The 52,445-nt window shown below is 36.8% G+C and overlaps 2 protein-coding genes across 3 annotated transcripts; both read right to left on the reverse strand.

The window, feature by feature from the left end:
- Window positions 1–7,202: 7,202 nt before the first annotated feature.
- On the reverse strand, window positions 7,203–10,480 carry LOC143889680 (uncharacterized). Its single transcript, XM_077393974.1, has 3 exons — window positions 9,456–10,480; window positions 7,739–7,967; window positions 7,203–7,638 (listed from the first exon to the last, which is right to left on the reverse strand). The coding sequence occupies exons 1-3, from the start codon at window positions 10,235–10,237 to the stop codon at window positions 7,474–7,476; spliced, it is 1,176 nt and encodes a 391-aa protein (XP_077250089.1). The 5' UTR covers window positions 10,238–10,480; the 3' UTR covers window positions 7,203–7,473.
- Window positions 10,481–13,931: 3,451 nt separating this feature from the next.
- RAE1 (Transducin/WD40 repeat-like superfamily protein) lies at window positions 13,932–51,844 on the reverse strand. 2 transcript variants are annotated; one of them, XM_077393976.1, is made up of 12 exons: window positions 51,700–51,844; window positions 51,315–51,383; window positions 47,732–47,818; window positions 47,555–47,623; window positions 47,234–47,427; window positions 43,518–43,659; window positions 42,134–42,214; window positions 30,902–31,030; window positions 25,782–25,859; window positions 21,704–21,775; window positions 15,255–15,335; window positions 13,932–14,335 (listed from the first exon to the last, which is right to left on the reverse strand). In XM_077393976.1, exons 2-12 carry the CDS (start codon window positions 51,372–51,374, stop codon window positions 14,285–14,287), a joined length of 1,044 nt encoding a protein of 347 aa, XP_077250091.1. In that variant the 5' UTR covers window positions 51,375–51,383; window positions 51,700–51,844; the 3' UTR covers window positions 13,932–14,284. The 2 variants fall into 2 exon arrangements, with proteins under 2 accessions (XP_077250091.1, XP_077250090.1); XM_077393975.1 differs by lacking the exon at window positions 51,700–51,844 and adding an exon at window positions 51,551–51,644.
- Between the last annotated feature and the right edge of the window lie 601 nt (window positions 51,845–52,445).

Genomic DNA, 52,445 nt, shown 5'->3' on the forward strand with positions numbered 1-52,445 from the left:
AAATGAAATTTCTAGTACAAAGTAATTGTAACCTAGAGAAGATTGGCTTCTGCTCTCTAAGAAATTCAAACAACAGAAAAGGTGGTAGAAGCTTACTGAGATCAGTCTTCACTTGATTGTTAAGTTGAAAAAAACAAGATCCAAACGAAATAGCAGATTAATCTGAACATTCACTTCTTCAAATCCCTTCCAATACTGTAAGAATTGGGAAAACTTGCAAGCATGCTCTGATACCACTTGATACAAGTGCGTAGGTAGAAGTAGATTTCAAATTCTAGAATTTCGGGCTAGTTTTATCAAGTCTAATTCTGTAGCTGAGATTCATATTAGATCTCTAATTTCCATATCAGATCTACTTGATTTTTCAATAAAACTGATATGATTGTAGAGTGGCGGAACTAGAATAATTGAATCTTGTGTCAATTCGAGAATTCAAGGGAGGTGACACATGAATTCTTAAATCATTCATTGACTAAGAACTAAAATAGATCAACTCCTGTATCCTGGATTCAGCAAGATAGAAGATAAGAAGAATCCTGTAAATACAGCTATTTATTGTCTTGATATCCATTTCATCTTCAAAAGAGAAACAAAGAAGAAGAGCTTCTAGCTCTCTCTCCCTAAATTCTACACAAAACTCAAGTCTCTAATCTCACAATCTAAATGTCTAAATGAAAATTAGCTATGAAGGGCTTTGTATAGACAACCCTTACAACTAATATAACAAGTAAAATAGTACAGTCAATGACTAATCTGATGCGCATGGGGATGCACTGCATCACCTGGGTAACAGTCTTTCTCAGTCCCCACACACGGCCACGGGATCGGGCCCAAGATCTGTGTGATGGGTCTCCACGATGAACACCATTATAGACTCTAATTCAGATGATGACTGGTTGTGTTGGACCTACCTTACCTCCTATAGATTAAGGAATAAGTTATGCACATGTGTTAAAATTGTAACAATTACACATTATTTTCCTGCACTGCACATCACCTTTCTTACAGTAGAGTGTCATGCACAGTTCAGTTTTATCGGACAATTTAATCTTCTCGCTTCCGTGTTTATATTAGCAACTATTGAATTAACATATCAATATTAATTTTTATGGTAGGGATAACATTCATCCTACCAATGAGCGCACAACACATGGCTTCGAGTTGACCTTGAAGGACCGAACTTGCCAACTATGAAATAAGGTCAAAGAGATCTTTTCACACCTATCCGAATGGTAGCTCTGAGCAAATAGGAAAGTGCCCAATAAGGACATCCGAACCTCGCGCGGCAACCTTCCTAAAAGCTTGACCTTACAAATAGAAACCGACTCCTTAGGGAGGTCGACCATGAGTAAAGTCTCTAAGAAAGTCAAGTATTCTAAACTGCCTAGGGCTCCGACTCTTTAAAAGAACACCCATGTTCAAGGAAAGTACACACGATCTCTGGCATACCGTTACTCTGCTCCTTTGCCATTTAGATTCCCTGTTTGTGCTGATTTCTGACTTGAGCGGAGGGTCTTCCCAGAGTCCAAACTCTGGGACCTCTAGCTTATGTTCTCTGAGCGCAGGACATGCACGGATCGAAGTAATGTTCTAGCTCATTCGACCGGAGCGGATTTTGGCACCAACGGTCCCCCTTTCGATTACTTGAACATGTGATGTGGTGACTACTCCGATACTTCGTAAGGGATTTAGATGATTTCACTAATATCAGCTAATTACATTAGTCATAACGAGTACTTATATAAAACACTTAAAGATAACAAAAATCATAGGGAGATACAAAGATAAGATGAAGAGAAGGGATTTGCTAGCGTCCATCGCAGAAGACATTTTGCGGAGCATCTGTTGCATGAAAGACCAGCCACGTCAGATGAATTAAATGAATAAGACAAAATCTAAGCCTATGTGGCTGCTCCCTCATGCAATAGACTATCTGCAAAATGCCTTCTGCAATGGACGCTAGCAAATCCCTCAAGAGAATCCTAATCCGAAATAGTTGACTATTCTAAGTACCTTTTATCTAACTCTCATCTAATACCTAAATGATCCAACTGTCAGATGTCATCAGATCTTATCGACTCTAACACTATTAACTTCACATCTGAAATGGAAATGAAAGTATCATATTCATAGACATCCAATTGATACTATATTATGGAAATATATTTGGAAAACAACGTCCTACTGCAGTCCATGAGTATCGTTTGCCAATACTGTACTACCTTTAGCCTTTGATATCACTTTCATGGGATGATTTTAGGCCTTTGATAGAACAAGTTATAAAAGACATCTTGGAGGTATCTTTAAGCTGTTTTTCTTTTTCCTTTTCTTTTTTGGGCATGCCTCAATTTTGAGGATGAGATCTGATGGGAACCAAAATAAACACCCAATCACACCGTGCCATGTGGCAAAGGGATAATCATGTAATTATGCTCTAAAAGTAAGCTTCCAGGCTACTCCCCCACCTAGTCACAGACCGACACCGGTCTAAGGGTACTTGGGTAATCTCATGCTTAACAGTCAGCTATAAATAGCCTTCTAAGGCTCAAAGGTCGTCTGACCCCAAAATTTACTATTCATAGCTTTACTTTCCTTATATGTTACACGGACTTGAGCATCGGAGGGCCTCCCTGAAGCGTCGACTCCAAGTAGGTAGTCTGACCGTCTGTTACCTTGCGCAAGCCTACATTAGCTCTTCCGTAGTCATATCAGCAGATCTCCAATTTTTTGCCGCAACAAGATCGATATCAAACACGGACCCACTTGCTCCCCCTGAGATCAGGTGAACAATCTCAATCAGTCATTATAGTCCATCAAAACGAGATCGATTTGGTAGTCCGTCTCATACTATATATAGTAGGAAAACTTGGCCAGGTATTTAAAACCATACAAATGTAAAGTTTTCTTAGCAATAAAGTACCTTATAAATGTAAATTTCTTTATAGCTATTAATGTCTTATGCATAGTATTTCTCTATATGGAGTAAATATTTTGGCCCTATTTGGATTGCAAGAATTATTTTGAAAGAACTGACTGGAACCACCGTAGTTCTACTTTTAATCTATTGAACTAGTGGTCAACTAAAAGTCTAGCATAATTGCACTTGGCCCCTCCATAAGAGGATGATCCTAGATCCTCAGGCCGTGTTCGTTTTAGACTGTGACAATCGATTGTTGGACTCAAAATTAAGGGCGATGATATTTTCACTCTGCAGTACGGAATCACCCCCCTTTTAACGTAATTTGACATCAAAAAGCGTTAAAGAATCCCACTGTTCACGGTATAAAGGGGCGAATGCGTACGGCAGAGGGGGTGAAAATAGCATCTTCCAAAATTTAGTTTTGGAAGGCCCTGTTAGTTTTGGATTGTGAACCGATTGTGGGCCCCAACCGATTATTGGACTCAAATTTACATTTAATTTTGAGTCTAGGCCATTGTTCCTGATCCCACCATAAGTGGATGATCCTAAAACCTTTATCAATTGGGCATCCCATAAAAAAAAGATAACCGTTGTTTCTTTCTGATCATCGATCTTACAGATGAGGAGTTCATGTAGCAAATTAAGGACCAAGATCATGTAGGTTCACTTGGAGATCCACCCAGCCAATGGTCTCGATCATCTGTGTACTATGTCAGCCCCAAGGTTGATCATTAAGATCATAAAATATACTGTAGAGATGAGTGGGGATCAACCTTCATCTTCATGCCATTCTGTAATTTAACAAAGAAAGAGATGAGTGGATCTTGTTAATAATAGTCTAATCCTACCTGTTTTATAACTTTCAAGTTTTGAATAAGGTGTCCAATTTTCAAACCTGCCCACCTAAAAAAAAACCCACTTTTTTTTAAATACCTAGAGGTTTTGAATGAGGTTGAAATTTCAAACCTAGCTAATCCACCTAAAGAAAACAAACACAAAAGGCACATCTTTGATGAGCTTTTTGACAATTTTTTATCACATGAAGGTGACATCTTTGATGTGCAATTGACAATATATATATATATATATATATATTCGTCCCCCTTTTCTTCCCTGGGCCAGCCCCCATCTAGTATATTTATGAGTTATGACCGAGGCTTAAAATTTCGGTTTCGGTAACCGTTTCGGACCCACCAAAAATCGAAATTTGGTAATTTGGTTCCAAATTCAGGACCGAAATTTCTGTAACACTTTTTTTTTTAATAAATAATGTCATTAAACTGAAATTTCGGTCCAAAATTTGGTAAAGGGCGAAAAATGGAATTTCGGAAAATTCCGGTTTCGGTCCCCACCGGTAACCGAAATTTCGGATTTCGGTCCTGAATTTACACTACAATCAGGTGGCCAAGTAATAAAAAAAAAAGGGTCGAATATATCATTTCCCTTTATTAAGTTCAATCGATGGTCCCAGCAATTGACAGATTGATGTGAAGTTCGAAGGAAAAAATTCATTACAGAGATGACTTTTTCTAAGAAGGCTTCTATTTCAAGCAAACTCAATGAAAGCATTCATCTGTCTATTATTTTATTTGTCTAACGAGTTTACTATCATTTATGACCATGTTTGAAAGACTCAACCGAGTCATGTTGAAGAATGGTTGAAGGGAACCTTGTCGGCTTGGTATAAGTGGACATGGATGAACGACGTTATATTTCTTTTATCGTGGTCTTGCTTCTAAATAAATCTACTTAGATTGGCATAACCGAATTGACTCAGTTTAATAGGTAACTGATTCATTAATAAATTCAGGGAAGATGAAAGCTCCAAGAGGAAGAGAGCAAAATCAATAGTTAGTAACAGATGGAGTATGATAAAAGTATTATGCAAGGTGTCTTGACCTTTTTGAATAAAATTGAACTTAGTACATTTTAAACGATGTATCTTAAGGACCTGATTAGAGTTTCATTTCATTGATTCCTTCTGGAGTTTCTCAAGTGTCCGATTGGAGGCATGGTTTTAAATTTCGGTTTCGGTGTGCTTTTCGGCCCTCACCGAAATCGAAATTTCGGCCGAAATTTTCGACTGAAATTTTGGTAATTTAGGCAGAAATTTCTGGGAAATATTAATTAGTTTAAAAAATCAAGATTTTTAGGCTGAATTTTCCTAAAATTTAGGACGAAATTTTGGGAAAATAAAATTTTGAAATTTCGGCTGGAAAAATATAACATTTCGGGTATTAGCAATTTCGGTTTCAGGGCTGACCGAAATCTTAAATTAGTTAAATGCTTGTCTTGGATATTTTAATTGGCTTCTAAGATCTCTTTTTGGGAACTGTAATAAACTTTGACAGCTGTTTAAGTAATAAAAGGCAAGATGATTCAGTGCAATCATCATAACATGGTACTGCTAACAAACTTATCTTGTCTTCTGCACTACCATGTCTTGATAATTGCACTAACTCATCTTTTTATTATTATTTAAACAATTATTAGAGGTAACATTCATTCACCAAGACCCAAGTAAGCTTAAAAAATTAGTTATCCAATCTATGTAAGCATACAAAATATGCCACTATATTTTTTTCTTATAGGCACATTATGGGGAACAACAGTATAATTTTTAATTGAAAATTTGAGTAGGACCTAAGAGGGGACCTAACAAATGGTTTCACGCCATAACATCACTAGTGACGTGAGCAATCCCTTAAGTTTAAGGAAATCATCTAAATGTAAATTTTTCTTTAACACATGGCATATTCTCATTGCAGGTCCCGTTTTAGGTCATAGTCTATGTCTCCATATCATTTTCCAATATTTTATCTCCATATAAAAAACTTACATTTGTATGGATAAAACTCAAAACATACTATAATTGTAAAGTTGTGATAGTATTATTAAAAAAACAAAGAGATTTAGAAGTGTTGCTAAGATTCTTGAATAACAGTTGCATTTGATTGAGATTTGCATTTCATGGTTTCTCCTTTTAGGCTTCAAGCCCATGTTATGTTGGAATCTTCCTTTCTCCTCTCATGTAGAATCTTCTCTAGTACTTGTTTGTTTTCATCCATTTGTTTCTAGGTCACTGTAAAGTTTGTAACCTATCTGCTTACTATTTTCTCTAATTCTTTCCACCCCTACAACCACTCCCCCACATGCCATCCTTTTGACCCAAGTGGGGTGTTTTGGTTATGGTGAACATGGGCTGAAACCCCAATGTTGAGGACTCAATTCAATAAAGTCCAAAGAGGTTTTAAAAAGTTACAGAGAAGAAATATTATAGGTCTTGTTTTGTATTCTATAATTTAACATGTCCTGTCAACCTCCTCTGTTTTTTTTTAATGTAGCTACTCTACTAAATAATAGAGTCCTCCCTTTCTGCCTATGTAAAAACAAGAGTCTGAAACTGAATGTCTTGGTCTCAGGGATTTGCAAATCCCTTTTCAATATATTACTTATTTAAATTTTAACATGTTAGTTGTTTCAACCATGGTTTTAAATTTCGACTGAAATCCAAAATTTCGGACCGGGTTTCGGTCCACCCTGAAACCGAAATTGGGGATACCGGAAGCTTTACCTTATTTCAACTAAAATTTTGAAATTTCACTTTTTCCGAAGTTTTAGAAAATTCACTAGAAATCTTAATTTTTACCCGAAATTTCGGCCAAATGGGATAAAATTTTAATTTTAATGGTTTCGTCGGATTTCGGCCAAAATATCAACTGAAATTACCGAAATTTTGGCCGAATGGAATAAAATATTAATTTTAATGGTTTCGTTGGATTTCGGCCGAAATTTCAGTTTCGGTGAGGACGGAAATGCATTCCGAAACCAAATTTTGAAACCATGGTTTCAACTACATAATTACTTAAAAAAAATTAAAAATTCATAATGGATTAAAATATTTTGGCAAGTCCACGAATCTTTCTTTTTCTTTTCGAGCTTTGTCGAATCTGGAACTCAATTTCCGCTCGTACCCATACTGATTCTACAATCTGAGAAACTTGACAATCTGAGAAACCATGCATAATAAAAGTTGAATTTCATGTGCTGACAGAATCAACACAATTTTTCGAATGATAACAGTATTTTTAGGGCCCTATTTTTATTGCAAACATCAAATTTTCAATAAGGAAAACACCCGTGGGATAAGGCATCCATGATTCCAAATGATCCTGCAGTCAGAATTAATACAATTTAAGCGAATCAGCTCCTACATTATTTCATACTGATAAAAAGAGAACAAGGATAAGACCCCTCCAGTTGAACAGAACACAAAAAAAAGTTGAACAGAACAAGGATAAGACCCCTTCAATTAATATACATATATGGATACATATATGGGGTTTATTTACATGTTAAAGTAGTCATTAGAACTTCTATCTAGCAAGTGACTAGATTTCATACATAAGTGTGGTACTAATCAGCTTCTTTGGTTGTCAGCTTCTTTCTCTTTCTCACACAGACACCATGGAAGCTTTTTGCTTACCTGGTCTGCTAATAACTCTTCAATATACTTGTAATTTAGAAATTTACAGTGTAACAGAATCTTGTTCTCACACATTTGTGTCGCAAAATTTCCCATCCATCCTGTTTTGAACAGCTTTAATAGCCGCAACTCTGGCAGCGGTGGCAGCTCGATTTGCAGCTATAACTGCTCTGTTTACTTGTTCATCAACCCGTGGAATGTTAATAGAATTCTCGGCCGCCTTTCTAGCAGACTGGTATAAATCGAATGATTTAGATTTAGTTTTATGATTTAAGGACTAGATAATATAACTTTGAAAGGATAATAGGAAATGAGTTAGGGCATAAATGTACCTGAACAGCACGCACGACTGCATCAGTTAATGGCGGTTGTGGGTTTTTTAAGACTCCGCAATCCCATTCACCGCATCTAGTATCACCATTTCGGAAAGTGTACATTCCAAAACCTTGCTTCCGACCTTCGTGCCATGACCCTTCGTAAAAGTGGCCATGGGCAAAGTGATACACTCCGAAACCATGGATCTTGTCTCCAAAATACTCTCCTGAGTACCTATCACCATTCCTAAAAAAAACCCATTGTTATCATCAATAATTAGTACGAGAATAAAACAGCTTTAAATAAATAAAATGCAAGGCAGGAATTTAGATCTAATTCTTTACAGTAAATGCCTGAAAGCTAAAAGTACCAAAAGCCAAAATGCTTGAATATTCAACAAAAGGATCCCAGTCACTTCTCTTGCCATGCAATTCTATGAAACAGAATTCTACAACAGTTTCTCCAATATCATCACGCTCAACAGATTTCCAATTTGAGATTAGGCTCTACCGATATTTTCCGATGATTCAGAAGTCTGGTTGCTTTGGAAGAGTGTTAAAAAAACTAAAAACTCTAAATATAACAAGCAGGAGAAAAAGGATTGGCAAAGTTACAGCAGAAAGATAGGATTCAGTAGTTGACCTTCAGAGAAGGGAGTCGAGGCGAGAGTGATAAGAGTTAGATTTTAATCAGTTAAGTGTTCGGAGAAGGAGATGGAGCAACTGTATGTGGGTGAAACTAGCTTCTAAGCGGTTGACAAAATCACAAAGGGACTAAAGGACACATAAGAACAACACGCAAGAATTTTCAAAAGCATGTAAACATCCACTTAGAAGAACCAAAATCATTTCCAACAACAAAATTGATGGAATATGTCTGTTATCTCCATCTGCGTCTCCGATATAACAAAAATAAATCATCCAAACCTGTATGTTCCATCTCTTGGGGTCTCTCAAATAAAATTAAGTAGGTACCATTACAAATTACGAATTAAAACATTCTATTTTTCTGTAGATTTCGCCTAAGAGATAACAATCAGGTATCAATACCAAATGCATATTTACAAAATACCAAAAATTACAGTGTATGAGAAAACTATCAGAAATCAATACCAAACATAAAATTTTACTGTTCCATTGATTTCTAGTATTCCAAAAAACAATCCAAAATCAAGAACCCATCTGGGTTTTCAAGAGGAAAAGGAAAGAAAAACTGGGTCATCAAGAGGAATAGAAAAGAAAAACTTATAAAAATATAAACCCAAACACTTCTCATCCATCTGGGTGTCTTAAGAAACCATAGAAAACCAATCAATCCCAAACATGAAAAATTGCATCCCTCAGGGGGATTAGTCTCAATGAAAACGATAAACAATAAAACACTAGTCGGAAATTGCTACATTTAGGAGCCATCTAGATACATGGACTTTATAATCCAGGATTCTACAAACTAAAACCTGGATTTTAAATGTGTAAATAAGGTGTGTAATCACTCAGTCTTGTAAAATTAAGCATTTCACAATCATGGATTATAAAATCCAGGTATCCAAATGGCCCCTTAATCCTTCAAGATCAAAGAAAAAACAATAAAAAAACCCATCCCAAAAAAAAATTTCCCACAAACAAGATTCAATACTCTTGAACCCAACAAAACTCTCATATCCAAGTAATATTTCACCCTTTGACCCAGCCCAAAACATGATAATTTAGAAGCAAAGAAACAAAGAGATCTCACCTGAAATGGTAACAACCAAGACCATGCTTAACACCAAACTTGAATTCACCCACATAACAACTCCCATCCGAACAAGTCTGATTTCCAACCCCATGGCTCTGCCCATTAAACCACTCTCCACTATAACTATCCCCAGTATAAAACCTATAAGCCCCAAAACCATGCCTCATTCCTTGCCTATATGACCCTCTATAACGACTCCCCCTTGCCCAACTCTCAACCCCATACCCATCATATTTCCCATCAATCCAATCCCCTTCATATCTCCCATTCACAAAATAAGTATAAGCCCCACTCCCATTACAAACCCCTTTGTGAAATTCACCTTCATAAAAATCCCCGTTACTATAAAATTCAACCCCTTCTCTTATAATCTTTTTTGGGTTCTTTCCCTCTCTCTTTGAATCCTCTCCACCAATAAACCATTGCACAGAATCTCCCTTTTGAAACCCTAATTTCTTCTTTCTCAACAAAGATGTGACAAAACCCTTCTTTACCATGAAGGCGAGAAAGATTGGAGCTAATAAAAAGAAACCCAAATCTTCTCTGAGGTAGTAGAAGAAGAAGAAGGAACAGAGAAAAGAAATTATAGCCAAAATTGGAAAGAAACGTTTCGAAACGGTGTTTCTTGAGATGGGTTTGTGGGGTTTTTTCTTCTCATTAGAATAGCGTGATTCTTCATCAACGGCTGAGATGCTTTGGATGGATGATCGGATGGTGGGAGAGCGGAGAAGGGATGATGGGGTTCTTGTTAGCTTTGATTGGCTCTTTTGTACTTCCATGGCGTTTTTTTTCTCACTCTCTTTCTAATGGGTTTTTTTCTGATTCTCTGTATCGTGAAATTCGTATCAGTAGAAACATATCAGGGGTTGTGAATATCAATCAGATAGTGAAAACGTGAAAGAATATTGCAGAACGAAGAAGAAGAAGAAGAAGAAGACGAAGAAGAAAAAACGTTATGTGGAAAAACGTTATGAGGCAACACGGGTTTTATCGTCTTTGGAAGAGAAGCGAGATTCCCAACGGACCGTATTTTTTCAATTGTATCCGTTCATATTGTATCTAACGGTCGTGATTGGTCTGAATATATATTTTAAGTAGAACGAGTCAAGAGGCTTTGGACGGCTGGATTTAGAGGGAGGCTACTAGTCGTCCGATCTAGCTTTCTTGTCTCGCACTTGTAAGAGCAAGTAACTTGGCTTCAAGGAAAAGGCAAGAACATGGCAACACATATCACTTTGGCCAAACTAGGAAGTCTCATAGTTTTTAATAAAACTTCTAACATTTTGAATATTGAGGGCAAAGGGCTAGAATATTCTTAAGGGGATGTTTGGAAGCTGGGGCAATTTTTTTTCATTTATTTTTCCATAAAATTAGATATTTTTCACTATTTCATAAAGCAATTGTCCATGGATTTTTTTTTTTAATATTGAATATTTTTGTGCTTTTTAAGGAAATTGAAAACCTTCTAATGCTGGATTGTGTGACCATCAACCAACTATTGGAATCATGTGACAAACCCTAGACACGTATTTCACAGAGCCACATGCATTGTTTTCTAAAATTATATTTATAATTGTTGTTGGATATAAAAATTAATTTTCCAAGTCATGTGGATTGGAGATTTCGGGAGAGGATGAGTTTGCCACATAAGTTGGTGAGTAAGCTTGATGTAAGTGACTGATCAAATAATTAATAAATATCCTACCTAAGGCTATGGTTGTTTGCATGGGGTGGCTCAGAGAGTAGTGGTATAAGAAGTCAAAAGAGATGAGACAAGCATAGAAGATGTCTAGAATTACCACTCCGAGAATAGTAGAATAGTGGAGTAGCGTTTAGTTGAGCGACAGTTCTCTTGGAGAGTAGTGGAAAAAGTAAGGATATCATTACCAATATAGAGAGAGGGAGCATTTTCCACTTTTCTTCTGCCAAAATTTTATCATTTTAGTAAATTTGGTTGGAAGATGAGTAAGGGGGATATCAGTGCCACGTGGGCACCACATAGGAAAAAAAAAAACCAATAGTGATGTCTGAAACTGGGGACTCGAGTGGAATTTCATTGCAATTTTACCAAGCAAATAAGGAATTGATATTCGTGGGCATTTAAAATTTCAATGACTACCGAGCGTTTGTGCAACCAAACATTTAGAGAAGTTATCTCGGGTGGGTGGGTGTGATTGGTAGATATAAGCATGGTTTTAAATTTCGACTGTTCGGATTTCGGTGGAGGCCGACACCGAAATGCATCAAAACCGAAACGGTCATTTATTTCGGCCGAAATTTCGGAATTTCGATCGAAATTTCGGTTTTTCCAAAATTTGACCCAGAAAATATGTTTTTTTAATATTAATTTAATATTTCACCGAAATTTTAAACCTTGGATATAAGGAGCCTTGATCATATCCCTTAATCTGAGAAATAAAGAATCTAAAATATGGGTCATGGTGGATATGAAAAATATCTCTCCACAAGTGTTGGTCTATAAGCTAAGCAACATGCCACGAATGGGACTTTATATCACGAATAGGGAAATATCATCTCAGTGATAAGAATTGAAAATCCAACCCCCCCCCCCACACACACACAAAGAGAACATCGAGCTTAATTGCAATACTTACACCCTAACTCTGTCCCGATCTCTCTTGCACGCATCGATTTTTCGATATCCAATTATCTTCACTGGCATCAAAGCCGGAATATCTACATTTTTTCAAGAAAAATCAATCAAATTAGATAGGAAATCATTTTTCTATTTGTTGGTGAGTCGAATCACTAGTCAACTCTGTCTTCTTCAACCTTTAGCCATGAGGAGTTTAGTTTTCTAATGCAGATGCATCTAAGGTGCATCTATGCAGTTTGAAGGCTGAGAATTACAAAGCAATGATTGGACAATTTTAGACCGTCGGATCAAGCAATTGATGATATATATCGACGATCCAGATCGATATTATGCCAGTTCATTTTCTTTTAAGTCTAATCAATATATGATCATTCAGATAAACAATTGTGATTTAACCGGTCCATAGATTAAGGCCAGATAAAAAAAAAATTATTGAAAGGACCATGCAGATTTACCCACGAAATGCATTCTTCGATGGTCTTTAGCAAATCCTGATTTTGAATATGCAATGTTAGTATAGCTTATGGTGCAGTTGAACAAGGGTGTATGCACCATTATGGATTTACTTTCTCTTTGATACTCTCATCTTATGCAGATGTATTTGCTCTTCTTTTATCTCAATTTCCTTATTGTTGTGTGTACAGAGGGCAATTTCTCTCTCTCTCTCTCTCTCTCTCTCTCTCTCTCTCTCTCTCTCTCTCTCTCTCTCTCTCTCTCTCTCTCTCTCTCTCTCCACAACACCCTGTTGAGCTGAACCCTCAAAAGCAGAATAGTAATGGTGCAGTTTTAACGGATTTCCTTATCAACTATTATTCTTTCAATCGATTGAAAGGGAATTTGAGGATTTATCCTTGAAAGTTGCACCTTTCACAAAAAACAATAGTTTATTTCCTTCCATACAAGATTAGGTACAATGTAGTCTTACAACACATTAAACCTATCCTTTTGAGGTTGAACCACTCCATAATCTCCATTGCTAGATAGGTTTTCCAATAATAGCCACGACTTTAATCTCATGTTTTGTCTATCCATGAAAAGAAAATAATTACAGAATATCAAATTAAATTTTAGATTTTCAGAACCGATTGAGTCCAAATTTATTGTACTAAAATTTAGGTTTAAATTTCAGCTCAATAATCAGTTTTGAACTCATAATCAGTTCTTTTTCTCCCGAACAAATAGTCGAACAGAAACACTTGTTCGCGAATCTTTCAAGTTTAAAAACAGCTACTGGAGATAAACTTAGATCCATGAACAAATGTTTCATGTTTAGAACAGCTACTCAAGATAACGTAATTCATCTGGAGTTTTAGTCATAAAAGCAATAAAATGGGGGGCATACCAGATAAATAAAGGGGGCAAATTTATCATTTTCCTTCGTATAACCTCAAAAGGACAAGAAACAACATGGGCGATAGAATGCTAGAGAAAGGGATCACTTCCCCTAGGGCAGGTTCAGGTTGAGCCCGGCGTGTTCATCCGGGAAAAAAACTCAGGTTGGGTTGAGTTCAACCCGAAATTTTTAATAATTTTTTTAGGTTTTAAGCTTAAAATCTCGGGTTGGGTCGGGTTCGGGTTGGCAAAAAGGGCTGCTCGGGTCAGGTCGGGTTCGGGTTGGCCTCAACCCGAACCCGACCCGCCCGAGTTGCACCCCTAGAAGTGATTAAGATGCCTTGAGCCATTGATTCTTTGCATGCCTCAATCTAACAAATGGAGACTCTGGTTAGCATTGGTACATATACTCGCTGATCAGAGGTCACAACGACCAAAAATGTGACACTTGTACGGTGGGAGAGGCGAGATGGCATTGAAAGTCAATCTCGGCCGTCAATGCCACTACATCGATTCATGCAAAAGGAGCAAAAATAACCGATGAATTTCAGCATTCACTTGAGTGGCCAATTCTCACCTAAAACTACCAATCATAGAGACTTTCACAACCCATCACCATCACAATAACCATGATTTCGCCCGTAAAAACAAAGCCTTCCATCTCTCTAAAGACTACAAAACTACTGCTGCTTCAGAAACAATTACAAAAGAAAAACACACATGACACAAATGAAAAATAAACAGCCATGTACAGCTGAAAACATGAAACTTCTGATCCTTCATCTTCTCCATCAAATTCCCTTTCTTCTCATCTTTCACTTACTGCATCAAATTCCCTTTCTTCTCATCTTTAACTTACTGCATCAAGTCATCAACTTCACTTTCTACCACCGGTTCCAATTCGCGGCTTCCCTTTGACCTCTGATTCCTACTCATTAAACAAAGACTCATTAACTCAGCAACCTTAAAACACTTACATGAACAAATGCTTCTACAAATAATTTCAGATAGATTAGAAAAATAAATTGAGATGCAAAAGCTGTTAGCAAGGTCACATGTATTAAAATATATGAGAAGACTGAAATTATGGTTGAGCAAAGGTATTTAATGTTCAGAATATTTAATCCTTGGGCCATGCTGAAAAATCACTCGTCGGAATTTCCTAACCCTCTGGTTGGTGGATAATTTCCCGGTAAATGTTGACTGTTGCCTCTAATTTTATAAAGATCCATTTAAAGGGCACAACATAGGAGGGTTTGGATAGTTTGGCACACAGGATTTTGTGGTCGTGGCCAAAATCCAAATCAGGGATGGATATGTTAATGGTTTGGATCATCAAACAAGTGAAGCCCACTTGTAGTTTTGTCTGTTAATGGGTGTCACCTAGGGTCTGTTTGGATGCATGTTAAGCAGAAGTAGAAGCAATGTAAAATGACATCATTTTCCAAGTCAAAACAAAGAAGTAAAAATCATGTTTACTTTCCATTTTCATCTTGAATAGGGAGGAAACTCAAATGGCATGGCAGATAAGGAAAGTAGAATGAAGAGTGCATGGCAAACAAGCATCCCTGGGAAAGGGAAAATGATGTCATTTTAATATCTTCTCTTAGGAAAACACTGTTCTGGTGGCAACCAAAGGTAAACCCTAAGGAATTACCAACACATTTACAACTTCGCGGCCCGAAATATAATGCAGTTTCCATTCATGTCGAAATTCCGTCAGACCCAATCACTATTTCTGTTTTTTGTATAGTTTATGGGCAGTTGTAACAATTCCAGATTATTTCTTAGCAAAAAGAAACTTGTTAAATCCACAGAGACACATGGCACAACAAACATGAACAGACCTGCGGCGTGTGGAGGTAAATGCTTGTCTTTGCGGCAGCTGGATTCTGATTTTCAGCACCCTTGCTCCAATCATAACACACCTGTATAATTTCATGGAAACAAATCCCATAAGCCAACTTAATGATGACACACATCCTCACTAGAAAACTACCAATAATCAGTTTTACATTCTCCAGTTTTTAATAATGTTATACGAGTGACGAACAGATGAGAACTGACATGTTTGCGGTTTTTTTTTTTTTTCGAATGATAGAGACACGTTTGTGGTTACTAAATGTCAGAACATATTTTCATCTGGCTTGTGACATTCGTGTAATTCTTTCCAACAACATACCTGTTAAGTAAGTCTAATATTATAGTATACAAGTTTTTACTAAAACCTGTTAAGTCTAACATTATATTATACAAGGTTTTACTGGGCTAATATTATAGTATACAAGTTTTTACTATAACCTGTTAAGTCTAATATTATATTATACAAGTTTTTACAGGGCTATGATAAATTCGCACCCCCCACCCCCCCCCCCCCCACCCCCACCCCTGCAGGATAATTCGCACCCCTTTAAAGGAGGGTATATGGCAGACTTTTAACGCTTTTTGACGTGAATTCACATTCAAGGGGTGTGAATTATCCTATAGGGGGGTGCGAATTTATCATCGCCCTTTTACTCGATCATATGAGGTAGACCACACTACTCCCATGCAGAGATATAATAGGAAGTATCCCATAAATGACCCTGCCATTGACAGAGAAATGCGCTTTTAGGTGAGCAAAATGGCCACTTCAAACAAAACTTACTACACAGAACCACATGCAAAAAAAAAAAAAAAACTACCTGCCACTTCTCCAATACATGAGCATGTACGAATGAAAAGAATACAAAGCAAACTGTATAGCATAGTGAAATATAATCAGATAAGAGTATTGATTGGAATGAATACTCAACTCAACTAAGCCTTAGTCCCAAACTAGTTGGGGTCGGCTAATGAATCCTTTCGAAAATGATTTTATTCCAATAACTCCAAGAGTACAAACAAGGGGACAAGCTGTCCCCAAAAGAGAAATATTCTAGGGAAAACAAACAGACGACAAACAGCCCACTTTGAGCGATACAACTACATAAAAGAAAAAACTCCAAATCACGCTATGAAGAGATCCAAACACCAAGTCTTCGAAAGCACCCAGGAGGCCGATTATCCAACACCGACTTGAGGTATGATTTGGAGCTCCTCAACAGTCAACCTCACGACACCATCATTTGCTTAAGCGTCCGCCTTCTCATTTGCAGATCTTCTAGCATGCTGAATATGGGGGCGGAGAAGCCGCACTAGATCCCTAATTTCAGCAATAACACAGTCATGTTTCCAAGGACCCCTACTCTTATTTGATGCCCAAGCCAGAGCATTCAACGAATCTCCTTCAATGATTGATATAAGTAATGCTAGATGGGACCTCTGGTCCCCAATGTATCTTTCACAGTATCAATGAAAATTTCTACCAACTTTCCAAAAAAAAAAAAGAGGACTTAGGTTGTGCTTCTCGTACCATCTTAGGCCACACAGCAAAGCTCTGGCTCTCGTACCATCTTTAAGAGGTTTTCACATACGCGTAATTCAATTTCTAATCTATTTGTGAATCTCTATAATGAGGGAGGAAAAAGCTGAATTTTTCATGCAAGGAATGAGCCTTCAATTAAGCTAACTGGGCCCAATTACTTTCTAATTCTATAGGCCCAAGTTGTGAAGGTAACCCTTGGTGCAAAGGGAAAATGAAGATTTTTACGGAAGTTGGGTCTGGTGAATGAATCTGATAATAAGTACACAGTTAGCTCAGAGAGATATCAGATTATGACTTGTTGCTTTGATACAATATGGAAGCACAAATTAGTGCAGATGTTTCCTGGACATAACGGCCAAGGATGCATTCCTTGGATAAAAATAAATCACATGTGCTATGTGACGAGAGTTGAATATGTATCAACCTCTCACCATCTGACATAGAGCTATTGAAGAAGGTTGCTAAGTTGCTCTCAAGACTTGGTCCAGAGAGTCATTCAAATCGTGAGGATATCTAGATAGCAAAGAGCTACACTCTTGGAATATTCCTTAACTCACGATAACAGAGCATTTGAATGTCCAAATCCTCTTCCCATCCCAGTATTGGGGAGTCTTCCTTGACATCCCCGGAAGGAAGAGATGATGGTGGTAGAGGACGGCGTGGTTATGGCGGACGCCGTTGTCACGATATAGGGAGAGGCGGTAACGGAGGTAGAGGATGTGGTACCAGAAAAGGCACACATTGTGGGAGGTCAAATCTCAGATCTAACAAGTGCTTGAAAATTTTGGAAAACTTATGATTTGGCCGACACTTCGAATTTATTGCTGACACATGTGTCATGTCGTCGTGTCCGACACGACACCCGTGTCCACACTCCTTTAGACACTTTTAAGTGTACTGCTAGAAGTGTCAGTAACTTATGAGTATGTACGTGTATGATTGTGCCACTATTTCCAGATATTTAGGGGTTTCCATGTCAAATACCTCATATCTGTGTCGAAACTCAGAACACGAATCCGTCCACAAATCATGCCGAAATGTACTTTCTATTTTAGCCGTGTCCCTGTTTCTAAATTTTGGGAGTTTGCCGTGTCCGACACTCCGTGTCCGTGTCCACAAATCATAGTGGAAAACCAGTATAAGCCAATCAGCTTCCCTATAGGGATAAAGATGATGGTGCTTCTCAATACACTGAAAATCAGCAGCATGTTACTCTAGTTGGTGATTCAATTTATGATCTCCTGTCGGGAGTACAAAAAGTTTGTTAAGAGTACTCGACAATTAGCAAATTGTCCTTCCTCATCAATGGCTACACTAGCACATTCAGATAATATTTCTCTTCATATTCTAGTTAGCCTTCCACATTAGTCTTTGAGCCAGGAGCCTCGAGATAGGTGAGCTGTCAATTTTCTCAATATTATTTCAAATTCATTTGTTACTCTAGCCAATGGTTCATTAGCCACTGTGCCTTGTCAAGCAACAATGTGTCCAACTCCAAACCCATAGTCAGAAAATCATATAATGAAACGGGTTTCAAACACCTACAACTTAAGAGTACCAAAAAACATAGAAAAAAAAACAAGAACGACAAAAAATTGAGAATAAAAAAAGAAGGGTATAAAACGGCATCGTATCAATATCACGTTTACAAAAAAATGCAAATATCTCAAAAAAAACTATCAGTAAGTATCACCAAGTTCAAAAAAATCTAAAATAATAACCCATGATTCACTCATTCCTCATTATATTTGACAAACCCAAAATACTAATAATACATTCAAATGAGGTGGTCCATTTCGTTTTTTCCATATGATGGTGCCAGGACCAAAGGATAGAGAGATTGGGAGGGAAGAACTATCGAAGACACCAAGAAGGAGAGGGAGGCAAGTAGAAAGATAACAAGAAGGAAAAAAGATTTCTCACAGCCATGCTTTAGAAGCAAAGAAAGAGAGGCTATTAAAATTGAACTCGGCAAAAGTGGAAGCAAGAAAAATGAAAACTATTAAAGAGTTGAAAACTGAAGGATCAAAATTGGCATAAAGTTACATTTACAAAAAAAGAAATTAGCATCAAGTGGAAGCAAGAAAAGAGTGAAAATGATTAAGTAGTTGAAAGTTGAAGGAAGCTTTTTTCAAGCCATTTTGAAAATAACAATAAAATGGAGTTTTCATAAAGACCCTCTATTACCTTTCAAAAAAAATTCTTTCAAAAAATAATGATGACCCTCAATTAAGTAGCGTTTTTTAAGTTTTTTCTGAATAAAACGGGGTCTTAGTATTTTTGCAAAGCAATACTGTTTAAGACTTGAGATCACAATAAAAAAACGCGAAGTATGCTAATTATGGTCTCCAACTAAGTCTTCTGTTTATCTTTTTTGCTTGTTTTAAAGTTTCCCTTTGATCTATTATATGTGAGCAAACAAAACAAGTAAATTCAGTGTTCAATGACCTTTTCCCCTTCTTGTGTGCTTCAGGATCTAATGACAAAAAAGGTTGTTGGGTGGCATGTTTGAGTCTACTGCAGCCTACCATCTGGATCTTAGTTTGGCGAGTGTTGCTGTTAATTCCGTTGTCTCCCTGAGCTTTGGCATCATCAACTCATTGATGATCCAAGCAGATACAAATGACTTGTTGGGAAGCTTGTCGATTTGATTATCACTCATCCTGACGTTGCTTTTGTAGTTAGTGTGGTAATACATTCCATTCACTCAAACAGAGCTCCCCATTGGCATGCAATTAGGCGCGTCCTAAAGTACCTAAAAGATGCTCCAGGCAAACGGACTACTTTTAGGCCCAACAATCACATAAATATTGAGTGTTTTTTTATGTTAATTGGGACGGATGTCCCTCTGATAGAAGGTCTGGAATTGGATATAGCACCTTCATTGGAGGAAACTTGATAACTTGGAAACATAAAGAGCATAGCTCTGATTTCTGGACATGGACACGAGTGTCGCGTGCCGACACGGACACGGAGTGTCGGGCACAACAAACTCCCAAAATTTTGAAACGGGGAAACGGATAAATTAGAAGGTACATATAATCATGATTTGTGGGCACAGATTTGTGTGTTGAGTTTCGACACGGATACGAGTATCTGATGTTGAAAGCCCTAAAAATCAAGAAATAGTCGCACACTAATACACGTACATACATATAAAGTACACGTACATACATATAAAGTTACCAACACTTTTAGCAATAAATTTAAAAGTGTCTAAAGGAGTGCCGACACGTGCGAACACAGGTGTCGTGTCAGATACGACACGACACATGTGTCAACAATAAATTCAAAGTGTCGGCTAAATCATAGGAGCAGAGTGTGGTTGCGAGTGTAGTTGTTAAAACAAGTGTAAAGCATGATTAAGGGCAAAAGCCTAGAGCCCCAGAATACTTGTGAGTTCATGTGGTTGAAAATTCTTATATCAGAGATTGATTTTTAAGGTTAAGGAACCGATGAAGATTTATTGAGATAACCAGGCGGCATCACATAGCGAGCAATTTAATATTTCATGAAAGGACTAACATATCGAAGTTGATTGACATTTATTCGAGGAAAAAACTCAAGTAAACAGATTACTACTGTGTATGAGGTTAAAAGATCGACTAGCGGGCAAATTTAGAAAGGATATTAGTTGAAGTCAATTTAGTTATATTTATTCTTTTGCATGGATATTTGGACTCCATCTGGAGGAGTGTTGAGGGCAGAATGTATTTTTCATGATTTATTTTATGTTTTAGTGATCAGTTTTATGGATTATGATATGGGTTATGATAAGGCCTACCATAATTAATGTTATTATTATAACTTTTTTTGTTTTTCAGCCCATTTATATAGGTAAAGCTATGGATTTTGCGAAGCTAGTCTTGTAAACCTATGATCACTGTTCTCCCTTCATCTTTCTTTCCCTTCTTTCTTTCTCCTCTCTTGTCTACTTTAATTCTCATGACTTAGTATCCTCCTCCAAGTTATTCCTTTTAGATTAGCATGACCACAGCAGAAATACGGATGGCATCAACATGATGTCACGTTGATGATGTGAGGAACTGCCTTTGCTTTATCTACACCCAAAATCAGGGAAAACTTTAATTTCTATATATGGGGAAATTCATCGGTTTTTATTTGATTTTAGGACTAGAGTCTAGATTTGAGTTTATTTCTAGTAGGGTTATCTATATAAAGTTTCCTTCAAGTTTTAGGAGTAAGAATCCAAGTTTAATTTGGGCACAAGTTGCCTTGGATTAGAAGTTTAGTCTGAGTAAGAATTGGAGTCTAAAAGTAGGTCGAGTCTTGTTCGAGAGGAGTTCATCTAAACATGTGTTGCATGGATGAATTACAAGGGTTACCATTAAGAAAAAATTTAATTCTCTGCATGGATCTAGTTTTTTATTTATTTTTCATTTTTCTTTTCTCCCTACACGAACAGTATCAAGAGTTGTGCTAGTGGATTCCTCAAACTTTCAAAGAGATTTTCGACTGGAAATATTTCTTTTGTTTTTTTTTTGGCCTACATCAATAACTCAGAATAAGAAATAGAGACCATACCCATCTCTACACCAAAAACAAAATCAAATGACAAAGGTCCAAGCTACATAAACAAGGATATTACAGAAAATAAGAACCATTCACCAAACGAGTGCCATCAAAGGTGTGACTGTAATAAAACCATTTTTCATGGAAAGGTGTGACTGCAATATAACCATTTTTCATGGAAAGTAGCAGAACAGTAGTGAGTAATAAATCCCAGATAGAGTATAATGAAAAATATAGAAGATATTTAGTATGAAAGTATATAAATCGCAAACATCTATAAACTGATAAGATACACATAAATGTTCCTCTCATATTCAAAGCACATAACTACGCTATTAGAGTTACCGATAAACATACCGCATATGCAAATATGGAACCATCATTATTAAAGGTGCTGCAAGGGATAGGTTGGTTGCATCGAGCCATGGCCTGTAAAGTAAAACAAGTTGTAAAAACCAAATCAATAATTTACCTCAAAAGCATCTGAAAAACATGGATCATTGCATTCCATGAGATAGAGAGATAAAAGCCTCAAGAGCATTAGCTTCCGTCAAAGAACATCAATACAAAAAATTCCAAAAGTATTTCATTTATCATTAATACTGCATAACATTTGCAAAAAAAAAACGAAATAAGTTATTCAACACCAATCTAAGAAAATTAAACAAGGGCTATAAATTGATTACATGAAAGGCATAACAACCCTATTAGAGAATTATTTTCCACTCAAGAAACAATGGGAAAGTCAAATGTGATGATAGTAGGAGAGAGAGAGGTGATTCATGACCAACAAGGAAGAAAACTAGAGATTGTAGCTCTAATACCAAACTTACGAAGGATTGATCTAGGGAAGGGAATGACTTGGAGGGTTGGAGAAGATATGAATGAAATCCTACGGGTGACTAGATGGGATCGAATACAGGGATTTCAAGAATACAGTTTTGGAAATTTTCGTATTTAGAAAAATTATACAATTTTTAAAACAAGTCCAACAGATCGGCAAAGATCCAACTGTTGGATCTCTTCAAAATGATCCTTTATTGAAAGAAAAGATGAAATTTTGGAATCAGTCCGATCATGGAAGGGTCCAATTGGGATCATGTTAAGTTATATAGGTTTTGATTAAACATAAGAACTAATGCAACTGTAGATCCAAATCCGGCCATGGGATCGGATTGAGGTTTTATTAGAAGATGTTGACAACAGGTCCCTAGATAACCCAAAAGTTAGATCTGGTTCCATCTTTTAGATCGAGAAGTATGAGGTTCCAACAGGACTGGCTGACCCAGGAAATCAGTCTCTGCTAATGCACAGTTTGTTCCTACTTCTGGTTCATTTTGCTACTTAAAACGGAGAAGGAAACTCAGTACCAAATGCCAGGCAATCCTTGGTAGAGCTTATTCATGATTTCGTACGAACCTAGTTAACGAACAAATTGGTGGTCTTTCCGGAAATGTGAAACAAAAGTTTTTCCCTCGCATCTCTGCCGCTTATAATTTTTCAAGGACGGGGTGGGTTTCCATGAGAATCTTTGAGACCAAGTTGGCAGGGCTTCGCTAGTGGAAGAACCGGGTCGTAAAAGCAAAGCGAACTCTATAAATGAAAATTGGAAGAGAATTTAAAAGAAACAATAATAGAACTTGAGATGAACAAATAGAAGATGGGAATCCAAAATGATAACATACGAGAAAAAGATAGGTCGCAAGCTTGGAGTCATAGTTTCAAATTTCGGCAGAAACATTTTGCTTTGCCATAGACATTTCGATTTCGGCTGCTACCGAAACGAAATTCACGTGTATTCAGAAAAATACTAGATTTCACCAGAAATTTCAAGATTTCGTTAATGTTTCAGTCGAAATATGCTAAACATTCAACTTTTCAGATAAAAAAAGTAATGTTTATGTCGATATTTCTACAAAAACCCTAAGTAAAAACAACTCCACTTGCAGGAAAGAGAAGAATAATGAGATTCCTTTAAGATATTTCCGGAAAAAAAAAAAACCGACAAAAAACGGTAGTGAAGAATCTTACGCGGATTTCGGCCATGATTTCGTACCAAAATGTTTCTATGATTTTACAATATTTTGGCCGAAATTTCATACTAATACCGAAATTGTATTGGTTGGAGTTACTCAAACAAAAACCCAATGCCTCACACCGAGGGGAGGAAGATCACCCCAAGATTTATGGATATCACATCCATGATTGCAAACACGCAAGCGCAAATTTCTTTATTCAATTCATCATAACATGCAAGAAAAGGAGTCAAATGCTTTACATATATAGAAACTTAGACTAAGAACAGGTTGGAATCTTATTCACCTAACACATGGACTCTAAAAACTTTTGGACTATTTAATTGACAAAACATATAGAAATTAAACTCTAAAGAAACTCCACGTGACAATATGACTATAATAAGAAAAAAGGACTTGACATTTGCTTAATAATTGAGGACTCTAAAGACTTTTGGACTCCTTAATTGACAAAACATATAGAAATTAAACTCTAAATAAACTCCACGTGAAAATATGACTATAATAAGAAAAAAAAGACTTGACATTTTCGTAATAATTGATGGCCCCACATTTATGAGATACATAAGTGACTTAAAGTGATTTTATAATAAGACTAAAGTACCACTTCATAACTTAAGAAGTCTTTAAATAACACTCCAAAACTAATAAAAGGCTTTCTTCAGCACTAATAATGGAGTCCATCTTCCTAGTTAAGTGATTTTGAATTTTGATTGAAGGATGGTCAACATCATTCTCGCCTGCTTGAAAGAACTTGACGCTGTCGAGCAAAGAAATCAGATCTGTCTTCCATGTATCCTCAAACAACGGTCCATTTGTTCCCTAGAGATCCTTCACTAACAAATTAGAAACAAGTCGCACTTCTCTAGAAATGATAGGTAAAAATTGTCGTTGAAACAGAAATAGAGTTTCATTCCTTTGAACAGACGTAATTCTTCTCCGCGATTCTTTCTATAGAAATCTCACTTCCATAAGGCAATGTACCCACCATAGCTCTTATACCAAATTGATGCAAGACCAAAAAGAAGAGAACGAGATATTGTAGCTTTGATAGCTGATACAAAACTGATTCAACACCAATAAGGAAGAAACCTAGATATTGTAGCTCTAATACCAAACTAATGTCGGGCAAATCTAGGGAAGAGAATGACTCAAGGGGTGACTAGATGGAATTGAATACAGGGCTTTCAAGAAAACGATTTTGGGAATTTTTCAGATTTAGAAAAATTGCCTATTTTTAGAAACTGGCCTGATGGTTTGACAAAGATCTTAACATTGGATCTCTTCAAAATTGGGATGTACGGATGGGATCCTTCAATTTAAAATTTTAAAATAGATATAATCATGCTAAAATCAAATCTGGATGCTTTAAGCTTCGCAGTTTTGATTAAACTTAGGAATTGATCCAGCCGAAGATCTAGATCATGCATTCATGATGGGCTAAGATTTTAATATAAGATGTCAACTACATGTCCCAAGAGAACCTCAAAACTATATCCAGATCTGTTAGATCGAGATATATGACGAATCAAGCAGGACTGATTGACTCAGAAAAGCAGTCAATTGAGCAAATAAAAAGTGGAAGCGAATTTAAAAGCAGCAGCAATAGAACTTGAGATGAGCGAACCAAAGATAAGAACACCAAATGATAACTTACAGGAGAAATATAGGTACAAAGGTTGGAGTCACTCCATCCAAATTTAAAACCAAAACCAAAATTTAAAAATTTCATCCGAAATTATAAGATTTTCACTGAAATTTTAGTTTCAATCCTTGGATATAACTTAAAACAACTTAAATAACACTATGAAACTAATTAATAAAAAAGGCTCTCTTTAAAACTAATGATCGGGTCCATCTTCCTAGTCAAATGATTTTAAGTGAAGGATGGTCCAAGTCAATAGGGTAAGGCTGGCCATCCCTGTTGACTTGAATGGCGCAGCCCTGTGCTGAGGTAGTGGAGACATGCTGTCCCCAACTCTGTCGAAAAGTATAATTTTTATGAGTAATTATAAGCTTAAGTTCCAAGAAACAAATGATATCCATCTTCACATATTTGACGTGGCATGCACATTTAACAAGGAAATGATAATAACCCAAGTGAAAGGAAACCACGAAACCATACAGAATCCACATTCATTGTGCAATATGTTGACTAAAAGTTTAAGCCATCGTTCAAGTAAATACTGGCTCCAAGGGTCACATGGTTACATTATTGATTAAAAAGTCACAGAAAGGATCCTCATTGTCAATATGTAGCATTAAAATATAGCAAATGGGGCCTATGTCACACAAATCGCTCAAGAAATGACGTGGAAAATCTCATGTAGCTGATACTTTCAGCAAGGGAAATAAGATAGAAACATAAGTCTCATCCAGATATTCACTAGGAACCAGACCTTGAGTCTCTGTTTACTGTCTTTATCCCAGAAATTGAAAGCACCATCAGATCCAGCTGTGGCAAATGTATGGTGAACCTGCCAGAAGGCAGAGCTACATAAGACCACAAGAAAGGTAATTCTCATTCCAAGCAACAAGGCAGAGATACATCAGATCACAAGAAAAGGCAATTCTCATTCGAATGTTAATATTGATAATAACTACACAAATATCTGCAATTGATGTTATTTTATTGAGAGTCAACTTGCCAACATCGATACAACAGTTACCACTCCAAAAACTAAAATCAGAAAATTGGGGATGCTGGAAAGTGGCCTTATTTCCCACCCGGATGGATTGCTTGAGTGGGAAGGCAAAGCTAAAATAGGCAAGTAGCTTTGTATAGGTTTTCTTTTTTGGAAAACCTAAAAAGACAAGTCTCTTTACACGGCAAGGTTGTGGAGAGAGTTGCTTGGGGCGTGAGAGAGATGAAAAAGAAAGAGAAGGGAAGAGAGAAAAAGAGAGGAAGAAGAAAGTGTTTTCTTTGGGTTTTCTCTTGGGTACTTTCTCTTGGGTTTCTCTTGGGTTTTCTTCTCAGTGTTCTCTTGTACGGTCTTGGGTTGAGAGAAGCAAGGGAAGGGTTTTGGGTTTTGGGTTTGGGTTAAATCCATTGTAATCCTTGTATATTGTTTTTCTAATAGTGGAAGATCGTGTTTCTCGCCCGTGGAGCAGGCTTGGCCAAGGCACGTAAAATCTCGGCGTTCATCTTGTGGCTTGTTTGTTATTTATATTTTTCCGTTAATTTGTGCATGATCGGATCGGATTGCCCGGCAGATTTTTCTCAACAGGGGTGAATATGATTTGTAACACAAAATATGATGCTCATAACTAAGTTTGGGCTTCTAATATAAGCCATTTCAATCTCTCAGAGACTCATCTTCCAAATGGACTACATGATAACCATTCAAAAAAAAAAAGGAAAATATGATACAAACAGTCAAAACACATATCTGCAGTTCTGCCAACCCAGTCCAAAACTTTGCTTCAGTAAAAGCATCTGAGACATTGCAGCAAATCAGCTAAATAATTGGCTTTTGATGAAAATATGAAAGGCCCTATAAACACTAAAAAAAATAACATGTCAAAGATCTCATTGGAAATAGATACTAATGGACAAGGAGTCCCTTTTACAACATAGTATAATGTTGAGGGGGAATTGAGGATAAAAATGGGCTTCATTCCTAAGCATGGTGTTTTCATCAGTAAGGCATAGGGGTGCAACTCGGGTCTGGTTCAACCCGAAAAATAGTCGGGTAGGGTTTGGTATCTTTCGGGTCAGGGTCGGGTCGGGGTCGGGTTAAGGGCTTGGGCAACCCGACCCGCATTTTGTTTTTAGTTTTTAGTTTGTACATTTAAAGCCTAAAAACTTGGGTCGGGTCGGGTTAAGGTTGAAAAAAAAAAAATGGTTCCTCTGGTGAGGTCAGGTTGAACCTCATCGGGTTGCAACTCGGGTCGGGTCGGGTTCGGGTTGAGTAAATGGTTCCTCGGGTTGGGTTCGGGTTGGCCTCAACCCGACCCACCCCGACCCGAGTTGCAGCCCTAGTATGGAATACCCTCCGAATAAAATATTTTTCTGATGATATCTAGTATAACCAATCAGAAGTCCGTCTATAAAAGAATCTAACCTGAAAACAAAAAACAGTTGGCATTCTGAACATAGAAAAGAGTAACATCTCGGCAATATGCACAAGAATCATCACAGATGAGGGCCTGTGTAGAGGGCCTTCTCCAAAATTTCCAAAATCAGATAACTATTAACATATAAGAGATGGCCCGAATATTAGCTATCTCATTTCCATTGAAAACTCTACTACATAAGAAACAACCAGTTAAGTGAGACACCGCATCCTCCTCGACTGGCCTCTAAACAGAATTTGGCAACTACCGCCAACCATCTAAACCATATAGCCCTTCAAAGGGAAATGGACAGGACAGAGTCACAACCTGATTAGCTAGACCATACACCATCCCTGACATATGGATGTTGGTACTCATTGGTCACTAGGTAACAATGATAGCTTCTTTGGATGAACCACTAGTGTCATCAAATTAAGAGGATTTGGAATTAAATATATACAGCAGGATATATTCTATTAACTGTTTATTTCAATGATTTCACCCATGGGATTGTCCAATATGGGGTTCATAATGGTTCATCGGATTAAGTTGTTCAAAAAACGCATCATGGCAGTCGCCCTAATGTTCACTATTGGGATTTCAGTATGTTGGGACCTTTAGACTTACTAATTTTGAATGTAGACCATTGGATAAATTCATTTCAAATGTACATTTGGGTATCATAAACCAATTAGATTGTCTAATGTAAGGGGGTCATCACGGCTTATCAAAGTAAGTCCTTGAAAGAATCCATCATGACTACTACACTTAAATACAGTAATGGGTTCGACTACTACACTTACAGACAATAATGGGTCTTCACAATTTATAGGTCTTTTGGGCCTTCCCTCATTGGTCCTATATCAATAGTCCATCAGAGTAACACCTTCAAAGAACTCATGGGTTTTACCAACACATCCACTAATGGGATTGTTAAATTTGAGTGCCTATTGGGCATAGCCCACCCATGATGACTTCTACAGATGAACCATCAATGTTCTCCATCAAAGTTGACACACGCATTATGATTTTGGCCTTCCAAGCACACATTATGATTTTGGCCCTTATATCAACTAATTGGATGTTCAATCTACAGTAATCATTGGTCACTAGGTATCGATGATAGCTTCTTTGGATGAACCACTAGTGTCATCAAATTTAGAGGATTTGGAATTAGTAGAACATTTCATTTTAAATATGTACGACCAGCTATATTCTATTAAGTGTTTATTTACAAGGTGAAAATTTCACCCATGGGATTGTCCAATACGAGGTTCATAATGGTTCGCCGGATTAAATTGTTCAAATAACGCATCATGGCATCCGCCCTAATGTTCACTATTGGGATTTCAGTATGTTGGGAAAATTAGACTTCCTTATTTTGAATGTGGACCATTGGATAAATTATATTTAAAAGTACATTTGGGTATCATACACAATTAGATTGTCTAATGTGGGGGGTCATCACGGCTTATCAAAGTAAGTACTTGAAAGAATCCAGCATGACTACTACTTACATACAATAATGGGTCTACACAATTTATAGTCTTTTGGGCATGGCCTGCCCATTATGGCTTTTCTAGATGTATCATGCATTAAATGCTAGGACTGAGAATAACTTGGCCAAGGTAGAACCGAGACGACTTGGAGAGTCAATGATTGTCGCAGGCGGTCAATTTTTAACCCAGGCAAGTCAAAGATTTTTTTTTTTATGGACTCAGTATGGCAAAACTTGAACTTGGACAGAAATCGGCTAAGGTAATATGAGTCGACTCGGGTAAGTAAATGGTTGACTTGGGAAAATTTTAAATAGCGGCATTTTTTTCATGGTAAGATGATGTCGAGATGAGGTGACTTTTTTTCATTTGTAATGTGGATGATTGTTTACATTCTTTTTAGTTGTACATTTTCAGGACATCTACTAATGCAATGTTCTAAGTAGGGGTCATGTTGGCTCATCAGAGTATGTCCCTCTAGGTCCCCACATTACATCTACCGCTACATTCCATCATGGGATTCTTTGATGCGCGACCCTTTGGGTCATGGTTCATTAATAATAGCTTATTTGGATGAAACAGCTATCGTCAGTCTAATTCAAAGGATGTTGAAAAGGCGAGACTTTATCATATTGCATGTCGATAATTGTCTCATTTTTTGGACTCCTAACGATGGGAATGTCATAGGGTTATGATGCTTCATCAAAATCTTCCAAAAACATCACACTTTGAAATCAAGTAGATGGACTTTCCAATCTATAGGCCTTTGGGGCATGGCCCACCAATGATTGCCTCAGTGGATGAACCATTAGTGTCCTTCATTTAAGAGGATGTTCAGATCCAAGATGGCTTCCAACTTTGAGCATTAAGTTACAGAAATTTGCATCATTTGAATCTTAACAAAATAAATTTTTGATATATTGGACACGCACACTCAATTATCAATATCTGTTAAAGGGAATGTCAATTCTCATGTTATATGCCATAACTGTTGGTAGTTGTGTAAGCTTGTAAAAGGATGATGCATATGCAAATCACTATCAAATGTACAACCAAAATGCTTAACGTTGTAAGAAATGGGAAAACTACCATGTACATATTGGCCTTTATAATATCAGCAGATCAACTGAATAAACCAAGATGAGCTTTGGCAAGAATCAAAGAAGAACATAAATTTGCCCTAATGGAAATGAACTGAGTGTAGATAGTAAATCATGAAAAGTGAAAACTGCTAAACATTTTAACCATTTTTTAAAGGAGTTTGTCTCGAGGCAATAGGCAAGGCGACATTAAAATGCCTTGTTGCAATTAAAAGGCTTATAGCACTTGAGGCATAAGCCTCGATTTGAAGGTGTACAACTTGTCTCAAAGGCGATAGCCTTGATTTTATATGAATCAAAAACTCTTGATTTTGTGCCATTGGTAACATAAGGGCAATTATAAGTTGTATGACTAGGTGACTCCATTTTATGTGGTCTTGACAATTTACTTACGAATCTTGATATTTTTGTTTCTTCGAGTGGTAAAATCATGATTTCTACACTTATTGCTATATGTTAATAGAAATTTTATATTTCTTATTTACCGTTCAAAAAAAATTATATTTCTTATTTCTTTGCTCGTTGCTCTTTTATTTAGTTGAAGATAATGAGAGAATGATAACTTTTTTGTAGGTAAGCTCGCATTAAACCTCAGACCTCAAGGTTGAACAAAAAAGCCTTATACAATTGAGCTAGAGGCTCAACCCCTTGATAAGTAATTGTTTATAGTTCAATAGTTCACCTCTCTACCACAATCGAAACAATAAGCAATATAGAAGGAAATAGCTGTTTAACAACAAAAGTAGAAACAATATATTTTCCATTGCAAGAAATGAAAAGTAATGTTAATTTGTAATCAACAAGAGAAGACAAAATAAAGAAAAACATCATCACTTTGAACGGAATACAGCAAACCAAAGATCATACAGGATGGAAGTTTAATGAGTTGACAGAGTATATCTCATTCCCTTCCCTGTGGCATTTGAAAGTGAAGTTTTTACTTTGTTGGGCATCATCCAAATGATGTACACCAACCCTTCCCTCTATTGAACCAACCTATAAAAAAACAAAGACAGCAGTTTCAAAATCACAATAGATGAACCATCATATAGAGCAAAAACAACAAAAAATATTGTTGCAGATATAAAACAAAAAAATATGGAACCAGCAACCAAAAGCAAAAGAACAAGCACAAATTATGAGCATTAGGTATTGCCAATTCTAAGGGTGAAAAACAGGATTTTGAAAATCTAAAGAGATGACATAAGGAGCAATTTATGTGAAAAACTCAAGGTTAACTCATGCCACACACATTCCACAAGAAGGCTCACAGAGTTCTATGTCAGTTGTGCTCACAGAGTTCTATGAGATAGATGAAGATATATTAGAATAGAGGCATAGACAAAGTTTAAAGGGGATATCTGCCTATTTCAGCAGCTAAAGCTGCGAGACAGGGTACAAGTTGTGCAAATCAGCACGGAGGCATCGCTAGGTGCTTCAAATGACTTGGATTTGGGCATATATATCATCAACTTGTCCAAACAGAAAATTTGTATATCTAGCTAAGGAAGATGACTAAGACGTTGATTATCCACTCTATGACAGTGAGCCACATAGGGCAGTAGATGAGGAGGTCACGCGCATTAATCGTGACAAAGCATTAACCATCTAAAGGATTATGATTTCTCAGAAAGATTGGCTGCACATGAACAACTTCGACACCAAATACACAGAGGAAAGTGTACAACCTATTTATTGATGGGGACTTATTGATGGGGGCAGTCGTGAGAACACCGTGTCCCAGATCATGGTTGACAAGCTCCAACTCAAGATAGAGAAGTACCCTAGTACAAGATTGCATGGTTCAATAAAAGCAATGAGGTAATAATTTCTAAGTGCTATCTAGTTTCATTTTTCATTAGTAAATCCTATGAGGTGTAGTGCAATCTAATCCCCATGGAGACCTTCTTTTTTTTCTTTTAGGGCATCCATGGAAGTACAATCATACAATTTTCCACAATCGATGCGAAAACACTCGCACATTCAATGGGGAAAAAAAGGAGGATCACCTCCTATGAGGGCTATCCAATACTTACTAGACCTCATTTCAAGGTCAAGCTTGCCAAACAAACAGGCATATAGAATGAGTCCTAAGGAACATGAAGAGCTTCAAAGGAAACTAGATCAATTATTGTAGTAGGGAATGATCAAGGAGAGTATGAGCCTATTTGCAGTCCCAGTCCTTCTGACACCAAAGAAGAGGGAATCATGGGTACTAACAAGATTACTATCAAGTATCAATTTTCCACGAGGAGGGTTGATGATATAATTAACATGGTGAAGAGAGCTCAAGTGTCCTCGAAGATCGACCTTCGCAATGGCCGACTCCGTGTCAAAATTCAGCCAAGGGACAAGTGGAAGACCAAATTTAAAGCACGAGAGGGACTATATGAGTGGCTAGCAATGTCGTTCAGGCAATCAAATGTCCCTAACACTTCCATGGGACTGATGAACCAGATTTGCAAGCCCATCATTGAGAAGTTACTGGTTTTGTCTACAACTCCCCCCCCCCCCCCCCCCCCCCAACACGCGCGCGCGCGCGCACGCACACACCAAAAAAAAAAAAACATGATGGTCTCAGAGGTGGTACATTTCAGCAAACCACAAAGGCTTCAGTTTTAGCTTCAGTAGACTTCAACAAAGCATCCATGGTAGATTGTGATGCCTTTCATGCGGGAATTGAAGCGCTATTGAGCTGCATGGGTCATCCTATAGAATTCTTCATTGAAAAGCTAAAAAATGTCATAGGTCGATAATCTACATAGTAGATTGTTGAGTTCTATGCCACTATTCAAGTTCATTATCCTTGAAGGCATTGTTTGATTTAACAGGAGTTCATTTTATTTTCAAACCATAAGGCCCTGAAGCACAATCTTCATTGATGTGCTTGAGGCAAAAGAGTCGTGTTGTTGAGCTCTATCTCCCAACGGTATCAGTTTTGACATGATACCAGAACTATATGCACAGGATGCGGATTTTTCTACGATTTGAGCGCAATGTTAGTATGGAGCCGTTCATGCCTATTGCGTGCAGGATGGGCATCTTTTCAAAGGAACTAGGTTATGCATTTTGACTGATTCTTCGAGAGCATAGTCACAAATATTTGTCTAGAAAATTTCTCCAGAATACCATTCAAGAAAAAAAATCTCGGGAACGATGTATCATGGAATATTTTTAAAAAATTCTTATTTCGAGGGATATATCCAGGAAAATTGGAAAAATAAAATATTTAATATATATATATATATATATATATATATTCTAGGAAGCACGGGTACTCTCTCAGGGCTCCCGTACCCTTACCCGACACGTATTGGGTGCGGCTACGTCCTGGGTACGTACCCATATTTAGGAATAAAATAAAGCCCAATTTTGGTTGTTGAGTGCGTGTCGAGTGCGCACCCACGCATACCTGACACATCCTGCTTCTCTCAGCTGGTGTAAATCCTTCCTGCTGCTTCTCTCTCCTCTCCTGTACTTAGTATTTACATGTAAACCATTTAAGAAAATGTCCATTTACTTAAGATTTACATGTAAATAACGGAATACCCCCCATTTGGATTTATTAAAAATAGTTTCAAGACCCAAATCTAAAAAGGGAAAAAAAGTCAACCCTCTTGTTCTAGTACAAAATTCGAAGAAAAAGGGTCGGGTCAAAATTTTAACTTTTGTAACTTCCAAACGGTGGGGTATTTTTCAAATTTAAAAAATTCATAAAATCTATCATGTCCAAACATTATTAAATCCCAAAAGTCTGGTATAAAAAATCTCATAATTTGGTCTCTAAAAATTATTCATCTTGTCAGGCACTGGTCAACACACTGGCGACAGACTTTTTTTCTAATGAATGATGTATTGATGCCTCATGTTATGAAATATGGAACTTAATCACTTATGAAATGAAGAGTAATATTAGAATTTTCCATTTTGGTGATGTTATTGTTATTTGATTGCCGTCCAATTTTTTTTTTTAATTTTTATAAATATATAATAAAATATTAAAATATATTATTATATTTGAAGTACCCGAACGTACCCGCACCAGGTTCTTTTGGAAAATCACGTACCCACGCACCCGTGTCGTGTCGTACCCGCACCCCGTACCCGTACCACCCATGCTTCATAGCATATATTAAATTTAGGGCAGTGATAAATCGACCCCCTAATATCTTAAATCGACCCCCTAATTTCTCTCTCTCTCTCTCTCTCTCTCTCTCTCTCTCTCTCTACACCACCCTATATGGGGGGTAGATTTAAGATATATGGGGGTCAATTTATCACTCCCCTAAATTTAAGATACAAATTAGGACAACAAATAATATCATGAATTTATCATGATATTCGGTGAAATTTTCGCAATAAAAAATAAAAGGAAAAATTCTCAAAAAAATGTGATTTTTATCTTAAAATCTCAAAAAAGGGTGAAGTTGGCTAATTTCTCAAAAAGGGGTGAAACGCATCCCAATGATTGTTTTAGGACGAAAATGCCCTTATGTTGTCCCAACGCATTTCACCTAACATTTTGACCTTTTCCCACCTCTCTCTCTCCACAACAAAAACAATTGAGGGGGCCCCCAAATTCTCCTCGTTGGTGAGTTGGTGCCCAAATCCAACCCACTATAACAGTGTACCGTCCAGACCATAGGATGATCCAAGCAGTCCATTTGATAGGCCACATCGTAAATAGGTTGTGTCCCAAAAAACCATTTCCATATGATGATCCTAGCCCTCAGATATAAAGAGAAATTGCTTATTATGGAAACCTCTATACATTGGAGGGTTGTGATCATCCTATGCAAATGATTTTTGGGGCACAAGCCATTAATGTTATGGCCCATCAAATGGACGGCTCGGATCATCCCTGGACGGTACACTTCATTTTAAAAATATGGGTGGGGCCTAAATTGGGTTAATGTTACTGTACAAACCACACAATAGGATGATCCAAACCATGGACAGCTTGGATCATCCTATGTTGTGGACGCTACGCTTCAATTTGAAAAATATAGGTGGGGCCTACGATTGGGCCTTAATGTTACTGTACGACCAACTCTATAGGATTATCCAAACCATGGACGGCTTGGATCATCCTATATTGTGGACGGGCCTTAATGTTACTATACGGCCAACTCCATAGGATGATCCAAACCATTCATTTGATGGGCCACAATGTAAATAGGTTGTGCCCCAAAATCATTTCCATAGGATGATCACAACCTTACAAACTATAGAGGTTGCATAAGATGTAGTTTCTATTTAGATCGAAGGGCTAGGATCAGCCTATCGAAATGATATTTTGGGACGCAACATATTTACGTTTATGGCCCATCTAATGGACGGTTTGGATCATCCTATGGTGTGGTATGGGTGGGGCCTACATTGTTCAAAGATGGGCCCACCATTCCACCAACAGTTTCTTTTGGCCACACCATCTTTGAACAACGTAGGCCCCACCCATACCACACCATAGGATGATCCAAATCGTCCATTAGATAAGCCACAATGCAAATAGGTTGTGCCTAAAAAATCATTTCCACAGGGTTATCTAATGAAATACAATGCAAATAGTATTGTACGGGTCACACCTGTGACACAGGGTTATCTAATGAAATACAATGCAAATAGTATTGTACGGGTCACACCTGAAGGTCGACCTTTTTACATTCTTCGTAAACAGGTGCGAATTTGCCATAATAGGTCGACCTGCAGGCAAGGTTTTAAATCTCGGTTTCGGTTTCGATTTCGGTACGAAATTTCGGACGAAATCTTGTAAAAATTTCACCGAAATTTCGGTTCCGAAATGTTTCACCGAAAATTCCGAAATTATTTCACTGAAATTTCCGAAATTATTTCACCAAAATTTCGGTACTTCACCGAAACGTTTCACCGAAATTTCCGAAATTTTACCGAAACAAAACGTTTCGGCTGAAATTTCTGAAACGTTTCGGCGAAGTTTGGTACTTTTCCGACTCACTGTGAATTTTGTTTATATTTCGGCCGAAATTTAAAACCATGCCTGCAGGTCGACCTTTATAGCATATGTCAAACATGTGGGAATTTGCCTTGATAGGTCGACCTACAGGTCGACCTTTTCACCATTTGACCAAACAGGTAGGAAGACCAATTACAGGTCGACCTTTCCACCATTCCGCCAGACAGGTGTAAAACATGTGAAAAGGTATAATTAGTGGTTCCTAGGTAAAATTAGTGGTTCCTAGGTAAAATTAATGGTTCCTAGGTCTAATTAGTGGTTCCGAGTGTTTAAAATCCAATAATACAGTCATTCTCACTTTTTATAGTGGTTTTGACTGCATAACTATTTCAATCTCACAATTTAAAGTCTCGGAACGGAACTAGTATTAGGCCATCTAAACTATGAACCACTATGAGATCTAACTGTTCAGACAACTATTTAACCCATTGTTCATACATTCATTACAACTTTGACATCCATTGAAGCAATATTAGATTGTGTGAAGCAATATTTCTACCTTGGAACCACTATTTATACCTTCGAACAACTATTTATACCTTGGAACCACTAAATACTGGTAAATAGTGGTTCCTAGGTAAAATTAGTGGTTCCAAGGTATAATTTCCTAGGTTAAATTATTGGTTCCTAGGTATAATTAGTGGTTCCTAGGTCTATTTAGTGGTTCCGAGTGTTTAAAATCCAATAAATACAGTCATTCTCACTATTTATAGTAGTTTTGACTGCATAACTATTTCAATCTCACAATTTAAACTCTCGGAACGGAACAAGCATTAGGCCATCTAAACTATGAACCACGATAAGATCTGACTATTTAGACAACTATTTAACCAATTGTTCATACATTCATTACAACTTTGACATCTACTGAAGTAATATTAGATCGTGTGAACCACTATTTATACCTTGGAACCACTAAATACTGGTAAATAGTGGTTCCTAGGTAAAATTAGTGGTTCCTAGGTATAATTAGTGGTTCCGAGTGTTTAAAATCCAATAAATACAGTCATTCTCACTATTTATAGTAGTTTTGACTGCATAGCTATTTCAATCTCACAATTTAAACTCTCGGAACGGAACAAGTATTAGGCCATCTAAACTATGAACCATGATAAGATCTGACTGTTTAGACAACTATTTAACCAATTGTTCATACATTCATTACAACTTTGACATCCACTGAAGTAATATTAGATTGTGTGAACCACTATTTATACCTTGGAACCACTAAATACTGGTAAATAGTGGTTCCTAGGTAAAATTAGTGGTTCCTAGGTATAATTAGTGGTTCCTAGGTCTAATTAGTGGTTCCGAGTGTTTAAAATCCAATAAATACAGTCATTCTCACTATTTATAGTGGCTGTACTTGTATAGACATGAGTTTCATCCTGGTTTACTCTAAATAGAAACATAGAGGGCAATAGAGAGATTATAACAATACACCATAGCATTGGAAAGAGGATGATGACAATAACAAATGCCTAACACAACCATAACAAATCCCTAACAAGTAAACAAGATGACAATACACCATAGCAGTGTAAGGAACATGTTAAATGTATGCACAATGGACCTACTTGAGAAGCTTAGGTTTGATAGCCAAAGAAAAGATCCAATAAAATCTACATTTTAGGAGAGGGGAGTTTCACCTCTCTGCAATGGATTTTCATTTGGGATTTTTACAACAGCCAATGGAGTTTTATTTTGACGTGGGAAGAAGGTAAAAAAGTCAAATTGGTAGGTGAAATGCATTGGGATTTGTTGCTCATTTTCTTGGAGGGAAAGGCAACATAAGGGCATTTTAGTCCTAAAACACTCCTTGGGATGCGTTTCACCCCTTTTTGAGAAATTAGCCAACTTCACCCTTTTTTGAGATTTTAAGATAAAAATCACAATTTTTTGAGAATTTTTCCAAAATAAAATATGAAAATATTTCAATGATTTTTCAATGTCTCGAGACAACTTTATAATTTGGTTGTTATCAAAAAATCGCAAAATATCGTGATATTATAAATAATATTAGGGATATTTGTGACTAGGGAGCATCATGTTCGAAATACATAGAGGGGGGCTAACTGAGATGATTGACATGGTTGAAGAGGAGTATTACTGGCTCAAGATGTGCGGGCACATCATCTGACTTGCGGAATGATGTCATATATGCCTAGTAGCCAAGGGTCAAAGCCAGAATATTGGGTTGTACACTCCATTGCCAGACCTACAGGCTCCATTGGAGCACATTCATGGTTTTAATTTCCTCGAAATTTCCCCAAAATGACTGAAATGTGTCGGTTTCCATCCCCACCGAAACAAAATCTCAATGACTTCCTTCCACGTCATTATTTCTGACCAAAATTCTTGAAAGTCAGCCGAAATTCTCGAAATTCAACCAAAATGGTTGGAACGACAAAGAATGAAAAGGGGTTATGATTTACATCGTATAAAAATATTTATAGCGTATTAACATATAGATGGTGTCCTTGGAGAGGAGACTGGTCATTGAACTTTCTTATACTTCGTTACATTGTACTTCTTTATTAACTTAATTGTTCCAGATATGTGCGACAACGCATGTCACTATGTATTCAATGTGATTAAGCCACTATGGATGGCTTTGTTGCTTACGTGATGGTTTCTAAGTATTTGTGCTTATTCTAGCATTTTCCAAAGTTTCATCTTAAAATTTCATTATTTGCATATGTTTCTGTCATTTTACAAGATTTCCACTGTAATTTCCACTGAAACTGAAATGTTTTTGTTTCCGTGCCGACCGAAACCGAAACCGAAATTTAAAACCTTAAGCATGTTGGCATGGACTTTGTCGTAGGAAGTCCACTGCCTCAATAAGGTAATGAACCTATCTTTCATATTTGTAATCGGTTCTCTTAGATGGCTCATTATCTAACATGTAAAAAGATAATAGAAGGCTTACATGTCGCCAAATCTACACTTCAAGGAGGTGACGAAGTTAAATGGGGTGCCCAAGATAATCACGTCAGTTAGGGCCAAAGTTTCTCAATCACTTTTTGAGAACACTAAGGAGAGAGATGAACGTACAGTTATAGTATAGCAGTCCATATCACCTCCAGACAATGGACAAACCAAAGTGGTGAACCGTAACCTCGGAAATCTTTTGAGAAACATTGTTGGTAGTCGAAAGAAATTGTGAGATCTAACACTACCTAAAGTAGAGTTCTCATATAACTCTTCAAGCATTAGGTCTACGAGGAAGAGTCCACTTGAGGTTGTCTATGGGCGGAATTCGAAGAGTCTTCTTGACATGGTGTCATTTTCGGTTGTGGGAGAAATCATTCATGATGCATCAAAGATGGTGATGGGGATCAAGGAGATACATGAGATGCACAAGAAGCTATAGCTGAGCAATTTGAAGTATAAGTCAAGCCGAAAAGCACAAAAGACGTCAAGAGTTTAACGAAGGAGATCTCGTCACGCTTTAATTGCACAAATAATGGTTTCTTGTGGATACTTACAACAAGCTCAATAGCAAAAGTGATGGGCCATTCACCGTATTGAAGAAGACTACGAGCAACACTTCTGTGATTCACTTGTCATGAACATGGAGACTTTCAACATCTTCAATGATTCAAATTTGTACAAGTACCGAGGCAAGGAAGTTATTGTCAGAGAGCAACTAACTCGAGTACGGGTTCTCCAACTGAAAAAGAATGATGCATGGCCCGCCAAGGATTCGCATGTGTAGAGAGTCTAGGGACCATGAGCCACCAAAGGGCCAACGGTTACGTAGCCTTAGGGAGACTTCTTTTATTTAAGTTTAGTTTGTCTTTCTCTTATTTAAAGGTTATTCTAGTTGGGCATAAATGGGTATTGGTTTAGGGTAAAGTAGGCAGCCTAAGTGAGGGGTAATTGGCTTTTGGATTCTATTTTTGATTTGGAGAGAGAGAGAGAGAGTCTCCACCAAAATGTGGTTTGGAGTGCCATTTGGCTGGATTTTGGCTATTTTCCTTCAAGAAAGTGATATTCCTATTCTCTCTTCTATTGATTAGGTTTTATTGATTGTTTTTCTTGTGAATTTCTTCTAGCTTAATCTCTTATTTACTGCCCTAGATCAGTTCTTTGGGTGGCTTTGAAGACTGTTCCACGCCCTAATCGCCTTGTGATAAACTATTTAAACATGCAATTGTTTGTATTTGTTCCGAAAAGTCATCTTAGACTGATTTAGTGTGTAAAACCCTTTAAAGAAACCATTCAAAAAAAGGAGCTATTCAAAAGAAAAAAAAACTTTTTAAAGGACTAGATGAATTTGCCTTTACTTCATGAATTTGGTTTAAGCAAAAAAAAAAGGCACAATAAAATTCCTGATAATACATCAGGCACCTTTTCAATAACCTTACAAACACCTCAAGATTTTCCTCCTTGCTTAGATGAATTTGCCTGGGGTTGAACCTTTGACAGAGATCTTAGGCAATAATAGAAGTATCAAGCATCAAACTTCAAACTTGGTAATATATTTAGTATAAAATGTGGTGGTGAATAAAATGAGGTAACTGTATCCAGATTTACATGCATAAAGTTCCAAAAAAGTTCTAAAAACTGTTATAAATATCTTATTTTCTAAACTGTTGCAAACACGTTAGGCCCCACCTCTAAGGTTTCAAATTTTGATTTTAGTTGGAAATTTGGGTGGAAATCCTTTAAAACCGCGGACACGTATGGAAACATATGCAAATGATATCATTTTAAGATGAAACTTCAGAAAATACTAGAATAAGCACAAATAAATACTTAAAAACCATTACAAAATCAAGACAACCATCCACAATGGTTTAATAACATCGAACACTTAGTGGCATGTGTTGTCATGTGTAGGAACGTGGGCCGTGGCGCAACCAACTATCCCAAAACCAATTGTTGACGGGAAAGGCGCAACCATTATCTTTATTGAGTAGTACCATCATGGTATTGGGGGGCACAAAGGCCTAGGACCAAGCGGCCAACCTCTGATCTGGATCCTAGCGCCCAAGGCCTTTGGGGGCATTGCTGGCACAGGCCTAGATCATGCAGCCAACCTCCAATCTAGGCCTAGCACCCAAGCCAACAATGGGCAACCAATAACCCTGGGGAGACTCGAACCCGTGACTTGCTCTGATACCACTTGTAGGATCGTGGCGCTACCAAGTATCCCAAAACCAATTGGTGATGGGAAAGGGGCAACCATTATCTTTATTGCGTAGCACCATCGTGGTTTTGGGAGGCACACAGGCTTAGGACCATGCGGCCAACCTCCAATTTGGATCCTAGCGCCCAAGCACTCTAGCGAATTGCTGGCACATAGGCCTAGACCACGCAGCCAACCTCCGATATGGGTCTAACGCCCAAGCCAACATCATGCATGTATGATAATTCAGTACATGCCATATTTCAGATGAAATTAATATAAATATTTATATATAATACATACACCACATTTCACATGCAATTATAAATATAATTATATAAAACAAACTGATGTATTATACTACTAATGCACTTACGATTTTGGTTTCGGGATGCATTTCGATTGGGATGGAAACATAAACATTTTCGTTGTTTTGTGTTCGTTTCTATCAAAATTTAAAACCATGCCCACCTCAAGGTATCATAAGACTACACAATTTGGTTTTTTGTAATACAGGTCGACTCATATGATGGTTGGATGAATGGATTTCGGTCAAAACTCAAACTAACAATGCGAATTAAGAAACAAATTTCTCCCCTTAAATATTTGTAACTTTTATAGCTAATTTTCACATTAATGCCTCATGGAAATCACAAATCACAAGAAATAGCAGTACATATGCTTACTTTAAAATTGGAATATAAGCATAGTTTAAGAAAATTATGTTTCATAACAATTTAATAAAAAAGTTCACACGGATGGGCATCTACCTCAAACTAACAAACACTAAACTTAGGTTGTAGAAAAGTGAAACAGGACAAATTCTCATAACTATTGCAGCACAAATTACTATTGCAGCTAGATAACAAAAAATGAGAACAAACTATAAAGCCTTGAGCTTCAAATTCTCATAACTTGGTCAGATGATTATAGGAAGTGGAAAAAAGTAAAAGAAATACAAAAAATTTACCAAAAAGCCTTGTTGATCAGGAAATGCAGCAACGCATCTTGTCTGATACTTGAGAGGTGAACTAATTCTCTTAAACTCAGTCTGTAATTAATGGAAAAAAAAATTAGAATAAAGAGGATATGCATATGGTAAATGTATTACAGTGGAAGATATGCATAATGTTCATTGTATAAGGTAACCAATAAATTCTACAACATTATGAAGTAACTAAGATTGCAGTGTAAGTAGAGCATACACATGAAATATAAGATATAAAAATGATTTGAGAACGCCCAGGGAGGACAGCATGGCCAGGGCTGCCACTTCATGCACATATTAGGGCCAAGCCGTGCAGGAGGTATGGCCCACAAGCAGCCATGCAGGGAATGGCAGTCCTGCCCCTGATGTTCTCCTCCTTTGTCTTGAAAGGATTCCTCCAGAAGATATGACACAAGTCAGTGGAATAAAACTACAACTGGAAATCAAGGTTTCATGTTTCTATTTCAGTATGTGTTGCGGTCGTTAAGGAAATAGAAACATGTCCGTTTCGGATGGAAATTTTGGTGAAAATCCTGTAAATTCGTGGAAACATATGCAAATGATGGACATTTAACATGAAACTTTACTAATTGCTTAGAATAAGCACAAACACACTAAAATTCGATCACAGAAGCAAAACACACCAAATGGTTCAACAACATCGAACATTTAGTGACATATGTTGTCACGCATATCTGATAATTCTACGGATACCACATTTTAAATATAATTCAAATAAATATTTATACATAATATATACCCCACATTTCACATGCAAATTCATCTGAATATAGGCCACTGGTATCTACACCATATTTTGATAATGGGGCGAACTCACCTTGTTTTACATATTTAAAACAGATGTTAAAGGCTATCACAATGCGGTTGTGCAAGTACTGGTAGCTGAAATATAATTGCACAATACATTTTGGTAAAGTATAACACTTATACAATTAAAGTTTTGGTTTCAGTATGGAAACAAAAACATTTAGGTCATTTCAAGTTGGTTTAGGTTGAAATCTAAAAGCCAAAACCTAAAATATTACGCCCATAAAAATACATTATACTATAGTTTGAATATACTCAAACATGAACTTGAAAAAAATCTATGATAGCATAGATCAATAATACTTTGTCATGGTACTGTTACAAGTAATTTATGGATGACATCTTATCCCTCTCATGTGAAATTACATCTCAAGCATTCATATTACCTAACCCTGATATGTTATTTATGCATCTTCACTCAGTCTGATAATTATATGAATAGGTCTAAGTTATATTTTTGTTGGTCACCTAAAACATATGTCAAAGCAACACTTGGTGAATGACAATAATGCGTCATTTGAGGAGTTATATCAAATACCTGAGGGTTTTGCAAGTTAAAAACTATCAAATTACGATCTGCAGTGCCAACAACCATCAGAGGATGTCGAACTGTTAATGAATAGCAGCGGTCTGGGAGTTGTTGGGTATGCACTGGGTTTGGCTGCCTAGTATCCCAATACCTGAATGGATTAGCAAAGAACATTAGTTACATCCATCCACAGTCAACTAAATCAAAGCTCCAAGAACAGATGTGATGCAAAGAAAGCAGAGTTCACGAACAAGCTCATTAAATTCAGCAAAATTGGCAAATCAATATGACTTATGACAGTTTTTAGTGATTGTTATTTAACTTTTTTGGATAAATTTACGCAGGATATGGTGGGTCTCGAGGAAAGAAAACATGAATAACATTTTCAAGTCAGAAATTGGAATCTTTCTAATTTGAAAAGTTTTTAAATTGAGAATATGATATGTTTGGGTTGGGATAAGTAACTTGTAATACGGGACGAGTCATTTGCTTGAGTTTAGTAAGCAAAGCATCTAATTTAGAAGTTTATAGTTTTAGAAATTTTTTACCTAGGTTTCCTTGGACAGCATATGTAATAAGACAATTTATTTTCGGTTTGATGAATAGTTACAAGACATCCATTTTTGGGTTTTAGGTTTTACCCCAAGTGGATCGTATTCTGATCAAATATGTTGTCTTTTTGTCTCTCGCTAACATTGTCTGTGAAGAAATATTGGATTGTTTGTGTGATTGTTCAATTTCCTCGCAAGTTTTTCATTTATGTTGTACTTGCGAGAATTGTGATGTTGTAAAAGCTGAAGTTCATGGGATTCAGGCGGTGTTAGGCTGTTCCCTATTATGGTGCTTCAAAGTTATAGATTGAAGGTGACTCCCACAATACTATTTGATGGATAAGAAAGGAGTCAGTTCCCCCTTGAAGATTTAGATCTTTGTTTAGAGAGATCTTTGACAAGTTGAGGAAGGTGGATTGCGCATTCTTCCATGTTAATAGAGAAGATAATACCACAGTTGGTCGCCTTACTATGGTTTCTGACTCCTACCCTGGTGGCATAGTTTGTCTATTTTGCAATGTAGTGTTTTTGGTGGTTCTGGTTTAGGCCTTGTGTTTTGTTTTTGTCCGGATTGCGTCACTGCTCTCTTGTTTTTGTAAGGGCTCTTACCTTCATTTTTTCCCCTTTGTAATTCTTAGACAATCAACATAAAAATCTTTCTGTGATTACTCAACAGCCAAGCAACCAGAAAACAAACCCCTCCCTTGACCATCAACCACGAATGAATTGCTTATTTATAGTGCGTTCTATTCATTTTTGTTAGGTTTATATTATTTTTATTAGCAAGAGATTTGGAGACACACACACACACACACACAAGAACAATTGCCAAACAATTTACTTCATATACTCTAATATACACAAATCACAATTCAACTCTTCTAAAAGCAATGTATATATGGCTGTTCCATAAGCTCTCCTACTACTGGCACTTTCTGAGAATTGCCTTTCCGTTTTATTGGGAAGATAAAAGTCAATATTTTATTTTGAAAAAGAGAAAAGGTATATATATAGCATCGAGATAACCCCGTTACAATACCTAAAATATCACTACACAAACTACAAGGAATACAGTTCAGATTTGACAGATCTGATGTGCAAAACAGGTTGACATGAGGTTAATTATATGATTAGAATGCAATTAGGAACAATCAGAAAGTTCAGTTCTAAACCAATCGTGGGAATGGAAAATGAAGCCAAACAACCTAGCTCACTGAAAGGTTGGAAAAGTGCGGAGTTTGAAAGACTAGAAGATGATTAGAAGAATAATAGAGAAAGAATATGTTCTATGATTGGAAAACACAATGCTAAAAAGAACTTACAGAAAATAAATACCTGCAACCAGGTTAGAATAAAAGATAAATGTCCTAGAATCACACCAGCAAAACCTAGGCACCGCACCAAGGACAAATGCATGGGAGCTTGGATGAGAAGGCTTCACACCAATCTTTGCAAGATATGTGCAGAAAGTCTTCCATTCATTCATAAAAACTGTTTTTCTATAGCCCTAGGCCTTACAGATATACACTCTCGTCCAATGATTTGCAAGTAGGCTCCTAACTAAATGACTTCTAACTCAATCTAATAACAGTCTTGATAAAAATAAACAGCCAACAACATCCTAGTGACAGTTTTAATATTAATAAAACAGATAACACTTATAAATGTACCCAAAAAAAAACCCTTATAAACGTATAACCGATAAAATAAACAGATAAATTCCTAATGAAAATAAATACTGCAACTAAGCTGATGCGGGCCCTATGTGGACTGGGCTCTTTTTTCTTTCCTGGCAAACAATTCATGGACTACTGACTGTAATCAAACAATTTGGGGCCTGTATTGTACAAACAGTCCACTGCCCTTCTTATTTTTTATACTCTTCAAAACCTAGTGAATTGTCCTGTGGGCCCCACTTCATCATGAATTTTAAAAGAGCTTGAGCCTGTTGGATTCTTCTGTGACTTTGGCTGAACATGTTAAACCCTACCACGGCCAAAGTCTCTCCCTCCGAGTTTTTGAAATCAGTGATTAAGGCATGGTATATGGAAGGGTCTTAGCACAAGGGGCATAGTAGTAATTTTCTATCTTGGATTTATAATAATGTCACTCAACTATACAAAGTTAATGAATGAATGTTCTCTTGTATATACACACTCTATGCTAAAGTCCGAGTTGGAGTTTTGCCCTACCAAGTCAATTAAAATTCCTGTGACTTGCCCAAGTTGACGCCCTTTTACTATGGCCGAGTTCTTGTCCATTTCTGAATTTTGAAACATTACATAAACTATATTTCTTCATGCATTGCAACTGTTTCATTTTGTTCTAGTTAAGAAAATTCAGTATTTTTTATGTTGAGACCCAACAAGCAAACTGACTTCTCAACAACTATATTTCACTCAAAGAGTTAGCTAACGCCCCATTTAACCTCCATATTCTCCATTTCTTTTGCCTCTTTCCTTCCTAGGCTCCTCCTCAAGCCACCTGTTACACAAATATTGTACTTCTGAATATCACCATTTTCCCTTTTGCTTTTGACCTTCCCCGGTTCCCCCTAATGACACATGTATTATACTTCTCAACATCACCTTTCAAACAAATAATTTCAAATGCACCCTCACTTTCATCTATTTTTTAAAATGATATCTAGTGGTTTTTTTCCATACCACTTCTATCATGTTAGAGCTACGAGAGTAAGAAAATAAAGAACAAACAGCTACTACTATTAAATTTTAGATTCCAAGACAATAAAGACAATGGGGATGGCCAATCAGAAGAGGAAATAATAAGCATTTATTATAAATGGTATTACCAGGAATATCAATCATTAATCCAAACTAACCACCCAAAACGAATCAACCAAACAAAAAGATATGATGAAACCCGGGGAACAGATTCACAGAATAACAGCATACAACTTCAATAAAATAAGGGAAATGTTATCAGCATTCAGCACAACCATTTTTTTATATTTGCACAAGCACACCTTATCTTCTATTATTTAAAGAACCGTCAAAGGTCATTACCGTTCCCAAAAAAACTCTGACAAGCCGGTTAAAAAAAGAAACGATATGCTGCATTTGTGCAATTATAAAAACATGGCTGTGCTGATAACATTTGCTTAAAATAAAACCAAATTAGGAGTGTCTTAAAGAGAAAGAAATTAATGAGTGCCTCAAAGTCTTATCCCAGCTCCCTGTGGCAAGGAGATTCATTTCCGGAATCCAAGCAATTTCTTTGACAGGAGCGTCATGCATGGCCACTGTCATGGCTTGACCACCAGACATCAAGGGCCACATCTTAACTTGTTTATCGCACCCTCCTGAAAATACAGTTGCCCCATCGTCCTTCCAAGTTGAGCATAAAACCTTAGAAAACATCCAAATTGATCAATAAGTTATCCATTTAGTGCCAACAAAATAAATAGGTGGGTCCAGAAGTTCAATCAATCATGAAATTTTAATTGTCATTCAGAAGTGTGAACCTCTACCATACCGGCTGGTCGTGTAAGATTGATGCCTTTGGTACACTGCTTCCATTCGAGAGTATCTCCCAACATCTGACCTAAAATTTATTAACAAATAGCAAGGGATGTTTTGACTTTCCAAGATTTACAAAAGCCGAAGAGATAACTGTTGTAGCAAAATGGAAATATTAAGATGGCCAACAGACCTGGTTATCCCAAGAAGTGGCCACAAGGTAGTTTCCCTTGGGACTGAAACAAATGCTAGAAACAGAGTCGGTAGGAGGCTGGACCACCTGTGCGAGGAAAAAGTACATGAACAAGCAGTCAGCAGTTTTGAAAGACCCTTTAACAGGAACTACATATTTTTTTCTATGATACTAAGATATTTCTAGAACCCAAACTGCATATTTTTTTCTATAATTAACTTGTTTCAAGCGTATGCGTATGCCTCTCTATTCGAATTAAATATCATGTTTTTTTTTGCTTGTTAGCATCTTAAATTTGCAATTATAACTTGGAGTATGTTTTTCCTTTTTTTTAAAAAATGAGAACTTTGAGTGTCTGCCTTAGAAATGTTGTTTTAAATTTAGGGAGATGATAAATTCGCAACCCTTGTAGGATAATCTGCACCCCTTTAACATGAATTGGCGTCAAAAAGGAGTGTGTGTGGCAGACTGTAATGCTTTTTGACGTCAATTCACGTTAAAGTGTGAATTATCCTACAGGGGGTGCGAATTTATCATCACCCTAATCTAAGTTAAATCTAGATAAGGTTTATCATAGTTCAAGAGGCCCAAATGTGCAGTGTCCAACACGACATATGCCTTGATAGCTCACGATACTTCATGGAAAATTATGTTAGTCGAATAATTGTCTTGTTTCAAACGTATGCCTCTCTACTTGAATTAACTATCATATTTCTTTACTTGTTAGTGTCTGATAATTGTAATTTCTTTGCTTGTTAGTATTTTATATTTGCAATTATAACTTTTGAGTTTTAAAATTTATTCTTAATTCATCGTCTAAACTAAATCTGATTAAGGATTACATATTTAGATGCCGTGTCTCATCTCATGGCATGGGATACGTTATTGTTATTCATGCCCTACATTTTGGAAAATGCAGTCATATCTCTGTTTTTATGTCCGTATTTGTATCTGTATTTGGGTATCATAGATTTTTTTTTCCACATGATGAGCCATGACAGAGACGTCATAGTGATGAAACAAAAGAAAATTAAAAGTTCATAGCAATAAACAGAAGAAAGAGTGGCTTAAAAACATGAGCCTTTAAAAGTAAAATCTGCAATAAGACATAATGGAAACACGAGGATTCTAGACAAGCCCTGCAATTATGACAAAATATAGGCATGACCATTTTAGCATCAAATGTATTATGCTAAGAGAGAGTGTATAATGAAAATTCATCTTCTTGTGACAAAAAATATCTGTAAACTATCTGCATTACTATTTCCTTTGAAAAAAGTATATTTAGTACAAGATGGTGCAGGTCAAAGGTAATTTTGCAGTGTTTAACATAAAAGATTTAATAACACCTTCTCCAACAACTTAAGCTGTTGGAGACTTGGAGTAACTGGTTGTTTCACATGGTATCAGAGCCAAATGTCCTTAGTTCCTTGATAGTAAAAATCCACATTCACTGGCCAAACCCAAAAGAGGGGCCACATGTGCCACGTGTAAGCCAACCTAAAAAAGAGGGGCCACACATGAGGGGGAGTGTTGAAGTATAGAAGATTTAATAACACCTTCTCCAACAACTTAAGCTTTTGGAGTAACTGGTTGTTTCACATGCAGGTACAATGTCAATCAAGTGCAGACTTGAATGAGTTCTTGGTGTATCTAAGAGCATAGTGTCAAAGTGAGAAGTTATTAAAAAGGCGGAAGTGGAAACTGGAAATGGGAAGCATGGGTATAAAAAAAAGGAAAATGCAGGAAGCGGGAAGCATTAATTAAGCAATGAAGAAAGTATGGAGAAAATGTGTGAAAAGCAACATTAGAAGTGAATATAAAAAAGGTAAAAAGCCTTGCTAGAAGCAACGAGGAGCGTATAGAAAGAAATAGGACAATAGTAGGTTATGGCAAAAGGGTTAATGCGTGTTAGGATTAATGGGTGTTAGGACTTCACGGATGATTAGAATTACAAGTTTTAGGGATTTATAGATTGACGAACTTGATATTTATTCATTTAGATTTAATATTAAGTTTTGAAAAAAGATACACGTGGATCTTATTTGAACCCCGGATGAGTGTTTTAACTTTTAAGTTCTAAATATGGTCCTCTAAGCACTCTTTTGGCACTACCAAAAGGAAAAACATTCTTTCAGGCTCCGTTTCTTTCGGAGTAAAAGTGGACGTAAAATTTGTTTTATGTTCATTTTTACAACACAAAACAAATTTTACGTCCAGTTTTACGTCAAAAGAAACGAAGCCTTATGGAAAAAAACACTTAACGTGGAAATGTTCTTTTAAGAGGAAATGTGCTGAAAGCACGCTTCCGCAAAATTTGGGAAGCGAGAAGAATTTAACTTCTGAATTGAGCTTCTGACTCAACTCAGGTGATTCCGGTAACTAGGGCTAAGAGAGCCATTCTAGATGATCAATGGAGCAATGCATATGAGGTTTTCAATGTTTAGATGTGGGGCAATATTTTATCTTCTTTGATCATCTTATAATGCATTGCAGTTTTCCGGATGAGATATAGAGTTCTATTTTCTCCTTGTTCTTGGTGTATCTGAGAGCCATTCTATTTTCTCTATGTTAGTGCTACCCTCATTAACCTGTGGGCTTTTGGTCCATATCCATCGAGAAGTAAGGTGTAGAATCTTGCTTTGATGGTTTTAACAAACATAGACATCACATATTACAAGATAACATGGAAAGTCATGCATGAAAAGAAAAAATGACTTATCAAAGAATGGAAGAGCACCAAATAAGCAAAAGAATTGTACTTCCAAAAGACCCCTTTAGCTTCCCTATAGAACACACTAGCTTAAAATCAATTTCTCGTCATCCTATAAAGCTTAACACAAATATCCTTAACATTAGAAAAACTATGAAATAAAAGAAATATTCAAAATTCAAAGGGAATATTGAGCGGCATGAATCCCATGAGCAAGAGCTATGGAATATTAACTTCCAACAACACAGTTTCTTTCAAGAATATGATATTGAAAGAACCAGATATGAACCAAAAGTATATCTAAGAGGTAACAAACAAGACCAGCCTGTTCCTTTGTTGGCTTTCTACTTCTTAAGAACTGAAAATCAGCTCAAACAATCATGCATATATAACCCTTCTGTACTGTGATTAAATCATGTGTAATTATGTTAATTCAATAAAGGCCATGTTCGGAATTCAAGAAATTTTTGGGAAAGTCTGGAAGGAAAAAATATTTCTAAAATTTCCTACTTCTAGTACACCCGAAAAAAGATAAAATAACCAATCAAATTCAATTATGACGATATCCCGCTAAATTAACCATAATCATATCCATAATTTCCCTCTAAGGCCCTTTTTATTTCAGATTATGACAACCGATTTTAAGCTAAAAACCTATTATTAGACTCAAAATTACATTTAAATTCGAGCCCAATAATAGGTTTAGGGCTGACAATCAGTCGTCATAATCTCATACAAACAGGGCCTGAATCATGGAAAAGAAAAAAAAATCCCAATAAAATATTTTCCATCAGAAATATTTTTCTTGCAATCCAAACAAGGCCCAAAAGCAAAAATTACAGAAAAAAATCTGAGTAAAAAAAAAAATACCTCGAATGACTTGTTTGGATTGGGATTTGTACCCGAAGAGATCCCAGGTATATTAGACATTTCGACTGTCTGAAATCATTCAAATCAAACACATGTGATGACAAATCATTCAAGAACGTTAAAATGTAATGTGAAATGGGTTCTTTCTCTGCCCTAATTTATTTCAATCGTTCAAAGCAGTTTAAAGAGAGAAGAAAAAAATTTGCAAGAAATTGAGATCGAGAGAAGAAAATTACAAATCGACCACGTTGCATTTCTTTGAAGAGGTTCCGAGAATCTTTTTTTTTCTTCAAAGAAGTTTGAGTATGAAATCTTTAAAATGTAAGAGTACTGAATATATAAGAGTGGTCGATTTATAAAGAGTAGAGAGAGAGAGTTAACATACCTCACAGAGAGGACACAAACGAGAGAGGGGGGGGCGAGGCTTTGCTTCAGAACGAAAGAGAGGGAAAATTGCGAAAGTACGGAAACGAGGGTTTTAGATGATATTTATAGAAAAGAGGCGAAGGTTGTTTCGTCCCCACCTCCTGCAGGATTATGAGCCCTCCTCTTAGCTTTAAAGTGTGCCACAATGGGTGCGAATTATTCTCTAGGGGTGCGAATTTATCATTCAGCTATTTATAGAAAAGAGGCGTTTTCTTCCCTCTTTTTGGGAAATCATAAATTCGCACCCCATGTACGATAATTCAAACCTCCGGCATGCTAAAAAGCGTTAAAAGTCTGCCACATGTACTCGTATAAGTGGTGCTAATTAACCTACAGGGGGTGTGAATTTGTCATTCCCCCTCTTTTTTCTCCCAAAAATCACATGTCAATAATTTGTTTCAAAAATGAGATTTTTAAATAAACTTACCTCCTTTCCTTCATCATCTCCTCCCTCTTTATTCACAAAAATAGAAATTTCAAGTTTCCTCTCTAATTAATTAATCACATTAATTAATGGGAAATGATATTACCATTGCAATGTTATAATAGCATGCGTAAAGTATGTTGTGGTTTAGTATTTAAAAAGAGAGAAGCAAGATGGAGAGAGGAGAGAGAGTCTAGAGAGAGAAAGTGCTAATTTTTTTATTTTTTATTTTTTTGTGGGGGTGGCTGGGGAAAAGAGCGGGGGGTAATTAGTCTTTGCTA

Source organism: Tasmannia lanceolata, unplaced genomic scaffold (genome assembly GCF_043159265.1).
Source record: "Tasmannia lanceolata isolate RefF3 unplaced genomic scaffold, GAP_Taslan_0.1 ptg000013l, whole genome shotgun sequence".
NCBI lineage: Eukaryota > Viridiplantae > Streptophyta > Magnoliopsida > Canellales > Winteraceae > Tasmannia > Tasmannia lanceolata.

What these genes read in the sequence shown, in the direction of transcription:
- LOC143889680 (XM_077393974.1), bottom strand. Translation starts at nt 10,237, where the DNA reads ATGGAAGTACAAAAGAGCCAATCAAAGCTAACAAGAACCCCATCATCC. An exon ending in CTTGGTTGTTACCATTTCAG is followed by an intron (nt 7,968 to 9,455) that starts GTGAGATCTCTT and finishes GGTTTTTTTTAG; the next exon opens with GAATGGTGATAGGTACTCAG. An exon ending in CAGTCGTGCGTGCTGTTCAG is followed by an intron (nt 7,639 to 7,738) that starts GTACATTTATGC and finishes GATTTATACCAG; the next exon opens with TCTGCTAGAAAGGCGGCCGA.
- RAE1 (XM_077393975.1), bottom strand. An exon ending in ACAGTAAACAGAGACTCAAG is followed by an intron (nt 21,776 to 25,781) that starts GTCTGGTTCCTA and finishes TTTACTTTACAG; the next exon opens with GCCATGGCTCGATGCAACCA. An exon ending in TTTACCTCCACACGCCGCAG is followed by an intron (nt 14,336 to 15,254) that starts GTCTGTTCATGT and finishes TTTAATGAGTAG; the next exon opens with GAATCAGAGGTCAAAGGGAA.